The sequence below is a fragment of the Spermophilus citellus genome (genome assembly GCF_964194105.1).
Source record: "Spermophilus citellus genome assembly, chromosome: 9".
Classification (NCBI taxonomy): Eukaryota; Metazoa; Chordata; class Mammalia; order Rodentia; family Sciuridae; genus Spermophilus; species Spermophilus citellus.
Window position 1 is genome coordinate 25,244,641 of NC_138191.1, and position 72,089 is coordinate 25,316,729.

Consider the following 72,089-nt stretch of genomic DNA (forward strand, 5'->3'; position numbering starts at 1 on the left):
TCAGAATATTTTTAACTTAACATTATGTTAGTCAGCTTTCTGCTGCTGTGACAAAATGCCTGAGATAAACAACTTAAAAGGAGAAAAGGTTTATTTCGGCTCATGGTTTAAAAGGTTTCAGTCTATGGTTGCTTGCCTTTATTGTCTCTGGGCCTATGGCAAGGAAATATGGTGGCAGGAGTATGTGGAAGAAAAGGCAGTGTCCAGGAAGCCTCGAAGGGAAGGGGCACACCCATAATGACCTAACTTCTTCCAACTTGGCCCCATCTCCTAATTTCCAGCACCTCCCAATAGCACATCAGCCAAAGACCAAGGACCAAGGACCAAGGACCAATACATGAGCTTTTGGGACATTTAAGATTCCAAAATATAACAAATAACCATTCCTTCTAATGCTTTCATTCTGTCAGTTTCTACTCTGATCTAGAAACTCCTTCTTCCTGCCTAATGGAATGCAAATTAAATGCCTTCCAACCCATCTTTTCCTTTCTAACACAACCTTTGTGCCTGGGATCAGCAAACCTTTTCTGTTAAAGGCCAGATACTTCAGGTTTTGTGGGGCATTTGGTTGCAACTATTCAATTCCATTGTGGCATATAATTAGCCAGACATTACATAAATGAATGAGTGTGGCTGTGTACAAAACCTCCATTTTTAGGGGCTGGGGATGTGGCTCAAGCGGTAGCGTGCTCGCCTGGCATGCGTGCGGTCCGGGTTCGATCCTCAGCACCACATACAAAGATGTTGTGTCCGCCGAAAATAAACATTAAAAAATTCTCTCTCTTAAAAAAAAAAAAAAAAAACACCTCCATTTATGGGCAATAAAATTGGAAATTCATGTAGTTTTCATGTGTCACAAACTATCAGTCATGATTTTTCCTAATCATTAAAAATTTGTAAAAGAACATTCTTAGCCTGTGAGCCATACAGAAACAGGTAGTGGGCCACATGCGGCTCCTGAGAGGGCTATAGTTGCAGATTCCTGCTCCTACCCTGAGTTTCATAACCCATTAGCAGGGAGTACTGGTCTTATTTTACATTCTTTTAAAACTGTATGAATTTCTCTTGAGTTTCCTTAATTCCTAAGTTATTTGGCAGGTAAAGGTTTATTTAGTACCCACTGCCAGGAGCACTCAGGAAGGGATACACCATGTTGCACCACCCCCCTCCTCAAAGCTTTGAGGGACAAACTTCCATCTCAATGTATCTGGAAGGTGGAACATGCAGTGAACGATCATTCTGGGGCCTTAAGATTTAATGTTTACTTTGTTGGATTTCATCTGTACCTCCCTGTTTCTTCCCGATTTTCCTTTTACAGAACAAAAATGTCTATCCTATACCTGTTGATCATTGTGTTTTGGAAATCCATTAACTTGTTTAATTTCATATTTACAGTTGGACAGCAATTGATCTCAGGATGAATCTAACGTTGAGCATGATCCATGTCTGATTTAAATGAGATCCTGGGCTTTAGACTTCTGAGTAGGTGCTAAGAGCTACTAAAGGAGCTGGGATGTAACAATTTTTTTTTTCATATATAAGGACATACATATTGGGAGCTCAGGTAGAATGCTATGGCCTCAATGTATTCCCCTAAATTCATCAATTGAAACTTAATCACCAATTATAGTACTAAGAGGTGGAGACTTTAAGTGATTAAATTTGAAGAGCCTTTACCAATGGGATGAACTTCTGTCTTTATAATAGAATTAGAGGGAACTCACTAGGCTCTGTTTGGCCTTCTACTCTATGAAGATGTAAAAAGAAGTGCTATCTTAGAAGCAGAGAGCAGGACTGCTCCAGACACCAAAACTACTGTTGTCTTAACTTTGGACTTCCATCTCCAGAGCAGTGCAAAAATGAAATTTTGGTTACTTTATAGAATACCGAGTTTGATTTTTTTTTTTTTTAAGTGGCAGCAGGAACAAACTAAGACACATACTTTGTTGTATCAAGAGGCATCAATGCAACTTCAGAGATTGAAATAGGTTTGGGAGAAGGTTGAAGCTTATACTTTGGGGGCATCCTTTATAGAAAAAGATTAAGGTATAAGGTCTCGGAAGGTGACTATGCAAATGAGGATCTCTAAGTTTACATAGCAATTTGTTTCTTTAGAGAGAAAAAGTGCCTAGGCCTGATGCTTGGGATAGAGCAGGCATATAAAACTAAGGTATTAGTAAGTTTCCCATCACTATAATAAAATACCTGAGATGATTAACTTACACAGAGAAAAGGTTTATTTTGGCTCAGTTTTGGAGGAGGTTTCAGTCCATGATCAATTGGCCTGCTTTGGGCCTTTGGTCAGGCAATAAGCACATCATGATGGGAATGCATGGTATAGCAAAACTGCTCATCTCATCAGCCAGGGAGCAAAAAGGAGAAAGGAGCCAAGGTTCCATAATCTCCTTGGGCACACCTCCAGTGACCCACCTACTACACCCCAAAGTCTGTACCACACCTCCCAATATTGTCACCCTAGGAAACTAACCTTTAATATATGGACCTTTAGGGGACATTCACCATCTAAACTATAGCAGGACCTGGGCCACCTCCCTCCAGCAGAGCCAACTCAATGGATACACTTTTGGCCAGGTTATGACCCTAATGGATATGGTGTTCTGATTGGCTGGTTACGAGCCCTAGGAAAAAGGGCTTCAATTGTTAGCATCTACAGAGAAGAAAAGCATGGTCACACTGGCAAGGAGTAGGAAGGGACTGAGTAGGGGAGAGATGGAAAAGGAAGAGGAAAAAATTTTGGCAAGATAATTGTCTCCTGCTAGATATATCTTAAGATATAATAGACAGAGTGGGCACGGTGGTGAATGACTGTAATCCCAGCGGCTTGGGAGGCTGAGGCAGGAGGATTGCAAATTCAAAGCCAGCCTCAGCAAAAGCGAGGCGCTAAGCAATTCAGCAAGACTTTGTCTCTAAACAAAATACAAAATAGGGCTGGGGACGTGGCTCAGTGGTCAGGTGCCCCGAGTTCAATCCCTGGTACAAAAAAATGAGTTGTTCCATTCTAGAAAACAGTTTTGCTGTTTAATCAAGAATAACACAGACTACTAATAATCATTTTAATTGACTTTAATGATTATTGCTCATCTGCAAGGATTAATATTGCATTCATTAAAAATCATTCAATACAAAATGAACTTTTTCCTCCCAAGTTGCTCTCCACACGCTCCCTCTGATGCCAGACATTTTCCACAGTGTCCTTTGTTACATGGCTTGACAGAGACGGAGCCCTTACCTATTATTCCTATGGACACATAATAGCTATAGGATCAGAGGGCCAACCAGAGGGCAGCAGGACCTGGGCTGCCTCCCTCCAGCACAGCTGACCCAATGGATACACTGTTGGCCAGGTTATGTCCCCTAATGGATATGGTGTTCTGATTGGCTGGTTACGAGCCCTAGGAAAAAGGGCTTCAACTGTTAGCATCTACAGAGAAGAAAGCACGGTCACACTGGCAAGGAGTAGGAAGGGACTGGGTGGGGGAGAAATGGAAAAGAAGGGGGAAAAAATTTTGGCAAGATAATTGTCTCCTGCTAGGAAGCTGCAGGGTAAAAACTTTCTTATATTCCTGTTTTTAATGTCTGTTTCTCTGATCACTGGAAACAGAGAAGTGAAATTTCTAGTATCTAGCACTAATGTATGATCCAACTTTAAAGGATCACAAGCTAGAACAAGTTAAGGATTTAAAATCCTGGATAATTATATGCTTAAAGCCTATGAGCATAAAGCCCATTTAACCATGCAGAAATGCTAGTAAGCAGGGTGCATGGCATGGGAATACATCTCTCTTCATCTTTGAGGGAGCCTCTCTGGGATTCTTTCAGAGTATGAGTCGGGATGTACTGATTACAAACTGCCCTTTAAGATCTTAGCTCATAAACTTTTTGTGGCATGGTGTCAAACAGAAATGGTACCACTTCTGTGAAACTTAACATTATACAGGGCTTATAGTTCCAGACAAATTATATAGAGTAAAATTTCTTTAACCTTGGCCCAATTTATCATTCTTCCATCCATCCATACCTACTCCCTTTAACTATTTTAGGTTGCAGAAGCACAGCTAACCAGAAATTTGCTCTTAAAGGATAAACCCTAAGGATAGAGCTCAGTGCTTTATACAGAGTAATGGCTCAAGAAATTGGCCTTCAGCATAAGCTGTATGGGGCAGAGCTGAGAAAATCTGCTTATGGCTCCAGTTCACTGATGCTTTAAACTAGGGGCTAGAAACAGAGGGACTCATCAGAGTTTGAGATTAGCTTTTTTTCTAGACTCAACTCTGCACTCTTAGCTCCAAAGGTTCAAAAGAAGTTAGTAAAAACTAACCACCCAAGTAGTTCCTCAGTGTCAATACTAAAAACTGTGTTATTAAAAAAAGAAAGAAATAAATGCTAAAGGACAAAATTCAATTTGGTAGAATGCAGTTTAAGAACTAGAAAAATGAGAGAGGCTGGTGGGAATGGAGGAAGAGCTGTACTATAAATTCAAGAGGGCCTACTGGATCTTAACAAGCAACACTCACTAGCACACATCTTTGAACCAAACATCCCACCTTTACACAGGAAATAGGGCTTGGAATTTCTAAGGGAAATTAACATGCACCACCTACATCTAACCTACCTGGCTGGTAGGTACCATCCCTGCTCCTCTGAGGAAGTGAAAGAGCACTGATTTCAGCAGCTAAGAAATGGGCTCTTTTAAGGCAATTTAGACATTGCAGATATTATCCACATAAAAGGTACCTTAGCATTTCCTATTAATAAAGTACCCAATTAAGACTAAAGTCCCCAGAAACGGTAAAGAAAGAATCACCTTTCTGGGTGGGGAGAGCAAAATCCTTCTTTAGTGACTAGGGTGAGGAACCTTGAACCTCAGTTTCATCTAAAGAGCCATGAAGCAAGCAAGTCCTTGTATGTTCTGCAGAACTTGGATAATGACATGAGAAAACAAGAATGAAATTACAGAAAAAAAAATCAAGAGGAAAGAAATAAAAGAAAATAAAAGTTATTTTGAAAAATATTTCTTTTAGAGTTGTGTGGTTCATGTGGACTGGTCATCGGTAATATGGTCCATTAGTATCTGTAAAGAAAGAGATTGACTGGTTAATATTCATGTCTTCCATATATCAAGTTCTTCCATAGATCAAGTTCTAGTCAAAATTACAAATCAAAGTGGACTCCGAAAGAGTCTTGTGTCATTAACATTCATTTAAGAAAAGATCCATAAAGGCCTCAAATCTTAGAGTTTCTTTCTTCCACTGGTACTAGGGATTGAAATCAGGGCCTCCCTTGCATTTTACCATTGAACTACATGCCTACTCCTTTTTAAATTTTATTTTGAGACAGGGTCTTGCTAAGTAGACGAGGCTGGCCTTCAACTTGCGATCCTCCTGCCTCAGCTTCTTGAGTTGCTGGGATAGCAGGCCCTGTGCCACCATGCCTGGCTCCATATGAGAGTTTCAAGAAGAATATTAAATGGAACAACTTTTCCCAAGTCTCTCCCTGGGCAGGGTGGGTATCCCCACAGACAATACCCAGGCCATCATCTGCCCCTGTTTTTCCACATACTTTCTCTGCTCACCCTGTTTATTTTACACGCCGCTCCACCCCCTAGTTCTGGGCTTGGAACCAAAATCCCCAAGGCCTCAGGCATGCTAGACAAGTATTCTACCACTGAGCTACATTCCCCAGCCCCAACTTTGTTAATTTGGAGCAGAGTTCTTATACTTTTCAAAATCAGGTATGGTACCTCATCTTTTACTAGAGAAAGCTGGCTGGGCTGGTTGGTTTAATATCAGGGAGAAGAGCTTTTCATTGCTTTCCCTTGAGTTACCTGTAATAATTAGGTTTGAATGGCCCATTTTTGTTGAGTCCCAGATATTTTGCTTGGTCATCTGTCAGTTCTGTCAGGTGGGCATCAAATGACGGCAGGTGCAAGCTGGCAACGTACTCATCTAGGAAGAGCAAAGTGGCAGGGGGCAGTTTTCTTGTCAAATATGTCTCTCAGGGCATACCCCTTCTCTGCTTTCATTTGAAGCTTTTTGAGGAAGAGGACAGCACCAGAGTAACTTTGAAAGAATCTTGAAACATTTGCTTCATTGTGGTAGGGTACTTCTCGGTCTCTCCAAAATGCATTTAGAAAACCACTTACTAGGACAAAATGGGTCAACCTCTATCTTTCTATCCTTCTCTGGTAAAAGATTTGGCTTCATCTCAGCAGCCACACATTCCATACTACTCCCACCTTCCTGGATCAAGTTCTAGTCAAAATTACAAATCAAAGTAGACTCCAAAAGAATCTTGTGTCATTAATATTCATTTAGGAAAAGATCCATAAAGGCCTCAAATCTTAGGATCATGGATTTCTAAGATAATTTACTACCTTTCCATAGAAAAGCTTCTCTGACTTTTATGAACCTGAATTTTTGAAAAACCAATCTGAGATAAGCTATTGGAGGGGACCAGAGCAAGACATTTTTTAGCTTTAAGCCATGTATTTAGGGTTAGCCATTAAGTGATGGGAGGTGGGCTCCACTGTGCAGAAAGGCAAAGGATTTGAGATGTATTATGTCACATGAACTAAGCACAGGTTGTCCTCTGGAATGACAGGAGGTTGGATAGAAGGTGATTTTCAAACCAAGACAGAAAATGGACCCTAAAACCTGTTTCTGTTTCTCTCATTTTGGTTCTAGGTTATACTCAGTTGCACTGGGACATTTACTGAACTCATAAGGCTACTTGAGAACAAGAGCATTGACCTTAAACTGATGTGCTAACTGCTGATATACTCATTAGCTGGAGCTCTTACTACAATTCTGCAATTCTAAAAATCTATAATCACTATTATTCTCACTTTACTGGTCAAGAAATGGAGGCTCATGGGGATTAGAACCTGTCCTGATGTCAAACAACCAGTAAGCACTAGAGAGGAATCAGAACTTTTGACTCTAAATCTAGTGCTCTTCATGACAGTCATTTTACCAAACCATGAAGCTATCTAGGGGTCGGTATCGGTTTCACTGTTTTTCACTCACCCATTTTCTTAGGAAGCAAGTATACATCCTGTTTGTATCGTCCCTCAGGTGCATTATAGAGTTCTATCAGTGCCAAAGCCTAAGGTGGGAAAAGAGGACCAGAAAACAAAAACACTTTTTAGAACGAGATCTAAAAATAAAACTATGATTAACAGAACCTTAGGATCACCATAATGATCTGCCATCATGATAGCACCTAGGACTCTGCCTGGAATAAAGGCCCATACACGTCATAAGAGGATTTGTTGGTGTTTTCATTTAGTACTTGACAAAAGAACACACTAAATACAACTAAGCTGGAACACTATTCTCAACTGACCAGACGATACAGAGACACAAACTGACTAATGACTCTTGTAATTTTTTTAAAATACCTTTATTTTATTTACTTTTATGTGGTGGTGAGGATCAAACCCAGTGCCTCACACATGCTAGGCAAGTGTTCTACCACTGAACTACACCCCCAACCCCTAATGACTCTTTTCTATACTTGAGAAAGTTGAAGTCTCCACAATGTATGACGTGGGGGGTGGGGGGAGAACAGGGCAGAGCACAGCAAACTTCCCCTGATTCCATAAGTCTCAGTGCAGGAAAAGTGGGCATTTTCCACATACCTGTGTGGTGGCTGTGATGGACAGAACAAAGGTGGGAACTGTGGAGCAGCTCAGATTGAGCAGACGACCCTGGAAAGGTAAGAGAGTCCTGGGGTGAGCTATTGCCCCTTTCAGATCCCCTTGCTATACAAGTTAAGCAAATGTAGGAAAGGATTTTATACCCCTCCCAACTCAGCTGGTAGAAGAATAATTACAGTTCCAGATCAGGATTCTGGGTTTTATACTATTTTCTGCAAATCCACCTGAGTGTGAAAGGTTGAAAATTAGCTATGGTCAAGAAATTGTTACTTAGGCTAAATTAGATGTACCTGGAGTGCCTCTATTTTGATGGACTAGACCATTTGAGAAACAAAGACAGAATTCAGGGAAACAAGGGTCAAATATTTTTTCCCCACCTCCTTCATCCTATAGATCTAAAAGGACTACTTGTCTATCAGTCTTCTGTATGTACCTCTGCCAGGAGGACGACTCGTTTGCCGTCTGGCCAGATGACATGGTCCACCTGAGAACGTACTCGCTCCCATGTCAGTTCCGGAGTTCGGAGGCTGGTCTGAAAGGAAGAAGGCACAGCTGATTGTGGCTGCAACAGAAAACAGAGAAGAAACCCCAGCAACAATTGAGAGAAGCCTCACCACGTCGATTTCTGTGTTGGAGTGGCCCATGTTGCAAACAATGCAACTATTTTTCATGCGGTCCAAGTGTTCCCGTGTCACTACATTCTTATTTCCTGAAAGCAAAGATGGGTGGCTGAGAGAAGAGATGTTAGGCCACAAAGGCACTGACTGGTTTCCAGTCAGAACAAGGGAGACAGAGGAGGTTTGCTGGCATTAAAGTGCTTGTATGTGTTATGAGGAAAGTGTACAGCAGCTCCTTCAACATAATTATTTGGTTTTAAAATCAAGTGGTATGGAAAAGCATCAGGGGAAAAAGGCTCCTTCCTCTGGAAAACACAAATTACTATTCTGATAACTTCCTCTAGTTCTGAGACACCATACTGAGCACCGGTCTCACTGACTGTTTCTGAATGCCAGTCAGGTTACTTTCAAGATTTAGCCTTGGAGTGAACACTTCTCCATGAGTATCAAAGCACTGATACGTACCTGTGCAAGTTATTACAACATCAACTTGCCGGATGACTTCATTTAACTTCACCACCCTGAACCCATCCATGCTGGAAGAAAAGAAGAAACACTATGAGCAAATCAAGGAGGCAGTGGGAGGGAAGCTGGTCACAAAATCCCCCTCTGCAGGGATGGCAGGTGATAAGCTGTGCTAAACTACACACACTGGCCTCTTCAGAGCCACATCCAGGAATGGAAAGGCCAAGAGGCTCTAGGACAGCCCCAGGATTATAATGAAGGGAACAGAGAAATCCTAGTCTTCTCCTCCCCCTGGAAAATTTCTGCAAAAGACGATTAATATAATCAATCATGAACTCTAAGAAATGTGATGTACCCAGATGAATCTAATGGATCACCATCACTCTGTTCTTACCAGGCCTGCAGAGCACAGATGGGGTCAATTTCTGTGATGTAGACGATGGCACCAAGGGCCTTGAGGGCAGCACAGCAGCCCTTTCCAACCTGCAGAACACAAGAACAGCCAGGTTGCCAGGTACATTAAGGCAGAGACAATGGGGCAGGCAGGGTCTTTGGGAGATAGGAATTAACCTTCCTGAAATCACCAATCATCTAGTGAGCACTTGTAGGGAGGCTCCAACCTCAAGCAGAGCAGAAACAGACAAGATCATGTTGTGAACCTCAGTTAAAGACATAATTAGCAGACATGTCACAGCAAGGGTGAGGGGCTTGGGATAACTGTTACTATTAGGGAAACAAGACCAAGCAAGAGCAACTGCAACTTCTATTTTTTTTTTCCTTTTTCTTTTTGTGGTGTTGGAGATTGAACTCAGGGCTTCTGGCATGCTGGGGAAGCACTATACCACCGAGCAACAAACCTAGCCCTGAAACCTCTTATTTTTGTATTCCAGAAAAACCTGATATGGGCTGGGTGGAGATGCTGCTCAGCAGTAAAACATTTGCCTAGCACGCAGAGGCCTACCACTGTGATAAACAAAAACAAAAATACAAACAAAAAATTCTGATAACTCTTGCTTGCAATGTGTCATTTGGAGGACAGCCTAGCAGCTCAGGAACTTCTATGTGTCACTGTTGGAGACAATAAAATCTCCTGCAACCTATTCTAGTATACAGATTGTCAATTATATGCCACTTCAGATTTCACCTTTCATTGTACTGCAAGTCACCTGTGGGGCCATCTAAGAGGTTATTATTATTATGGGGGGATGATAATGAAATTTCATAAGACAAATTGGTAAAATCTGAAAACTCAACTCATTCTGTATGTCTATTCACGAATCTGAATACAGGACTTTTGTTAATGCTTTGATATACATCAAACACATCTGACCCCTGCATCAGTGACTCCGGACTGACAGCACAAGTCTCCTTTACCTGCTATTTCTAGTAAGTCTATGAAAAGACAGAGACACTGAGGCCCAGCTATTTACCTCACCATAGCCACACACCACCACTTGTTTCCCACCAAACATCACATCTGTGGTCCTCTTCAGGCTGTGGAAACAGACAAGGGCTCAACTCAGTCCCTCTGCACAAAGTTAAGTGTGGGGCAATGCCCAGGAGAATTTCAATTGGAAGTTGGCTGAACTCATATGAAATGAGCCCCTCTAACAAACTCTTAAAGGCAAAGGAAGACCAGGGGACAAGACTGCAATAACATCAGACTAACACTACAACCCAATCCAGATCTATCCCCTTTAAGTGTGACATCTACATATTTCAACCTACCCATCCAAAATGGACTCTCGGCAGCAGTACAAGTTATCAAACTTCTGTTTAGTAACAGAATCGTTGACATTCATGGCAGGAACACAGAGCTTCCCAGCTTTGGAGAGCTGATATAGCCTAAAGGGAGAAGAGGCCACAAAAACAAACAAAAACCAAGTTAGCTGGTAAAACATAACAAACGGCAAAATCTGCCTAATTCTGTTCAAGTTCCATGGTACCCTCCCCGGTCTTATTTATTGCCCAAGAATATGAATAAACATAATTATTTCCTTGTCATTTCTCCCCACTTATTTCATTTTCTTCTCTCTCCACCCATTAGTTTTGGAAGGAAAATTAAATTAAAAGCTTTCAGTTGAATAAATTTACTTCTCTTCCATAAAGGGGACATTATATCCTTAAATCAACATTTTTCCATGCCTATTTTTGATAAATAAAGATTATAATGATTCTGATACGGTTTCCTGTGTGTGTATGTATATGAGAGAGAAAGAGAGCGAGAGTGAGAGTGAGAGAGAGCAAGGATGCACAATGTGCCCCCAACAGAGAAACACTTCTTTTAGGTATTTCCAACAAGTTGAGAATATTTGGCAGTTTTACTTTTTGCTGTGTATATAAGATGTAGTTTTACAGATTTTTATTTTCATATTTCAAATATAAAATTGCAATACAATATTGATTACAGTTTTTCAAGATACATTCATCCCCTACTCCCTTTCCCCAAACATTATTTTGAGAATTACTCAATGGAGTAAATGGGAGAGAAAAACGTTTGAACTAGAACCTGGAAAAATCTTCCTTCTAGGGTCACCTTGATTTTTTGAAAGTGAAAATTCAGTTTTATCCCATTTAGTTAATTCAAGTCTGAAACACAGTCCTAAAGCCTAACAAGAGACCAGAAGAATTTGCTGAGGCAAGGACACAAGGGGCAGCTACTCCAGAATCTGTTACCTGTGAACACCAGTCACGCTCTCTTCCACAATGCCTCGGATCTTCTTAAACACGTTTGGATACTTCTTATAAACCCAGTGGGTTAAGTCTCCCCCATCATCCAGGATCTACAGAACAGCCAGAAGACTTCTATGGGCATTCAGGCTGCTAGAGCTAGGGGGAACTTTGAGCCCACTTTCTGCACTAGTAAGAGAGCCCTGTATGTTATGTCTTAGAGCTCCATATAGTAGGCTTAGACAGTGGAAACAGAGTCAATTTTTTGGTGTAAAATGGTTAAAAGGATCCTTAGCTTTGTTCTAGGCTACAGTGAAGAGTATTAGACTAATCACAGATTCATTTTTAGTCCAGAGTCTTGAAATACACAGCCCTTTGAACACAAAAGGAGAGCTGGGGCAGAAAGGTAAGAACCAGAATCCTACAAAGTGGGACAATGTCACTTCCTTCAATTTCGTTCTGCCACGTTTGAGCCATGTGTTTGAGCTAGTCTTGCCCTTCCCCCACCTTTCCATTCAGTACTCAGACACATTCTTCTTTTTTTTTTTTTTTTTGGTGCTGGGGATTGAACCCAGGACCTCGTGCTTCTCAAACCCATTGTGAATAGGTATCAAGCTAAACACTTTAGTGACAAAGTCAGTGTATAAGACCAAACATCCAAAACATGTTTAGGGAACCATGCTTTTGAGGGAAAAAAAGGAAATAAATCTATAGTCAGAAGTGTGGGATAAACATGCATTATTACCATGTTGGCCTGCCACCCATCCATGTTCACACAGCGGTCAATACACCACCAGAAGTCATCTTCTGACTCGCCCTTCCAAGCGAACACTGCAACTCCTACAGAGGCAGACATAAATCAGCTAATTCTTCTTTTGGAGAGTGACCTATACTAGCATCAATTTCTGAGATTTATATGAAGAGAAAAAGGCAAGAGAACCTATTCTGGAGAGGGAAATAGAGTAAAAGGTCAAAGTCAAAATAGTACTTTTAGTTCAGAAATTTAAAAAATTAAGAGTTTTAAAGATATATTTAGAATCATAGAATGTTATTCTCTTTAAATTTAGAACTCTACGACAACAAAATGAAGTGGAAATTAATACAAAATTGTTCCTTAGAACATTATTTATATTAGTAAACATTTTGAAAAAACCTAAATGCTCACTATTAAGAAAGTAATGAGGTAAAATCACATGAACATATGAAAGAGTATTATACATGATGTTAAGTTTAGTGATATCAAAACTACTTTTGAAAATGCTGTATTTAGATTATAAAACTGCATACATACTAACATTTATTTCATAAACATAAAGAAAAAGAAAAGAAAGATTAGTCAAACATCTGTAAAAAAGGATTATGAATTTTTTTTGAACTCCCTAAATTTCTCCAATAAACACTTAACAGACAAGAATAAACAAGAAAAACGAAAGTGTTATAAAGTTACATTCTGAAGACCCTAGGAAGAAAAGAGATCCTCAAAGAACTTTATGATTTTCTTTTGGATATTTTAACAATAAAAATTATTCAATGTTTATTTTTAAGCTCACCAGTAGTTCATATATTTTCACAGCAAAATTTTTTTGTGGGGAACGGTAACTTGGGATTGAAACAGTCTTAATTTTTGAGATGGTGTCTCACTAAGTTGTGCGATTGGCCTCAAACCTGGAACCCTTCTGCCTCAGTTTCTTGAGATGCTGGGATTACAGGACTAGGTCATTGTGCCTAGCTTCAGTGCAATACTGAATACCAAGTTATCTAATGAACTATGAATATGAAAAGTACTACTTACTTGTATTTCTTAAAATTGATGAGACTTCTGATGAAAAGAGATTGGGTGAGCTCATACAGTTTAATAATCTTCCTCATTCATTTAGCATTAGAATTGGGCATTTCCTCAATATCCTTAGATTCTTGCTATCATTTTTAAAAAATATTTATTTTTTAGTTATAGGTAGATACAATATCTTTTTATTTTATTTTTTTAATGTGGTGCTGAGGATGGAACCCAGTGCCTCATATATGCTAGGCGAGTGCTCTACCTCTGAGCCATAACCCCAGCCCCTTTATGTCATTTTTAATGACTATATAATATTCCATCATGGATATCAACCTTGACTTTATTATCCATTTTCTTGCTGCTGATGTTTTTATTATTGCCCAAATTTTAGAGTCCTTAGACATATGACAGTGTAATGACAATTTTGATATAAAAAGTTGTGTTTAGATAATTAATTTGAAGCAAATCTGGTGAAAAAGCTGAACTTACCAGCCTCAGCCAGTGCTGCAGCAACTTCATTCTGAGTTGAGTAGATGTTGCAAGCAGACCAGCGGCACTGAGCCCCCAGAGCACAAAGAGTCTCAATCAATACCTGTATGGATGTACAGGAAGATAGGGTGAGGAAGAAGGACTACCCAGACGCAGAGAGCAAACCAGTAAGAACACAATACCATAACTCTGTAGCAACAGAAGTGTTACACTGGAGAATTAGCAAAGGGTGTAGTCTATCTAGGGGTGGCAGGGCACACGAGATTTAACTATACTCAAAAGACATGTTCCTAAGTTGTTGGTTTTTTTGGGGGGGAGTATTGGGGATTGAATCTAGGGATGCTTTACCACGAACTACAACCCCAGCCCTTTTTATTTTTTATTTTGAGACATAGCCTCATGAAGTTGTTAAGGCTAATTAGTCTTAAACTTGCAATCCCTGTCTTAGCCTCCAGGTTTCCTGGGATTACAGGTGCATGTTCCTGAACCCAACCTAAAAGACTTAATAGCATTTTAAAACAATCCTATTTTAGATCTTCCTAAGTCAGGTTTATTTTTAGCATTAAAAATGGGTTTACTTATTCAAAAAGAAGGTAACAAATCCTATTATAGTTTCACAGGGAGGTCCCATCTAATAGCATTTGGAGGTTGGTTAGTTGGGGGAGGAAAAAATCTGTTTCTTTCTTCCCCTTATGAAAAATCCCTCTATTTTCTTTTAACAAACTCACCGCGGTCTGGGCCGTGATGTGTGTACAGCCCACTATTTTAGCACCAGCCAAGGGCTTCTCCCCCTGAGCACGTTTCCTGAGTGAAATCAGAGCAGACATGTCTGTGAAAGAACAGAGGATTTGAGCTAGGGCTTCACTAGCAGTACCATCCGTTCCTGCTCAGCCACATCCATGGCTGTCTGGGTCTGCTGAGACACGGCGAGGTAAGGCAGGAAAGCTCTAGGCATATTCCTTGATGACTGACAGCTTTTGCTGGCAAAATAACAGTGGAGAGTTGTCATGGCATATCTCTCTTCCTCTGCTGCTTCTGCTTTATATCCAAAGGGCTGAACAGAGAATTAAGTAAATTCCCCAAACTGACTAAAATGGAGAGTGAGTCTCATCAGTCATTTGGGAGAGAGAAATAGTTTGGTACATGGACAATCACCAGACCCAGAAGAATGACTTGACCTTTAGCAGAAGCCACTTGCTATCCTACCCTATCCTGTTTGAGTTCAGTCAGTCTGTTTGGGTTCCTCCATTCTCAATATAGAACTTGTCTTCAATTGAAAACAACGGAAGAGTAAAGAGACCTTCCCAGGAGTGCGGCAAGGAAGAAGAAATAAGACTTGACTATTGTCAGTCACTTTTACTCTGCTCCAGCAGAGGGTGCTCAGGACCAAATGAGACCCTTGGTCACCATATCCTTAGCTTAGAACCCTCCCACACCAGCTGTTTCTGAGAAATCTGGGTCTCTGGGATTGACAGCAACAGTAAAATCCCACATAACTAACCAGTATGTAGTGCTCCAGCTTGTGCTGACTCTGCATTGTAGATCTTGGAATATGGTGTCACAGGGGAGGAAAACAGAAACTACTCTGTGTGTAATAACCACATGCTGAGAACAGGAAGAAGGGAAAACAAGATCAAGAATTCTGAGGCTCAAGCTCCTTAGATAGAGAAGTGTTTACCCAAAAGTCCAGGAAACTGTCTTTTCCCAAGACATTTTAGGGTAGCTTTTAAGCCTTAAGTTGTCTGTGGATTCCGATGACCAATAAAAGGGTTGCTTCTGACCTCTACCCACTCCCTTTCTTTACCTTGCTCTGCAATCTCAATCTCCCGGCGTCCAAATTCTGCCTGCTTGATGTTCTTCACACAGAAATTGCTGCTGCCCTTGGAGTTGGTTTGTTGTTTCTCCCGGGGGGAAACCTCATCATCAGAGCTATCTGTGTAAGACGCAGCTAGAGCCAGTAAAGAAAGAAACAAGGGGAGAAAAACTTCAATGGCCCCAACTCTACAGAGTGTGGCCCCAAGGGACTTTAATTTAAGTGAAGCAAATGCTGTTAATTGGAGCTCCTTTTTGTCACTCTCAATTCTACTCTTCCAAGGTCTAATAGCTGGTGTGAATGAAATGGCTGTGGACCTCACAGTGTTGCAGTTCCTGTATCCACCATAACAAGACTCTGTCATTAGGGCCTGTAATTAGGAGCCACTGATCCTAATCCTGTACCACCTGCAGTGTTCCCAGGTAATAACAAAGGTACTTGGTCCCAATCCAGATTGAAATGAGACCTGGCAAAAAACTGAAGAATAATTTAAGGGAGATGAGGAATACTATTTCTACATGTCACTGGTTTTCACACTTAAAACATCTATCAGAATCACATAGTCTGTTAAAACACAGACTGCTAAGGCCCCATGGCCAAAGTTTCCTAGTTTGTAGGTCTCATGAGGCACCCAAGAACTGGCATTTCCAATGAATTTCCAGATGCTGCTGATGCTACTGGTCATTCTGAAAACCACCAATACGGGGAAAAAAAAAAAAAAAAAACCAGTAAGAGAGGCTTAAAACGGATTTTACTCTAGACTATGCTCAAGGAATACAGAGAGGAAAAAAAGTGACACAGAAGGCAAACAGATCTGGTTCTATTGCCAGCCTTGGGAAAGTCTGTTAAGATGATCAACTTTAAATAGTAACTTCATATAAAAGCTAAATATATCTTTCCGATAGATATGCAAGGGGATATACAATCATTCTTTACCCCTTGTCACTTCTTTCCTCTGCATCAAGTATTTTCCTCATCATTTCTCCTGCCAGTACCCCAAGACTCTCCCACTAACTTCTATAGATAGGTCCTCCAGAAGGACAGAACTGCAGTTCACACAAATACTACCATAGGTTATCTTCTCCACCATGACAACTATATCATTAAGCTTTAACAAATGCTCTTAAAAGATTTATGTAACATGACCATCACTATCTTTGAAGACTTCACTCATTCCCTCTTTCTTCCTCTTATAACTCCATCTTTCAAAATTAATTTTCCTTTTTTCTTAGCTATAATTAGTCTGCTTGTCACTTACACCTTTTTTATTTGTCATTCCTAGATATCCTTCGACTTATGACAGCCATTATATCTAGAACTGTTTCTTGCATACTTATGCCCCCTGTGAATCCATATATTCGTTTATTTCTGTACTTAACCCCTATTTGTTCTTGGCTGCCTATCTACTGGATTATTTTCAGTGGCACAGGACAGAGATAAATTTATTTATAATTGTTTGTTTTTCTTTTCTTAAAAACATTCCTTATACCTTAAGCCTAGCTCTTAATGTTAGTAACACAATGCAAACAATATTTTGGCAAAGGACAATGAATGGCTTTTGGTACTAATCTCTTTGTTGACATTAACAGCAACTGGTGACCTTGGACAAGCCTCTTAATCTTTTAACAATGATTCTTCAGCTGAACAATGAAGAGGTTATATTAGATGTCACTAATGTTTCTTTTAGAACTCAATTTGTAAGATCTGATCTTCTCTTCCATTCTCTTCTAAACACCCTGTCTAGAATTGGCAAGGGCATGATTCAGTAGAAACAGACTTCACTTATTATAGATGGCTAAGATTAGAGAACTGAAAAAAAAAAAAAAAACAGCTGGAATCACTGTATAGTAGTCTGTATTTTTCCCACTCCAGAGGTTATCAGGGAAGTATACTTCAACATAAGGCAATCTAGTTAATGAAAAGAGCAGAAATACTAATTGTCATCAGTACAATTTAAGCGGTCTTGGCCAAGAAAGAAAGAGATAAGTGACAGTGTGTATTTTATACAAAGAAGTTATTCTTCCAAATAGTTCTTTTCAAGGCCAATTCTGTCAGCCAAAATAACATTGATTCCCTCTCTTTGCAATGTGGGTGGACAAATGTGGGAATCAAAATTGGCCCAGTACTACCAACCAGGCACTGGCCACAGACCACACAGAGAAAGCCAGGGGAAGAAAGTCTCAAGATGACAAAAGCTTCCCTAGCTACAAGCTTGGCTGGGCACATTCCCATTGCCTAATTAACAGTTGACAGGAAGTCTTGGTATAAAGTATGTTCTCAGATTCTAGTTAAGTGAAGAGCACTGGGTAGAGAACAGGGAAGAGATCAGAGTGAACATGAAGTTCACACCTACCTGAACTGTAGCTGTCAGTGGAGGACTGTGAGATGGAGCGAGACAAAGATCTTCGGCCAGTCTTTGTAGGGAATTTGGTGAATTCCTGCATGTCATCAGCAAACTGGATTTGCTGAAAGAGAAAGAAAAAATGTTGAGGAAATTCTACATATCTCTGTACCTGAGAATTCTAAGGCCATATATTATCTTCCCTAAAAGTCAATGTTACCACATGGTTCCTACTAAATTCTCCCAGTCTTCCAAGTATCCTTCAAATAGTCATCTAATTCTGAGCAGCTGAGGCTGCTCTCTGATTTCTCCCAAAATGCTAATTACTGCTCCTCCCCAAATGTTTCAACAAAATTTGGGGTTAGGGGAAAAGCTTATGGGCCAACTTTCTTTAGCATTTGCCCAATTTTATCCATCTCTCTCCATTCTATTTTCTTTCCTCTTATAACCTTGACACATTAACTTTTTACCCTCCCTCACAACTCTATCAGAAGACAGATCTCATAGTACTTCTGTTTTTTTTTACACCAGAATATTCTCTTGTAGAATATTATTAATGTGAAGTTGGCTGTGGCCTTGCTTTTTGAAGAATTATGAAAAGATGCCTAGAAACGGTGATTGGCGTTAGATTGCCAATACTCAGAGCCCAATCATGTGTCTATATATCATAAAGTTAATGTAGTATCCCCAGAACCTTCTATAAACAGTAAAAATTTAAAATACCAGAATATACCAATGAAACAGAGATGAATTTAAGAAGAGAATAATGACTTGGCAAACTATTAAATGTTTCCTTAAATAAATCAGAATTAGATGACTATTTGAAGGATACTTGGAAGATTGGCTTTAATAGCTTGCAGTTAACTATAATTTATACACAAATTAATGGATGTTTCTAAAATATTTGAAAATACTAACTTATATCATGTGATTTAAACATTCCCCATGAATTCCTGTTTAAACTCTGAGGAACCCTTTCTTCAAAATCTAAAAAAGAAAAAGAAAACTCCAAAACTTCACTTTTCTGAAATAACAGAATGTTTTGAGAAACTGAATTAAGATTCTCCTTACAATGTAACTCTTTTAAAAAAAGTTCCCATGGAGAATCCATTAAGCCAAGTCTTTAGCAAACATTTCTGTACATGTACACCCACCATTTCCAATTAAAATCTTCGCTGCATAATGCAAGCAACATGGTTACAGCCACTTTTGAGACAGGAACAGTAAACTATTCTTCAGTTACAGTTGTATGACCTTGCCCTCCTGCAGCTGGAGGAGCATCAACCTCTAGTGTAAGACTCAAGTTTAAATGTGCAGCCTAGGTGCAGGCAGCCATTATGAACAAATTGAAAAGTGAATTGTTGAGACTCCACAGGTCATAACATAGAAATCAGAGGAATACAGACTCGTGCTTTCAACTTTCTATCATCAATGATTCACATGAACAATGAAAGGAGAAAATGCAGTTGGACAACAGGCCAGCAAGAAAAACCTCAGTGTATTTTTAATTAAAACTTATCTTGCTCAATATCTAACTGGGCAAGCTTTCCCCTTAGGTAACTACATGAAACACTGAGGGGGCAAAGTCCACAGCCTGTTTTATTAAGTCTAAAGACAGATTCTATGACATGGAGCAGGGTAAAGCTACATATTGTGGTATTCAGCTCAGGGTCTTATACATGTAAGAAGGCATTCAGAAAATTTCTGTATAATGAGTAAACATTTCAAAATCCTTTCTTGTATAAAGCCAATTGAGTCTCAAAGATAAATGATAACCACAGAGACTCAAGATGAACCACATACTTTACCAGAACATGATTAACAAGTATCTTTGTCTATCCAAAGCAGAATTTTTAGTTTAGGTGCTAAAACTTTAATTTTAAATACCTTAAATGTCAAAAGCACAATAGCTTTTCAAAGAAAAAGAAAAAACCCCAACCGACCAATCAAACAAGAAAAACCTCATCTAGAGGGCCACAGGTTAGCATTTGCCCTTCTAGACAGGATTGTCTACTGCACATTCATATGACTTCTGCAGTTGGCAAAGCTAGTTTGACTGAAGAGATTAATCCAACACTAAGGTAATGACTTTCAATCCAGTATGAAGTTATTTTGGTAGTGGAAAAAATACACAGTGGAGAGACCACCGCAAGTGCCTCTTAACAGTCTCTAGAGGCAGCCCTTCCTCCACCAGTCTCCCTGCTGTTGGCATGGGAGCTCTCTCCTCTCTGGCTGTTATGATTCCCTCCCTTGTTCTTTTTTTTTTTTAACAAAAGGTTCTGGGCATGTTCCCAGACACTACCTATGTGGGGGGTAAGGGTAGGGGAGGGAAGTGCAATAACATTTGCAGATTTTTAGATAAAAAAATAAGAGAAGTCGATGTGGCAAATTAGAAATGTCTCTTCAGCAACTTAAGAATTGAATCAATACTCCTAATCTCCCCTTGCATTAATAAGCTCATCAGCAGCCTAAAGCTTAGCAAAAACCTCCCCTCTAAAATATTAGACTGTGGCAAGCAGTGATGCTCCTGCCACCCTACCTCTCAAGTAAAGATATGGTCCATATCTGAAGAGGGCAGAACATGAACCCAGGCTCTGATGTAGATGGGTGGCTGTCTATTCCTGCAGCTCTTACGGCCCAGCAACACACAGGTTCATGATAACCTTGTCTCTCTCTCAGCCCAACTACACACTGCACACAGCCCATATCCCAGCTGATGCTGTTGAGTGTCTGCTCTGCCAGTTTCCTCCAGGCCTCCTAGCCGCACCAGTTGCCTTCCCAGCTAGCAGCTCTGTTTTCCCCTAAGAGAAGAGCGTTCTAGAGTGTTCTTCACTTTTACATTGTAAATGAAGACCCTGCTGCCCAAAGCAACTTTTGGATGTCAGTTTCCTCTCCATTGAAATGAGATCTCAAGAATAGACCACTGATTGAGTTGGACTCAATTTGACTGCATTTAAGTAAAATATGGTTTGGGAAAAGAAAACCAAACGATGCCTGCAAAGTTGTGCTGTTTATATTACTTCCTATCACCACGATTTCTTCCACACATTGTCTTAAGGTTGTGCTTTAGAGTTTCTTCAAATCTATATCTGTAAGAAATACTAGACCTAAATATAACAGCACGGGGAAGAAGAGGAAAAGTAGATAAAGTGTCAAAAAGTACCTTAAAGTAAAAAATGTCTGTTAAATATTATTGTGTGTGTAGTTGCTCACCATCCAGTTTACAACTGAACAAGCACACTAGCGTTCCACTCAAGAACTAGTAACACATCTGAGAAAGGCTAGAAGGTCAGATTGACTCATTCTTCAAATAGCACATCCAAATACAGAAGTCTACTTGCTGTGTCTTAAAAACTCAATTAAATATCAGGCCAGTTTAATGTGCTATTTTAAAGTACCTCTTCAAATAGCTTAGCAGGTATGGTGGTTGACTTTCTTCTATGTCATACTGAGAATGTTAAAGAAAAGCTCTACTGAAGAAATAATTTGGGGTATTTTAAATCCACCATCTAGTGGTAAGCCTGCTGACAGGTGAGCCTAAAGAACTGTTATATAGAACTTACCAAATCAAAGGAATCACAGGCAATCTAAAAAAGTTATAAACCTCAAGAGAAAAACAACTGTTGTATATTACTTACTTAGTTGACATTAATTAATATTTGTTTTCCCATCAGAAATTCTGAGTGTACTTTCACAAACACATATCCTAAATACTCAAATGTTAACAGCTCAGCCTCCCTCCTTCCCAGGTCCTATCCAATTTTGCCTTCTCTCTCTTGATTCAGACCGAATTAAAAACTACCACATGTGGTTAACCATGTGGACTCTATGGCTAAGGAATGCTGATCAGGGTAATACCCATGGTACATTATATTTTAGTCATCACATTTGTTGACTAAAGTACACTAAGTACACAATGCACTTTAGGAAAGATTTATTCAAGGAAATATGGTCCCTTAAAAATCTGTAGATGTGTTTTGACTCAAAGTGTAATGATAATGCAAATGGCTTTGCCATGGAATTTCACTGCTCTTTTAGGAACATGCTAGATACTGTAGTCGTCACTGTCTTATCTGGATATTAACTTAAGCCTCCAAAAATTAGGTTAGGCCAGACATCTTATTAAACTTGTTATTTCACATGCTTATCCAACAGCTTTTAGCTTTCTCAAAAGGGTTTCCTCCTAAGGGTGAAGAACTAGACTCTAAGGTAAACATCAATTACTAGGAAACAAATCATTAAGAAAGCATACCTTAAACATGCATGGATCAGTCTTTCTTACTGCTGAGGATAATTTGAAGGGCTAGTATTCCTCTTCTGGTACACTATCAGTTTTCTGGGACACTTCTAAATTCATATATTCTGTTCCATTGTCCCCTCTAGGATTCTATGCTCAGAGACTTTTTCCTGTTTAGAAATTATGGTCAGCATATTTCTTAGCTAACACTTAGCATTGAGCAAAAAAGTGACTATCAGAAGCTAGAGATTTTAACAAGGTCAATTCCTAAGCAACATGCTACAACACCTTCCAGGATTCCTACACCTTTTCAAACATCTTTCTGCTAATTTATTCTTTTATAGATTCTACTTTCGCCTACTCCCTTTTAAGAGGAAAGGAAAGGGGTCTCCAGCCAGCTTAACCAAGTGCAATACCTTTTCATGATACTTACCACCAATCAGTCTGGTTCTCATTTTGATGAATCCCAAAGAAACAGCAATAAACACCAACCTTCTTGGTACAAGAAATATGTAAGTCTGGTATCTTTCATGTCAGGTAAAGAAGTTCCCCAGAAGGGCATCCCCTTCCCAACACAGTGCTCCCACTATTAAAGAACTGAACTTAAGAGAATCAATCTCAGGCCACAGAGTCAACCCACAACCACCTTCAGCAACTTTTTCCATTCCCTGGTGCGGAAATCAGTCTTCTGAGACTGAGCAGGTTTTGGCTGTTCCCTGCCCTCGTTCCCAGTCTCAAGTTTCTTGTTCTCAGTCTCCCCATATGGAGCCTGAGTTTCTAGGGGGGAGGGAGATGGGAGGCTGACTAATCACAGCATGTATCTTCCTCCCCCACTCCACCCTTGTGTGTCTGTCTCAACACACACACACACACACACACACACACACACACACACAGCTGGAATCCAATTCCACAGTCAGAAGAAATACTCTTTTCAAAATGGGATTCAACTTGATCTTCTGTCAATGCTGGTGGGAGGAAGGGATGAGGCAGTATCAGGCTCCACACTGCTGAGTCACTTAAAATTGAGAAAAAAGTTTGAAAAACTCTCTCAAAAAGCCAGGACTTTTATCTTTTCAGCAACTCTTCTCTTCATAGGAGACAAAACACTTCACTGGCTTTCTACCATCTCCTAAAGTGCTCCAGTCAGTACAAGTAGTACTACAACTACAGGCAAAATTAAGAGGTTTTAAAAAATAGCATCAAGAGACTAGGGAAGGGCTTCTTAAAATTTCCCAAACCACAATTTTACAACAGAACATAACATACACCCAGACTGGTTTAATACCTGTTTAGCCATCTACCTGCTCAGGAGCCTCAACTGTCCATATTTCTCTCACCCTCAATCCCAGTACCAATATTATTTAAAAACGTGCCAGTCATTTCCTCTTTTCTCACCACAATGTTTTTAAAAGGAAACCAGCAGAGGTGACATTATTTTAGTGATACTGAAGTCTTCTTCCACCCCTACCCACTGCACCACTGCTGTAATAATACTTCTTTTTTGACTTTATTATGATTATTTTTCAACATAGAAAAAAATTAAAAAGTAGTAGAATGGACACCTGTATACTCTCCACCTAGTCATTCATAGTTGCTACATTACACTCAATTATACATGAAGTGTACCCAATGCTTATATTGTCCCAAGTGGGGCCAGTGGGTACCTCTTACATAGTCTTCTATGTTCCATTTTACATTTCTTTGTATACACACGTACATCATACTTTCATATGGTCCTAAAAAAAAGGTAGCAAACACAAAAATTCACTAATAAATTCTTCAGAAAGCATCTTCAAAGAATAAGAATACTCTTCCTACAGAACTTTGATGGTATTATCACACTTGAGAAAATTAACAGTAATCCTATATTATCTAATGTCCAGACTATCCAAACTTCCTCCATTTTCTCAAGGTTATTTTTCACAGTTGAGGACCAACTGCCTCCCCAATCTTCCAACACAGGATGGAATAAAGGTTCATTAAATACAATAGGTTCCTTGAGCCTCCGCTAATCTAAAACATTCTGCTTTTCCAGCTTATGAGTCCAGGCCAGCTCTCTTATAGAATCTCCCATTTCCTTAATTTTTCAGGTTGTTTCCTTCCTGTAAACTACAAATTCAGTTTGATTAGAGATTAAAATTTTGGCAATTTTAATGGTATGATATATAGATGATGTCATATATTTCCCCTTGTAGGAGGTACAGCGTCAGGTTGTTGCACCATTAGTGACACTAACATTAAACCTTGGCTAGAGCAAGACCATCAGATCTCTCCCTTGAAAGATACATTTTCTCTTCAGCAAGTAAAGGTTAATTTGTGGGGCGAAACAACATCACGGTGAATATCTTATTGTCTAGTGACTTCACCATCTGTTAATAATTCTTGTACGAACCAATTTAATGACAGGGGCTTATAAAATAATAATTGTTCATTTCTTCCACACACATTAGCTGGCATTCTTTTATGAAGACAGCCTTTGCTTTTCCTTTTTTAGTAGTCATTCATAGTCAGTGTTACACGCAATTATACATTAAGTGTACCAAATGCTCATACTGACCCCCAAGCTGGGCCAGTGGGTGCTTCCTACAAGCCAGATCTTCTGTCCTTCTGACATTCCATTTAAGCACTTCCCTCCTTTTTGACAAAAGAATATGTACTGGGCTGTAGTTGTGGCTCAGTGGTAGAGGGCTTGCCCAGCTTGTGTGAGGCACTGGGTTCGATTCTCAGCACCACATATAAATAAATGAATAAATTAAAGGTTCATCAACATCTAAAAAAATTTTTTTTAAAAAAGAAGATATACCAAGTTGACTGTTCTTTCAGCCATTTCTCCAAGCTTTATTTCTTTCAGTGGGAAACTAATATCTGGATACAAGGTATGGTATTTGCTATCAAAGGTCTCAAAGCTTCTAGGTTCATTCAGTAGAGAAATAAATCTTTGTTTTACTCATTAGTTCATGCTGATTTTTTATATTGATATTTATATTTCAAACTTAAAATTACCTTAAAAACTTAATTTTCCTATTTGTATTTTTTTTTATGTTGAAAATCTTGGTCCCTAGTAACACTAATATATTTACTTATTTGCTATATTCTATAATTAATACATAAAATAGATTTAAAAGGACAAAACTAATCTCATTACTAACAGTCTCCTCAGTGATCAAGATTTCACTGAAATTCTTTTTGACCTTAGACTATATTTCAGAAAGAATATACAGTCAAAGTACTAGAAGACTGTAAAATCAATTTGATATAGTATGCTAGATTTGATACTTTAAACTTATAAGTAATTTTAAGATTTCCTTTTTTTTCTCTTTGATTTAATCTTATTTCTGACATATAAAAATATTTTCATGAATCAGAAGTTTTAAAGGTATACTCAGCAAAGTCTCATTTCTAGTCCTACTCCTGTAACTGTTCATTCCACATTTTCATTGGCTTCTTATTCTTTTTTTTTTTTTTTGGTGGGGGTGGTACCAGGGGTTGAGCTCAGGGGTACTCAGCCACTGAGCCACATGCCCAGCCCTATTTTGTATTTTATTTAGAGACAGGATCTCATTGAGTTGCTTAGCGCCTCGATTTTGCTGAGGCTGGCTTTGAACTTGCAATCCTCCTGCCTCAGCCTCCCAAGCCTCTGGGATTACAGGCATGGGCTACCCCACAGCTTCTTTATTCTTCCATTGGCTTTTATAGAGGCAAATAAATATTTACTTTCCCTCTCTTTGGGAAAGACAAAGCCAGATTCCTAGGTTCACTTTGTAAGTTTGTAATAAGGAGTCATCATTAGCCTTAATCTGTGCTTCTCTTTAAAGTCAACCTTGATTTTAAATGAAGCTCTCAAGAAGTTAAACTGGCAAACCTTACTGCAAGGTATGCTGGGATGTTCTTTTTTAAGAACATCAATTCCTTATTAATAGGCAAATCTGTACTCTTCAAACGAATGTCTATGGGAAGAAAATTTAACACTGAAAGCAAACAGTGTTTGGCATGTATGACACTAGAATGAAGATGGGATATCTGGCATTCGGAAGGTAGTCACATGAATTGAGCATATGTCATCTGTAATTTCTTAGCTTGTTATGATGGAAGAAGATTAGCAATGTACAAGAAAAATTCTGCTAGGTGTGGTGGCACACAGTTGTAATCTCAGTGACTTGGGAGACTGAAGCAAGAGGACTGCAAGTTTTGTTTTTTTTTTTTCCCAGAGAGAGAGAGAGAGAATTTTTTTTAATATTTATTTTTTAGTTTTCGGCAGACACAACATTTTTCTTTGTATGTGGTACTGAGGATCGAACCCGGGCCGCACGCATGCCAGGCGAGCGCGCTACCCCTTGTGCCACATCCCCAGCCTCAGCAACTTAGTGAGGCCCTAAGGAAGGAGGAAAAAAAAAAAAAAAAGAAAAAAAAAAAAACAAGAGAAAAAAAAAAAAAGGAACGGACATATGGCTCAGTGGTTAAGTACCCCTGGGTTCAGTCCCCGGCATCAAAGTAACAAACCAAATCTGAGAGTCTAATTTAAATGAGGTTAAAAGTCTATTTTGTTTTAAATTCATATATTTGCTTAAGTGAGCAGACCCAGTTGTGAGTCAGCACAGTATTTGGGAAGGCTAAGCTATGTCTAACTAGAGGCAAAAGAAATGGAAGTCCTTGCCAAGTAGTACATGGATAGCAGAAAAACTATAAGTAGCTCCCAATATGTGGCAGCTGAGTCTATGAAAGTCAGTGTTCTGAAACCTAGGCTAACATCCAACAAAGGCAAATGAGATGGAAACCACTTAAGTTTTTAGTCACCACCCAGTTTTCCATAAAGCATAGTCTCAGGGAAGGGAAAAGTCATCAAATCTCAACAAAATACAAATCTAACTTTAAGGACCTAATGTTAAATAGCTGCTATTTAGTAACAGGTGTTGTTTCCAGAGTGGGTCAACAGGACCTTTCAGAATCCATCCTGTAGTTAGACTGCATATTTTCAAGTTCAAAGGACAAAGAGAAAGCCTTTTAAAGATCAAATGCAGCTGATTTTTATCCTCCACGGTTCTTCAAAACAAAACAAAAGTAAGTCTCTAGAAGGAAAGACCAGACACACAACACATACACAATAATCTATCAGTCAGTCACATCAAACTGATATTAAAAAATATTTTGAGTTGTAGATGGACACAATACTTTTTGTTTTTTAATGTGGTGCTGAGGATGGAATCCAGTGCCTCACACGTGGAAGGCAAGCGCTCTACCACTGGGCCACAACCTTAGCTGCACATCAAACCATTTAAAAAACACAATGGTATTTTTCATTCCAGAGAGGTGATATTTGCCTTTCTTCTTGATTCTCTACCTACCCTGGGAAGTATATGTTCAATTTTAGATAAAAGTCTCAGTATAAAATCACTACTTGCAAGAAACAAGCTGACTTAAAAGAACTGCTGGCTGCAGCTTCTCTGGAGCTATTTAAAAACAAGAGTTCTCTACTGTTCCACGATGAATACTATACAATTCTCCATCCTGTCTACCTCCAGACCCAAATACAAAGTCTGAGTTTTCCTGATCCATGAGTTTTTGAACAGCCATTTTCTAAGCAAAGTGATCAGAAGCACAAAGCCAAAGATCTTTTGGCTCTACCTGGATGGAAAACCAGAAGTCAGAATTGTTTGTTTGTTTAAGAAAGGTTATGTGGCAAATTTTATCCATGACATTGCAAGACTATTACTGATCTAAATAGTTTTCAAATCATTTTTATTTAACTCTTGGTATATAAAAAATAAGCCATACAACCTGAAAGCACTAGATCAGGATTTTTATTTAAAGCTGATTAGAAAAGAAGTTTAAAATCTAGACTTATAGGTATGGTAAACAAGATCCTGAATGCCTAGATTTCCCTTTTTTAGTTTAAGTTCTGTCTTGATCTTAGTGGGTTAAGGTTTAGGGAGAATTTGTATTTTCAGAACATTCTGGAATCTTAAGTATTGTATCTATACTTCACAGATGAGAAAACAGTACAGGGCTGGGGGTTAAGTGACTTGCTTACAGCAATTTTCTATCAACAGATTTAAAAAAGGGGGAAAAAAATCCACAAGTCTAGTACTATTTTCCTTCTTTTGGCTGGGGAAATAGCTTTTCCCTGACTTTTCCAGGGGTCAGTTTACAGAACAGTCTACATTTCATTAAAGCGTTCTGCGCTTACAATATCAGAGAACATTTGTGAGCTTTAGAAAAGGAAAAGAATTCCCAAATCTTGATTAACTTTGTAAGAAGCCAAATGGTCCGGATAAAAAAGTATAATATTCTAAAGTTGCTAATGAACTGCTACTGAGAGGTACTGCTGCTTAGACTTGAAAAAGGGTGAAGGGAGAATGGCAGAGTCCAAACTTGATAGGAGCAAAAAGCTGCACACTAGCACGCACTTCCATGGTCTTCTGTGGATGAAGTGGGGAGGAAGAGTTTGCACCAGCAATCTACTGCCAACTGTGTTACTACCCAAAGCAAATCTACTCAGAAGTTCCTTTTTGCATTATTCTATTTGTATTTATACAAGGAGTTTTTCAATTTGGCATGGCTAAAACTGACCAATATTTTTAAAAATAAAACAGATGCCTAGGAAACTCATTGGTTGTTTTCACAGGAATTTACCATTTATTAAATGTACAATAAATAATATATTTTAAACATGTTTTTAAAAGGGGTTTATTTAGTTTGTGGTGAATGGTGATGAGGAAACTTCTTTCATACACTAAAGTTAACACAATCAGAAAACATGTACTTAAGTTGAAAATATTTTACTAAGTTCTCTTTGCACCTATAGTATGCCATTCAAAGAGCATCCTCTTCAAGCTACCTTAGATCTTACATGACATCTCCAAAAGATGTAGCAAAGCTGAATTTTCCCAATACAAAAACACTCATATTAAATATGGGTAGGGTCAAAATTTTAAAAAGATAAAATTTGTCACTGATGCATTCCCACCTTCTAGTACCACCTCTCTAACTGACCCATGACTTTAAAAAGTTCTTGTAAGGTTACTAATTTTATTAAAATAATCTGGACTTAAGTAACAAGGGATATGTGACTACTGAATCTTGATTTCATAGTTACAGTAGATATTTATTTAAAGCATTCAATTAAATGATCTCACATGTGGAATCTAAAAATGTCAAATTCATAGAAACAGAGATAAGAGGGAGGCTACCAGGGAGTAGGGAAATGAGGTGATGTCGGTTCCTTTAACCAACATCTGCAATCCTGCAATTATGAGGTGAATAAGTTCAGGAGAGCTAATGTACAGCACAGTGACTACAGCTAATAAAAACATACTATATGCCTGAAATTTGCTAAGACAGTACATCTTAAGCATTCCCATCATGTATATACAAAAAGGAACTGTGAGGAAATGGACATATTAATTAGCTTAACAGTGGCAATCATTCCATAATTATGTTAAAACATCATACTGAATACAATGAAATAAAACACAATTTTAATTTGTTGATTATATATATATTTTTTTGAGAGACAGAGAGAGAAAGAGAGAGAGAGAATTTTTTAATATTTATTTTTCAGTTTTCGGTGGACACAACATCTTTTATTTTTATGTGGGGCTGAGGATCGAACCCAGCACCCCACGCATGCCAAGCGAGCGTGCTACTGCTTGAGGTACATCCCCAGCCCTGTCAATTATATTTTTAAAAAGCTGAATGGCCAGACATGCCTGTAATCCCAGTGACTTGGGAGGCTGGGGCAGGAGCACGAAAGTTCGAGGCCAGGCTCAGCAATTCAGTGAGACCCTGTCTGAAAATAAAATGAAAATAGCTAGTGATGTAGCTCAGTGGTAGAACACCCCTGAGCTCAATCCTAGTTAAAAAAAAAAAAAAAATCAACTAATAAAAAAAAATCTCCATATTTGATTTTTAAGAAATAGACCTTTTCCAAAAACTGAGTAGCAGGTTTTAACCGTACAGCTTTACAAGCTTAACAGAACCACAAAATGTTTCTACAAGGTCCCATGAAGTGAGGTCTGAAATTAAGTCTGGTCATTTTAAATAGCTTCTTTAGAAATAGAAAATAAAGATAATTAGTATGTGATTATAGTTCCCTCAGCTTTAATGTATCACTTAGCATACATAAGATGTCCCTATATTAACAGCAGCATGGCAGGTTTCCTAACACAGGTTCTTCTACCAGCTGGTGAGCAGTTAGAACTGGAACCACCTGGAGCTAACTTCTCAGAGGAGGGCTAGGGGCTCTGCTTGCTACTGGAATCTGACAAGTTTAGCCTGGAACAGCCTAAATACAGTCCTTATTTGGCAATCTTTTGGTACAGGTATGGAAAACTTCCCTAAGACCTTAGGCAGAACAATGAATATTCCTGTTAAGACCACACTACAGTAAAGAGGTGTGGACCTGTGGTTATTCTGAGATTAGCTTTCTGAGAGGAAAAGGCAGAACTGGCACTGGACTGTGGGCACTCACTATGATCCAGCCTTCACACTGGCCCTGCTTTCTACATAATTCTCTCTCCCCAAGTTCCCCTCTGAGCTTTCATTCATGTTTCTATAGTACATGTCACACCCTGTACTAACCCTGAGAGGTCTGGCCATTCTTTCCAGTCAAACACCAACTTTTCTAGGGAAAGAGACATATTAACATTGGGTCTTATTTGACAATAAAGCAATAGCAACAGACCCTTCAAGAGTAAAAAGAAGTCTTTTTTTTTTTTTTTTTTTTTTTTTTGTTTGAGTCTCAAATCTGCTCTTTGGCTGGCTATCTGGCTCACTAACTTAGTCAAAACTATCTTTCTGCAGTATGGAGATTCCTCAGAAAACTTGGAATAGAGCCACCATTTGATGCAGCTATCCCACCCCTTGGGTTTATACCCTAAGGTATAAAATCAGTACACTACAATGATGCAGCCACATCAACGTTTACAGCAGCTCAATTCACAATAGCTAAACTATGGAACCAGCCTAAGTGCCCTTCAGCAGATCAGCAGATGAATGGATAAAGAAAATGTGTGTGTATGTGTGTGTGTGTAGAGAGTATATATAATGGAATATTACCCACCCATAAAGAAGGAAATTATGGCATTTGCCAGCAAATGGATGACACCAGAGAATACCATGCTAAGTGAAATAAGCCAATCCCCAAAACCAAAGACTGAATGTTCTCTCAGTGGATACTGACTCACAATAAGGGGATAGGGGTAGGGAAGAATAAAAGTACTTTGGATTAGACAAAAGAGAATGAAGGGAAGGGAAGGGAAATGAGAATAGGAAACATAGTAGAATGAAATCAGACATTATTTTCCCATATGCATACATAAATACATGACCAATGTAATTCCATATCATATACAACCAGAAGAAACAGTTATACTCTATTTATGTATAGTATGTCAAAATACATTCTACTGTCATGTACAAGTAAAAAAGCTGCAGTTTTAACAGTCTAAGTCATCCCGCATGGGTTGAAGCTGCATTCCCAGATTTCATAATAATTTTGGTCAGCTTTGCTAGATCATGTAAGAGTGGTTCTAAATCTGAAATCTTTTAAGTTTATCTGGGGAAGCTGTTTCAAAATGTCAACCCATTCTCCATATGCACCGTTACTCTCAGCCTCTTTGCCATTCTGATTAAGTAAGCCTAGTTTAGGTAATTACTATTTTGAAAAAAAAACTCCTTAGGTGACCGATACTTTCCATTCTTCCCCACCCCATAAGAAGTGATTTAAGAAACATTCTAAGCAGGACCTGAAGAAATAAACACAAGCCTACCGAGTTTACCAGGCTCTTGATAAACTGACTCAAGGAACACGGGGAACAAATGGGTTAGACATGCCTTGTTCAGAGATCAAACAAATAAGGCAAAGGAAGTAGGGAATCTATCTTTAAACCAATTCCATCTTGTCAGACCATCTGTCTGATGGGTCCACAAGGGGTCAGGAGAATATGACAAAGAGCCAGTCTGAGGAAAACAGAGACTGCATTTTTACCAAATTTTAGTTCAAATTCAGTAAAAACTGGCAATATGCTCTCATTCCAAACACGCCCAGCACTCAGCTAATCCCCTCCCTAAGGAGTCAGAAAAGAATGTGCAGTATTATGAGCCCCATGCTCCCCCAACAGAAGTTCTAGCTCTTGAATGTAAGGGCTAAAATTAATCCCATCAAATATCCACACCCAGGGGCTGAGGTTGTGGCCCAATGATAGAAGAGCACTTGCCTAGCATGTGTGAGGCACTGGGTTTAATTCTCAGGACCACATATAAATAAATGTAAAAAAATTCATTAACAACTAAAAAAATATTTTAAAAAATAAATAAATCAAGGTTCCCAATTACAAGCTAGTAGAGAAATAAAGTGCTTCTTAACACAGGTATTCTCCTTCTATGCTTTATGATTTTTAAATATTCTTTACCTCACCTCCAAAAAGAACCAAGCCTTTGCCAATCTTGATTCATTCTCAACTGGCAAAAAAACCCAGAAACCACTTCCAGAGTAAAGTTCCCAATGGGAAATCCTGGGGAAGGGGTGCAGTAATTTCAGTCCCTACAGGATGCATTTTTCTTGGACTTACAATACAGCTTATTACAGTGAGAACACCATGTCCCCAACCAACTTGGTCTCTTTTCTGTTACAAACCTGAAGTAAACAGATTCTACAGCAGCTACAAGTCTGTTACCAAGGCCACTGTATTGATCAGTATAATTAACATTCACAATTCATTTTAGTTCAGCATGACAAGCCAGCTGGGCTACTCTCCCCATAAGTGAGCACTGGAAATCTTGTCTTGCTTGCTAAGAAGTCTGGTGCTGAGAAGCTAGGCACTAAAAACTAAAGGATTAAATCAGAAGTTGGAACCACCTGGCCATCAACAGGAAACTGAATTAGTTGCCTTAACAACTGTATACATCTTCCATCTCTACAAAGAACATATTTCATCCCAAACAGCCAAATTCTGAAGGTCTCCCTTTCCTCAAATCCCGCTGGTCATGTACTTTAAGGAAACACGCAAAATTTAGTGTCAACTAGAGACAGAACTTTTGGTTAGGACAGTTTTGGCCCAATTCCTAAATGGTATTTAAAAGACAAGAGCACATATGGCATTTAAGTGCCAAGTTCAGCCTCTGGATCAGAAGGGGCGGGCAGGGTTGTAGGATAAGTTGACACAGAAATTTGCTTAGTACTGCTAGGCAGAGCAATTCATTGATTATTTTCAGGTCCCAACATTTATTCCAAAATCAAAGTGTTCATCATTGGCCCCCAAGGCTCAAACCCGTAGGTAAAAATCTCCTGTTCTGGATTTTAAATCCAGAGCATGTGTAAACCAGAATACCAATCTCACCTTTTGACAAAGTGTCCCTAATGCAAAGAATTTAAAATTTCTTTCCACGGTGAGGAATTTAAATCACCTTCCTCATTATGTGTAAAGAGATGTGAGCTCACTGCCTTGTGTACTGTGCTAACAGGCTGAAGGCCATGTGTCTAGTGCCCTTTCCTCCCTCACCTCTGTTTCTGGCATTATCAAGGACTAAACTGTTGGAAATTCTCAATAATTTCTCACTTGTAATTCTTGGTATTCCCTTATCCACCCATTAGGAAGGGGACTGAAGTTAGAAAAACAGCCTCAGTGCAATAAAAGGGCAAGCGAGTCCAAGTCACCAAAAGATTTCAAGTTCATTCATTTTCTCTCAGGGATGATCCTCTCATAGTATTTTATTCAATAAACTTTAATGACAACATTATAGGCAGACACAACACATAAGACATGTGTGAAATTTAGTCCTAAACTTCAGTAGGTTCCATCTAAAGAAACCAAATGAGTAAGATTCAGGTATCATCAGCTCAGTTTTAAAATAGTGAGTGCTCCATCTGAAATCAAACCTGGTTTTGAGAGATAAAGGAAAGCAAACTACTATTTTTTTTTTTTAATTTGACATCTAGTCTAGGATATGAGCTCCTTATTCCAAATACTCCTATTGAAGCAGCTTTAGAACTTTAGGGACATTCACATTGCGTATGAACAGCAGTAGGGCTAAGAAGGTTCCAAAAAAAAAAAAAAAAAAGTTGCTGAAATTCTGGTTTCAGTATGTGAAAGTTCCTGAGTTAAACCCTGAAGGCATTTATAATGAGTCTCTTGGGCAGCTGAGGAGCATCTCAAGGAGGAGGGTGACAACACAGTCTCAGCTTTGTTCCAAGCCACAAGGACAAACTGTATGCTGGAAACAATCTTTTTGAAGTTTCAGGACCTGATAGAAGCCTGACAATCTAAATCAGGGTTTTTTTAAACCTAGGATCCATGACTGAGTTTCAAGGAGTTCCAAATACCTTCTGAAAGTGCATACAAATTTTGGGGGGGGGGGGGGAATCCTGAATGTTCCTAAGGAAAGAAACAATAACTTTCATGAAATTCTTAAAGGGATCTATGACTCAAAAGATTAAGAACCACTATTCTAAAGTCTAATCCAGGACTCTGCAAGCATTCCCTTAAAAATGCAAAAGTGAAGCCTATTTCAATTCTCTATCTTCCACACAAATATGCCTATTCATTTCTCTTCTGAAATAGAGAGAGAGAGAGAGAGAGAGAGAGAGAGAGAGAGAGAGATAGATAGATAGATAGATAGATATGGGAGATGTGCATTTTGAAAATTCAAGACAATCATCTCTTCCACATCTCCAAAAAAAGTTAACTATCATGAAGAGTCCAGATGAGTTTTTCTTAAAGGTTTTTGAGGAAGGAGACAAGGTAGAACTGGTCAAAGAAGGCAGATCAGAATCTCTGCCCTATTAACATTCCTAATAGGTCTCTCTTTAAAATTTCAGGCTCCTGGGACTATAATGGAAACAGGTCACAGCCCAGAAGCTTGGACTTGAGGTCAAACCAGTTCTGAGAGGTAGGGTTAAAGTAATTCCTATTACCCTTATGAAAACATGTACCCTAAAGGTTCACCTTAAAACAGAGCTGCAGCTGTTTATTAAAAATAGAACTTTCAAAATCCTGTCATTGCTTATAACAGTTTGAACAGCTTATTAAGGAGGTCTAAGTTAATGAAGCAGTTACTCTCATCTCTTCCAGGCCTTTAGTCCCTTCATTCTGCCATTCACCAATCCACCATCTAGCTCACAAAGAGCTGTGCACATTACAGATGAGCATAGCATTTTCCTTGGCACTTTAAGCACATAGCTCAGTGGATTCTAGTGGTACTATGATACATTCACAGGTTCAGAAGAGAAAAACATAGAAACAATAGGGCATGCTCTTGCTGGGCAAGTCTTCAGACTATAAAGAATTAGGCTTGAGATAGGTCCAAGATGAACAGTGTGGTACAGTGAGCAGTTCCAAATGCCTCCTGCTTATTATGCCTCATTTCTATCTACAACTGAGCACAGGGTAAACTGGCTCAGGCTGATAGAGGGAAACATGCTAATAAGTCCATTAAGCCCCATAGGTAATATATGTTAACTGAGAGGCTGGGACTTTCATGGCAAGAAAGCAGGAGCATGCTCAGATAGTCTTACATTTGTGGTTCTGCCAAAGTTCTTTTCCTAAACTGTGTCCAGTTTGGGTAGTAAATGATTAAGCCCCACTGTATACTGCCAGGCAGTACCAATCATTATATATATTCTGAAATTAAAGCACCAGGCTGATTCTTCTTAGAAAAATTTAACAGAGATAAGAAAATGAAACAAGAGTTTCAACAAAGGCATGGACATTCCACCTAGTTCTGTAATTGTTGTGGAGCAAAGGGCACACACTGCTGCAGGATAAAATCAGTTATACATAACCAGGAACAGGCCATGGGGAGCACGGAGAAACATGACTTCGGAGAGGGAAGTTGAGTATATAAGGATGGGTGAAGGTCCCCTATAAAATGATGAAGTCACAGTTCAAAAAAGTCTTTGGAATTGTTTCACATAACTCAAAGATTCTAGTTTGAGAAGACCCCCCAAACTGCTGCAATTTGAGGAAAGAAAGTTTTGGACTCAGGTTAGCCCAGAGCCTGACAAATACCCATATACTATGGGTGCATTTCATGTTATGAGGGATGGAGGTGAGGAAAGGTGAGGTAGAGCACAGCTCACTCCCATCACAAGCTCTAAACTCTCATGGTCCAGGTAATCAACAAACATTGTGTTCAACAGGTTAAAGCTCTACACAAAATAACCTGTTTGTTAGAAAAAAAAAATTATTTCCCCCTTTGAAAAGACATTCCAACAGAAACATTTTGATTTTGGGGGCTCTTTGATAATAATTCTCATGGAATTATTAGGTTCTCACTTGAACTATCATGCCGCATTGCCCAGAGTTATCAATAGGGTAACCACATAAACCAGCATACTTCTCCAGGTGTAAGGAGACACTGACTGAAAGGCATGCAAGGATAATAAGAAAAGACCATAAATATGCAGGTAAACCAGAATATACAGACACTAGGTATAAAGGAGCAAACACAGTAATTTACTAAGTGCTAATCCTCTCAACAAATCTATGTAGGTCATACTACTGTTACTTCCTGGTTTACAGATGAGGGAAGATAGGCTCAGTGAGGTTAAATCCCTTGTTCAAGGTCCCATTGCTCTCAATGGTGGAGATCAAAACTAAACTTGACTCCAAAAATCAAGTGCTTAACTTACATAACTGCTTACCACACATAAGGCACTGATAGTGGTGACAAGAAGTGGAAGGAAAATTTGAAAGAATCTCTTCAACTTTGGATTCTCAGATTTCAGGTTGGAAAAAACTCTGGTCTACGCAAATGTGCTGTCCTCTGTACATGATGAAGATGCTTCTGACCCACCTAAGAAGGATGTGTTTGGAATTATTATTCAGTTTGGAATCATGCTAATTTACATGTTGAGTGTAAAAATGGTGGCCCATCTTTTAAAAAATTTAATATTCACATTCCCAATAAGAATCAGAGACGTATAAATTATTCTCCTTTACCAGCCAATTCCTTGAAGTAGCCCCAAGAGGGCATTAAAGTGCTTGTTTACAGATTATTAACTACTACAGGTAGCAGAATAAACATCAGGAGTCACAGGCAACTGTGGATCTACAGGATTCTGTGTCAAAACATCCTTTACAGGCAACTTCACAAGACATATTAGGTAACACACTAGACCCAAATAATACCTTCCTGATAAGACAAAAAGGTAGACACTTGTGATCTTGCCAGCAAAGGACCTAGACAATGAACAGATTTCTCTGTTACAAGTTAAATGTCTAAAAGAACTTAAAAGATCTGAGGGCTGGGGATGTGGCTCAAGCGGTATCCCACAGGTTCGATCCTCAGCACCACATACAAACAAAAGATGTTGTGTCCGCCGATAACTAAAAAAAAAAAAAAAATCTATCTATCTATATATATCTATATATAGATAGATATATATATATCTATATATATATATATAAAATTCTCTCTCTTAAAAAAAAAAAAAAAAGATCTGAGCTGGGAAGAGCACCTGCTGAGCATGCTGAAGGTCCCAGATCAAAAAACAAAGCCCACCAAAAAAAAAAAAAAAGACCTTCTTACATTTTTGACTCCTGTTCAAAGACTGCCACTAAAACAGGAGCTGTCCTAGAGAATAAGGCTGTAAAGAAGAAACAGTAATAGCAGCCCGTCTCTTCTCAGTGATTTTTGGTGTACATTCTATGAAATTGTTCCAAAAATTTGCTCTAAGACAATTCCAAAGAGAAAATGAATATCTGGAATGTTAACTGGCTATCAAGTTAACACCTAAGCAGGACTTGATGGGGCTCTGCTTGGTGTGCTTCCTATTCCTTCTGAAGAACCAGTGCCACATATCCTATAAGCAAAAGTAGTTTCTTTAGCATTCTTTTCCTTTCCTATATTTTGCTAATGGTAAAAGTCTGACTGCACAGGTCCTAGGTCCAATGACTAAAGTATCACTTGGGAAAGTCCTCCTCACAAATGTTCAGAAGTTCAGAAAACATCCAGTGTTCTGAGATAGGCATTTCAGAGAAACATGTCGATGGCAGGAAATTTCATCAACAAACAGGAGATATGGATTTATTCTATGAAAAAAAGAATCAATTTGACACAGTGTCATTTTCAAAATGTCCAAGGACAGTTATTGCCTCTGCAGCACAAGGTAGCAGAAAAAGAGGGACAAACATCCAGTGATCATGGGGAACTAGATGACTTAATTGGTTTGACTACAACTGCCAACATTAAAACTGGGATCTGCCTCAGCTGTGGTAGTATACACTTATCATTACCACTCAAATACTCTTTTTTCTCATCTCAAATTTTCCTAGCTGTACCATCTGAAATCATCACAAGTCTTGAACAATCTTTACCATATGAACAATAACATAGCTATCAATGTGGTCTCGTGAGAATTTCCTTTAGAATTTTGTGTCAGGAAAAGTTGTCTTCCTGAAGAATTAGCACGTATTCTTTCCAGTGCCTGCTAAGGTTATTATAACTCTGTGATCCCTTCATCCTCAGCTAGGGGGATGTTTATGGTGTTGCCTGTGACAATCAAATCCATCTTAGCCCTGAGGGTTAATAATATTTTCCCTTATTTCTATAGTTTTGACTTCATATTTATATTGTAGTTATATTCTGTTATAACCCACCGCAAATGATCATTAAAAAGAAGGAATAAGAGTTTTAAAAAGTTACTTTTGCCATTTTAATTTCCAACATGCCTCCATTTCCACAGGTTTGAACAACAGGCATGGATGTGGTAGATGCAGAAACTGAGGCATAGAAGCCTCAAGAACCAATTTAGTTGGCTTCTTGACAGCCAGACATTTCAAGCCTTGAATCAAATTCATAAACCCTATTATGGACTGGTAGACCCCAGAGCATAAAAAACTAAGTAAGTCATGATCATAGTTAGAGAATTCAGGTACTATGCTTTTAATTGATGGGCACCCATTCTTACCTCTAAGTGAATAAAAGCTGACCAGAAAATTACACTAGATTGTGATCTGACTGAGGACCACTAAGGTCACCCTGAAGTCACCTCTATCCTTCTGGCATCAGAAATGTCCTCAATTCCCAAGGGCCTCAGGGATTGGAATGATCCAAGGATTACTTGGTCCAGAGCCAGGCTGGAATCCTCGTAAAGGACCGCACCATTTGAAAAAGCCTTTTTCTTAAACACCATTCAGGACTATGCCACAGAACTTTTTCCTCTTACTTTTCTTATGCTTTCTTTCTCATATTATCAACACATGGCAGAGGTACAAAAGTGACTTTAGTCATAATGTCCAATTCAGTTGAAATTCTGAGAAATGGATTACCTAGGACTTGCTTTGTGACCTTGACTAGTCCTCAACTGATCCATTAACTAAATAAATGCCTTTTATCATCACTAGAGGATGGGTAATTAGTCATCATAAAGCATTTTAATACAAATGCTACACAATAAAGCTCAAAAAGAACAAAATTAATAACATGGGGTCACATTTACCAGCAAATGGAAACTTACAAGAGGGTCTTCCCATACTCCTGGCAGAGGCTTGCTTCTTTTAGCTAATGGAATATGAGTCTCTAAAGTCATTAGCACTTGGCCTCATAATAATACACATTAGCAATATTCCTCCCGGGAAGAAAAGGGGAAAAGATGGCTGGGGATGTGGCTCAAGCGGTAGCGCGCTCGCCTGGCATGCGTGCGGCCCGGGTTCGATCCTCAGCACCACATACCAACAAAGATGTTGTGTCCACCGAGAACTAAAAAATAAATATTAAAAAATTCTCTCTCTCTCTCTCTCCTCTCTCACTCTCTCTTTAAAAAAAAAAAAAGAAAAAGAAAAGGGGAAAAGGAATATTCCTGGTGCAGTCATTTGGATACCTGTGACTGGTTAGCCAGGTGGGTAATTAATATCTGAGTACCTACTATATGCAAGGTACAGAGCCAGGCACAATAGATACAATTGTGAACAAGATTCCTGACTTTCTGGCAGTTTACAATCTACAAGCTTTGGCTTATCAGTACTGATGCTTCCAAGAATACAGGTTTACTAAAATAAAGGCAAGTAACAATAAAGATGCCTAATACTCTGAAGCAACTATACAAAAGAGGACGGGCTAAGGAGGACAGAAACAGTTGAAGGAATTAGGCTATCAGGGATTTCCCATTCTTTCTCCTAATTCATTGTGAAGTATTACCTGTAAGCATTATGCTTATAAGGACTGTAACTATTTGTTCAAAGAATAGCAGATTACAGTTATGGCCCCCAACAAAGCAGTCAGTTGAACTGAGAGCACTAAAACTAAGGTTAATCATACTCCTTAGAATCCAGGGATCTTTCACAATCTTTAAAGGCATTGTCAGTAAACCCTTAATTTTATAAGAAAGCAGAACTAAAACATACAAGGGTGACTTGTCCTTTGAATCGTGCATTTGATTTCTGGAGAGGCAGATTAACTGCTTAAAAAAAAACTAAAAAACAAACAAACAAAACAACCAAAAGCCATCTCGCTCCCTTAGCTTAAGTAGTTCAGGTATAGGAGCCTCAAGGACAAGTGACTATTCCTGCAAACCTTTGTTCAGCTTATACAAGCTCTGCATCCCATTCAACACTGCAGACAGCGACAGCTCTGAAACACTCTCTTTACACTGAAGGAAAATATTTGTCCGGGTTCTCACTGGTTTCAGAAAGGTCACCTCTTTGCAAAGCTTCTCTGGTCTGTTAACTGTTATGTGGAAAGTCAAGATGTGGTTGGCAGTAAATGAGAACACAATCCCAGCACTCAGAGAGCTAGTTAGACTAAAATCTCCAAAGGTTGCCATTTCCAAGAGAACTGGAAGGATGTCTTTTGAGCTCAACCCACAGCACAATAGACGAAACTTGTTCTGCCTCCGTAAGTGCAGTAAAGAATGAACAATCTTTCCTTACCACCCACCCCTTCATCCCACCCAAGCTCCTTTCTGGAGCAATATCTAAGTAATCTATTCACATGACTCTAGGATCAACCTGCATCCATGACAATTTCTGCTGTCACTAACCTTTAAATATCCGTTTCTTACATATATTGGAGCAACTGGAGGACTGAAGAAGGTGAAAAACCATAGTTTGCTTTTCAATCTTATGCTGCCCTCATTGCCTTCACCTGCACTAAAGACCTCGTTCCACGCATTCTTTTCTCTTGCCTGTAAGCTATCACGCAGTTGTTGGGTAAAACGGCCACTGCTCCCAAGGATTCGCCTGAAGAAGCTCAGCTAGATTTACCCACTCACCTGGGTGGAGATCTTCTGTCCACCCTCATCCCCTGCACAAGTCACAGGGGTCAGCTGAGTTGGCTCACCCCCTCCCACTCTCGTCTTCCAAGGCCCTTCATCCAGCAAAGTCAGCCGCAAATTTAAGGCCTGGCCCTGCTGGATTTCAAAAAGATCCCCGAGGGCTCGGGCCGAGGGACAAAGGAAAGCGAGGTCAGGGGCGGCCTCTTCAGCTCGGGATAGGCCTAGGGCCCCTCACCTGCCATCCCCTCCACCACCCCTGCCGTCCCCGACCACCCGAAACCCTAGCTTCGAAGTCCCGAACTACCCGAGCCCGGGCCCAGGGTGCTCGCGCCCCTTCCGCGAGGCTGGAGCCTTGGTCCCCGCCGCCACCCAGAACCCCCGCACCTTCTTGGGCGCCTTGGTGACGGTGGCCATGAAGGAGTACTTCTCAGCGTCCTCGATCTCCTTGGCCTGTTTCAGCTCCTCCCCGACCCCGGGCAGCGGCATCGCGTCAGGCATCGACATCCCCCGGCCGGCCCGGCCCGCGGCTGACCCGCCGCCCCCGCCTCTTTCCCTCACTGGCGCCCGCTCGCCCGCGCGGCGCTCTCCGACACGCGCTAGCCCACCCTCCCGCCAGGCCCGGGGCTGAGCTGCGTGGGCTTCTCGCTGCTCCGACCCGCGCCTCCTCTGTTCGGCAGCCCAAGACTGCCGGACAGCGATGGCAGCCACAGCAACACCAGAAGCAGCAGCGCGCAGCTCCGACCTGCCCGCGCCGCCACCTCCGCTGCACGCAAGCACGCACGCAAGGTAAGGGTAGAGGGCGGTGACGCCACGTCAAGTACTGGCAGTTCCAAGGAAGGGAAAGAGGCGGGGAGAATCAGCGTTCTGTCATGACGTCACCACGCTGGGCCGGGCCGCATATGCTGCTCCTCCTTCTTTCCTACTCGAGGATGTTGAGGGTCCGAGGGTGAGCTCTATCCTTAGAGCCACCAGGTGGCGCCATCAGCCCTGTGAGCAGCGCAAGGTTCCTGCAAGGATGCCGTGGAACTGAGGGGTCTTTGGGCTTCTGGATTCTCGGCAACGCCTCACCGGGGCATAAGAGCGATGCTTGTAGAAAAGGGCACGGCGCCCCACATAACACATCCTACAGCTATTCTTAGGAAAAATCCACGGCCCGAGACAGCCCACTCACTGCCCCCGCCTCGGACCCTTGGGACCAAAAGCCCCTTCCCAAAGGATAGTGTTTGCCTTTTTGACTTCATGGGGGATGGAACAGAGTGAGAGCAGTCAGGTTTCTGCACAACCCTTTGTGACCTCCTTCACCACCATCTCCTCCTGGGTCTTGCCTGTTTACAAGACCTTCAGGCTGCAGTCATTGGGATAGAACTGATAGGTCAGAAGGTGGAGAGCCAGAGGCAGAGAAGCCCTGGCCAGATTGCCTTTCCAACTCCTTGCTCCGCCTAGGCAATAGCCCTGTGAAGCGCCCAGTGAGCATCGGGGACCTTCATTGATTGCTCACACACTTCCTGAGCCCTAGTATGTGTTGTCTCCGTGCTAAGGCCCTGGGATGGCAAAGGTGCATGTGACACATTTTATATTTTGCAAGGCTTAGTTTAGCTGGAGAAGCAAAGCCTGTTTGTCACCTAATGTCAGCAGAAGTAGCTTTTCCGTTGAGATTCAAATGACATTGGCACCAATTCTCTTGTCCTGTGGAAAGTCCAGTGCCCTCCCTAGGATTTCTGTTAATTACTGGGGAGACTTAGATTTTCATGGTCACTTCTGGCTCTAGTTTTCTGCCTCGTCTGGATTTTTACTCACTATTCGGGTCTTATGACTGTTTCTTTAGCTCTTGCTGTCACTCAGTCCCTTTTCCTTTCAACCCCCACCTCTGTTCCAAAGCAACCACAAAAATGAAGCTGTAACACGTAACAGAACTTTTATTGAAGGTTCGCGGGTCACATTGGAGAGGTTATGTCACATAATGCACAATTTAAAATCACATTTCTGAAATGCTGTGGCAAGTAGTTTTGGCTGTTACCACGGGGGGATTTCTCGATGGCCAGGCCACCTCACAAAGCCCCTAACTTGCTGCCCACGTAGCTTCCTCTTCCTCTTTTCCCATTCTTGGACCTCACCTTTCCCTCCTTGGTGGAGAACAGATTCTTCTCTACTGTGCTGAGCCATTCAAAGCTTTCCAAAGGCCTTTTCCCCAATTTCTCTCCAAGCCCACACGCCTTTTTATATCCAGAAACTCATCAGGGTTTTAACAAGCCAACCCTGGCCAGAAAGAAGCTGTGGTTTGAAATGACACCCCCCCATCACTGGTTTATGTTCAAGGTTGGGGAGGGTGTGAAAGAGTCACTGTGGGAGCCCCAGACATCTTAGTATGAGACGGCTGTGTCCCAACCACCCAGCCTCATGAGGCTTTGTGTTTGATGAGGGCTGTGGAAGTGCCTGGAAGGAAGCATACTTTCAGCTCCTGTTCTTGAACTATTAGAATTCTCTCATCTGCCCCCTCTTGTGAACATTCAGACTTCCCTCTGGGGCATTCCTGTAGCAAAAGGGGCAGCGAGATGGAGACAAGAATACCAGATTCATCCATCCCGTTACCACACTGGTCCCTTTCTCAGATGGGGGTCAGGAATTATACCTGGCCCACTCAGAACTCTTTGGAGTTTTCATCCTTATGGATTTTCTAGAGTCTACACATCAGAGCTGCCTACTCAGGGGGCCGAGTGTAGCTAGGTGGTAGAGCAGTTGCCCAGAAGAGACCCTGGTTTGGATATCCAGCACGTTATGTATAAGTAAAGTTAATAAATGGGACACTAAAAAAAAAATACTGCCTGCTCAAAGACCAGAGGTAGAAACTGTTAGAAAATTCTTAAGTAACTCGAATAGAAAAACACAACTTGTGAGAATTTAGGATTGTAAAAAAGTTTTTTAAAGCACAGGTATGTCTATCTTTGGATCTGATTTTGTAAACTTCCATTGTCTGAGTGCTTTGTCTCGCAGTCCCCCATTCTCTGTGCATTTTAGCATCCAGGCTGTGAACTTGCGGGACCTGGGAGTGTTTCTCTTCTATTCTTTCAGGACCAGGATCACTCTGGCTCCAGGCCCACAGTGCTGGTGGTCTTGCTACTTGGTCTTGCTAGCAAGGAGGATGAGGACAGGGTCAGATCTAGAGAGAATGGGACCTTAGTGGTTTGGGCCAAGAAAAAAGACCAGCAGGTTAGATTCCACTTACCTGAGTGCCTGTCTGGGAGGAGGCTGATGAGCTGGACTGGTACTTGACTGAGGGCAGGAGAGCCGGCACCCATTGTCTGGCAGAGAGGCAGTAGGCCTCTGTGGTTCATGTCAGACCTGAGCCTGGGCATTCCTGGAAATCAGCCACTGCAGAGGGCATGGGTGGCTGCCACTCCCCACCAGGTATTGGCTAGAGATCAAAGGGCTTATCAAGGCAGGAAGTGTGACAATATAACATTCATGAGAACCTTGGAGGCTGCCCACCTCCTGCCCAATCCTCAGATGGTTTCACATGGGCTGGCTAAGGGGGCTGCCTCTCATGGATGCCAAGAAATGTCTTCATCCCTCTTGATAGTTCCTCTGCTAGCAAGCCTACCCCACTGAACACACGATCCACATAGACGAGAGAACCATCCCAGGGGCCAGTATTTAAGAGCAGGGACCTACAGGGATGACTACTTTGTGTGGTAGTAGGAAGTCTCCAAAGGGCCTGGAGACAAGAGAACCCTTGCTCTAGAAAGGAGTGGCCTGAAAGTGAAGGTGAATTGGAAGGCTTCCCCCACCCCGAAATGTGGCATTGGGGTTCCACGTATAGGCTTGGTCCAGTTAACCAGATTCACTCTTTGTCCATTCCCAATTTATCCTAGACATTCATTCATTTATTCTTCTATTCACAAAATATACAGTTATGTGCTACATAATCTTTCATTCAATGACTAAATATCCAGGAGTAATCCCATAAGATTATAATGGAGTTGAAACATTCCTATCACTTTGTGATGTATTAGCCATTATAATGTTCTAGTGCAGTGCATTCTCACGTGTTTATGGTGGTGTGAATACATCTGTTTTGTTATGTTTAGATACATAAATTCCATTGTGTAGCAGTCGCCTAGTGTTCAGTACAGGTTTGCAGCTTAGATGCAATAGGCTATACCTTACAGTCTAGGTGTATTGTGGGTTATATCACCTAGGTTTGTGTAAGTGCACTCTGTGGTTTTCAGACAATGATGAAACTGCCTGGTGATGCAGTTCTGAGAATGTGTCATCGCGTTAAATGATGCATGATGGTGGTATTGAATGCTGCAGATGTGCCAGGAGTAGAGCTAGATGTTGGACTTGAGACACAAGTAAGAAGAGGCACAGTTAGTGCCTCTAGGTAGAAGTTATCTACCTGGGGACAGGTATGGGGGTAGGGTATAAGGAGTGAGGTGCTGTGGAGCTCGGGGAAGACCAGGAAAGATTTCTCAGAGGGAGATGATGCTTGAGCTGTCTTGACAGATAAGCAGCTGGGTGAGGTAGGGAAGAGATTCCAGGCTGAAGTATCAGCTTTAGAAAAAGCAAGAGATTGAAGCAGCTTGGGGTATCATGGCAACTGTCAATATTTCTGGGCAGGTAGGGCATAAGGTGCAGAGGTAGGGCAGAGTGGAGGCCGAAGCTGGTGCTAGAACCTGTGCTGTCTGGTGCGCTGTGGGTGGGTGGTGGTGATGTGCCCTGTGCTGGGAGCACAGGAGGAGAAGTGGGTCTTTAAGGAGAGGTTGTTGAGATCCAGGGTCAGCTTGAAACATGTGGAAGTTACTGTCCCTAAGTCTCAGGGAAGCCAAGTTTGTGTCTTTTACACAGACCCACCCCTTGCCAGCCTGGCACCCCGCCAGAGAAAGGCTGCGCTTGCCCTATAGGACTTTCACCCCCTGCCAGTCAGGTCTCACTGTAGGTGCAGTGATCTTGGGTGACAATAGAAATATGAAAGTAGGTGACTAGGGCAGTGACTCTGCCTCTAGCTCTCTAGATGGGCACACCCTCCCTGACCACCACCTTCATATTTATGCCCCTAAAGGGGCCATGTTGCATGGATCTGGGAGGCACCTTGACATGGTAATTGACAAAGGGTGCCCCTGGAGCAGCACTCCAGATTGACAATGTGACAGCTGGCCCGAGAGACTACCAGGGATAGGGATGCACAGTTCCTGCTTCCCCCTGTGCCCTCTGACTCTCCATACCAGCCTCTGCTCCTTCCCTTTTGGACTCTGGCAAGGAAACACTCCTCCTTCTATGACTCCCTCTCCACTTATTATTATCATCATATTTTACTTTTTATTATTAGTTTGAACATTATAGAAAAGAGAAACACAAGGACAGAAAAAAATAAATCTCTTTTCAACTCTCCAGGTTCACTTTTGGTTCTTATTAATTTGCAGAAGCTCATTTTTACACCCCAGTGATCAGTAGGTACCTGGCATTTTGTGTTCCGCTTTGTTCAAATTACAGTATTTGAAGGACACGTTACCACACACGGAGATCGTTAACATACTTGTCATTGCATTGCCCAAGTATCCCATCATATTGCTTATGAATTTATGTAATCACTTGCCTATTGTGGGGCATTTGGGTTGTTTCCAACTCCATGCAGTAGATAGAGTGTGGGGTAGGGGAAAGTGGTGTGGATGGCTTCAAGCAAAACAGGCAAAGTTGGGTCATAGCATCAGGTCCTGCCAGAGAAAGAGAGCAAAAAAATATTAAGCAGCAGGGCCAGTTGTCCTGCCTGTAAACAATGACTGGGTTAAGTGCCTTTTGGCAGTAGGGGGTCTGAGGTCTTGTGCCAGGAACTTGAAAACCCGTGATAGCTGACTCCTGGGGGTACCGCATTGTATGCAGAAAGCAGGGGATCTGGGTAGATGGAGATGTGGGCTCAAATCTTGCCTCTGCTACCAACTCAGCCACTGAGATCCTCTACCTTTCTGGACCTCTGTTTTCTCGTGCAAAACAGGGTGATCGCTCTCTCTCTAGGGCTTGCGGTGACCTAATTCAATCAGGTGACAAATACAAAAGTGCTGTGAACAAATCACAAACATTGTGTAAACCTAAGTTTCTAAGATGTGGGTCCCAAATAAAAATCAGGAGGGTAAAGGAGTTATTGTCCAGAATTTGACATTCTCTCTGTGCCATGTTCTCAGAATGAGAGGAATAAGCAGAAACCTGCCTGCCGACAGGAGTGTTGGTATTGGGTACTTGTTTGTGCTTTCTTGAAAAGGAAGGCTGTACTGGCCAAGCAAGGACAACTGCCACTTCCCTGGGTCAGCCTGGCCCCAGTATCTAGCCACTGTGTGTCAGCAGCCCCTGGAGACTTCCTCAAATGCTTTCTTCTGGGTTGGACCAGAGATCCTGATGTATTTTTCTTCAGTTCTCAAAGCTGCGGCCCATTAACATCAAGGCTGGAAAGACCTGGACATTGTAAACAATGTTCAAAGAATCTGTTTGGTGATTATAGATGCTTCTGTGTGTGTGTGTGTGTGTGTGTGTGTGTGTGTGTGTGTGTTGAGGAATTACCATAAAATCAGAAATTGTGAAACTGGACTTGGACTTCAGCCTTTGGTCACTTATTTTGTTGAGCCTTGGCTGTGAGTCAGAAGCTGTGCTAGGTGGTGTCAATGATCCAGCAGGAAACAAGATAGTCACAGTTCCTGTCCTCATGGGGCTTAAAGTCAAGAGCAGGACTTTTTCAGAACATCTGGGTCCCCCAGTACCTTCTCAGAGAGGGCAGTTCCTCCTGTCTCTATGGGCCCCACACTGAGATGTCTTTCTACAGAGTAAGTGGCATGCTTATTCTTCCCGTTCCCAAGATGATGTCGGATCCCAGGGTAGGGAGAGAACAGCAGCCTGTCTCCAGAATTTAGAGGAACTTGCTCACTCCTGAAGCTGCCCTAAGTCTTTAGATGCTTCTGGGATCTGTTTCCCAGGCAGATATGCTCTCCCAGGTGGATGGTGAGTGGACTACAGGGTGGAGGTGACAGCTTGCTGGTACCAGAGACTGTGTTGCCTGTTTGTGCCTTTCAGTCACAGGCCCTCTATCCTCTACCTGCCACCTGCCCTTATGACTGGAAATGGTCCTGAAATTGGAAGAGACGTTATTGGCCAGGCTGGTTAGCTACCCTGGTGAGTACTCCCTCAAGATGGCTCCTGGTGGGTAGAAGAGGGGTTTGCTTTGGCTGGAAAAGCACTGAGGCCAGATGGAATGGGGCAGGCAGAAGCTGCAATTTCTCAAAGCTTAGGTGGTTGGGGTCTTGCCCTTTTAATTCCAAAGTTCCGGCCCTGTGGCTGGTTTGTTGAAGCCAGAGGAGAGAGAATGGTGGGCTGCTGGTGGTTGGAGGCTGTTGCTGGGTGGGATCCCGCCTTCCTCACCCTCTCTGGTGTGCAGGGCGGGCCCATTGCATCACCCTTGGAGCCTCTGCTCCTGGCTTTGCAGCCAACTGGGCCCCTGGAGGAGGGACTCTCCCTGTTTTTCAAAAAAACCATTAACCATTTCATTCTCCTAGAACTCCCTACAACAAACGTGGAGTTCCAAGATTGTTCCTCGTGCCTCTCGGCCCTGATTTTGAAAACCCTCCTCCTGCTCCATGGCACCCATGGGGCTCTGCCTGGGCAGCCTTTTAACAGTTGAAGTCTCCATCATTCCCAGTGCAAGCCTGACCTCTCATTCAGGAAAAGAGTTAACCTTCTTCATCCCCACCCTCAGCATTTGTCCCATTCTGCAGTGGTGAGGACAGAGCTCCTTAGCCTCCAGCATGATCTCATGCCACTTTCACACTCCAAACAGAGTCCCCGCAAAGGGTCAACACCATGTTTGAGGTGGAAAGCAAGAGTACAGCTCAAGCCAGAGACGGGAAGCTCAGACCCTGATCTGTCCCTAGAGCCCCTCCAACCATTTCCAACAGACCTGCTCAGGCCTTTGCCCTCTTTGTAGAAGCTCAGGGAGAGAATGGGTAGACTGAGGGTCCGAAAGGGCCCAAGGGACCATATGAGGAGAGATGCAAGAACACAGTGTTTCCCTGTTGCTGGATGAGGAGGCATCATGGGGGCGGGGGCAGAGAGGCTATTCCAGTCAGTGAAACCCAGGCCATATTCCGGCTCAGAACTTTTATCTCCCAGCGCCAGCATTCCCCTCAGCACCCCACCCATTGCAGGGCCTGAAATAGCCTGGAACTCTATCCAAGCCTGGGCCTAGGTCCCAATTTTAGTTCCACAAACATTTGGCTGCACCATCACACTCAGAATCTGGAGCTGGGTCCTGTGGGGAATGTGGAGACAAATGAGGCCCAGCCCCTGCCTTCAGGGAGCTTGCAAAATGTATCCTGATAGGTGTTCACAGGCACAAGATGCCTGTGGAAGAAGAAAGAAAGAAGGCTTCTAGGGAAGGGATGGGGGCAGCCTTGCAAAAGAGAGCTGTTTTGCTGAATCTTAAAGAATGACTAGGACTTCCATGGGCAGAAATGAGGGACACTCATCCTAAAAGGAAGGAAAAGCAAGAGCAAATGTGTGAAGGAATGAAGTTTAGGGAATTTTCTGGAACATGGCCAGCAATCTGTTTTGACTGGAGCACATGGGAATATATGGAACTGTTTTCGTGGGTGTGTGAGTTTGTCCTGATTTCCTACAGGCTGAGGACGGCCCAGTGGCAAAGACATGTTGGTTCAGAGCTTTACAGATGTACTAATGGAGGCAAAGACAGTTGAAGAAACTTGCCAACTAGGGCTGTAGCTCAGTGGTAGAGGGCTTGCCTGGCATGTGTGAGGCACTGGGTTTGATTCTCAGCAACACACATAAATAAATTAGTTAAATAAAGGTCTATTGACAATTAAAGAAATTTTTCAAAAAGTTGAAGAAACTTGCTCAGAGCTATAAAGTATGTTTGTGACAGAGCAAGGATCAGACTTAGGTTATCTCACCCTTATCTGTCTTGGCCCACTTCAGGTCCCCTAATTCAGGAGGCTTCACCCATGGAGCTGGCTGACCTAACAGACCTTGCTACTCCTTAGGGCTCAAGAAGATGTGAAAGCAGCGAGCAAAGGTGAAAACAAAGATTCAGTCACTTAAATGTTCTTCATGATGTTGCATTTTTAACAAGTAATGGATAGCTCCATGACATCCAATGGGAAAGAAAGATCCATGTTCTTTATTTCCCCAAATTTATTTAAATCTGGTCCCAAATTCCATTCACTGTTGGTGAGAAGCCTAATATTATTAGGGCTTCTTCCTTTAATTCATTGGATTTTCCAAAAAATAAAACAAAATAAAATCCCCAACCCAGCAAATAATCTTGCCTTGATCTGATAGAATTGGGACAGCTGGTCCTGATTCAGAGGGCTCCCACATTTAACCGCTGCTCCTTGGGCTACCTGTGGGATGTTGGTCCTCCTTGTCTGTGGGCACTGCTTCTCCAGGCAAACTGGTGGGCTGCCTACACACCCTGGCCTCTCCCAGAAGCTGGCCTTCTCTTTCCTCATGGCCATCTGTACACCAGGTTTTGCCAACCCTATGGCAGGGGAGGGGAGCATCCAGTTGGATCTCAACTTCTACATATGTGCACACTCATGGTGTCCCTCCTTCTCCTCAGGGGCTGGAAGCCACTGCCCACAGGTAAGCTGAATCTTACTTCCCAGCTGGAAAACCACCTTGAAACCTCTTTGACCTCCCAGACTTGCAGCCCTGGCCATCCTCTTGGGAGGATGTGGGGAAAATATTTCACATTCTTTTCTGAAGAATCCACAGCCAAGAAAAGCAGATACAACTAGTTTCTCAATCAGGTTATTCTGCCACATTAGATGTTTAATTAATCACCTTGTTATACTTCCGAAAGCAAAAGATTCAGCAATAAATGACTAAACTTTTGGTACAGCCATAAGAAAGGTACTACTGTGTTGTCAGCCAGAAGAGTATTTAATGGCATGGAATGATAATTTTGCTAGCTGAAAAGAAGCAGCTTTTAAAATAGCGTCATAGTGTGACCGAACTTTTTGGCAAACATAAAACTACTTATTCATACAGAGAAAGAAGAATTGAAAGGTAAACATCAAACACTTATTTTCAAAAATGAGTTTTTTTCTCATTTTTGCTTGTTTTTATTGTCTAAAAATTCTACAATGAATATGTATTATCTTCCTTGAGTAAGTAATTTGAAGAAAATTTTAATTAAAAATTTTTAATTTAATTCATTCATTGTTAAAAATCTAAACAGCTGGGTGAGATGGTGGAAACTGTAATCCTAGCAATTGGGAGGCTGAGGCAGGACAATTGTGAGTTCAAAACCAGCCTCAGCAAATTAGCGAGGCCCTAAGCAACTTAGCAAGACCCTTTTTCAAAATAAAAAGTTCTAGGGATGTAGCTCAGTGGGAAAGCCCCCTGGGTTCAATCTCCAGTACCAAAATCTAAAAACTAAAAATAAATGAAACAGGACATGAATAACTTCTCATGTATTCCTCCCACCACTTAGAGAGGGACTTCCTGGTGGAATTTCCTCCCTTTGTCTGCTTTCCTCTGCCCCAGCTGAGGACCTGGGTTGGCCTTTACCTGAATGACCAAAGGCCTCAGAGAGTCAGTTTGTGCAGTTGAATCCCAGAGGCCTGAGTTATCTGAGCTGTGGACTTTTCTGAAGAAGACAGCCAACATTTCCAGATCGCTCTGAAATCCACACAGTCGTGAACTGCAGAAAGGTTTTGGACCTGGTTGGTAGGTTTTGTCTGGGGTGTGGCTGCAAAACAGAACAAGAGATTGGGTCCACAGTGTGCAAGAAAATGTAATTTGTTGCATCAGTCACTGAAAATATTTAATCTGGAAAGACCAGTTTTTACAATTGGCAGATAGACCATGAGAATCTGAAGCCAGTTATCACTGAGAATAACATGACTCCTGACTGCATTTGGGATTCAGGAGCAAAACATAAAGTTGTATCAAATTCACTGACCAGCAAATGCTACCAACCCCAAATCCAGAGTGTCTTCTATGGGAAGTTTGAAGAATTCTTGTCATTTTCAAAGTTCAATCCTGAAAATAAAAGGATTGATACATTAATTAGATATCATTATACCCCAAAAAGATATGACAAGAAAACTACAGAGCAATATCTCATAGACACAAAAATGTTCAACAGAATATTTAAAAATAAAATTCCAAAAATGTATTTTAAAATAATAATATACCATGACCAAGTAGTTTTTATCTAGGTAATGCAAAGTCTTGTTTACCATTTGAAAACGAATCAATGTAATTGCCATATTTGCCATTTAAACAACAAAAGAAGCACGAATCCAGCAATTAATGTATAAAATGCCTTTGGCAAAATTTGACATCTGTTTCTGGTAAAAAAAGAAATAGAAGGCAAAAAGACTGGAAAGAGAGAAATGAAATTGTCCCTATTTACAGATGACATGCTATCTGTCCAGAAAAGCTCAAAGAATGTACACACATGAAATACCTAGGACTAATATAAACATTTAGCAAGATTGTAGGATGTAAACTCAACATATGGGAAACCATGTCTCCGTATGCTAACAGTAAAAGTTGAATGCAAAATTTTAAAAAAGTCAATATCATTTAAAATAGCTAAAAATTTGGGCTGGGGTTGTAATTCTGTGGCAGAGTACTTGCCTAGCATGTATAAGGCACTGGGTTTAATCCCAAGCACCACCAAAAATAAATAAAAAAATAAAAGCTAAAGATTAAATATATGTCCAGGAGCTGTATGCTGAAAACTATAAAGCATTGATGAAAGAAATCAAAGAAGCCCTGGATAAATGGAGAGATAATAGCATGTTCAGAATTGGAAGATTCAATAGAATATAGATTTCTTTCCAAGTTTATAAATACATTTAACTTAATTCCAGTCAAAACCATTAGTAGACCTGGACAAGTTAATTCTGAAGTTTAGAGAAAAGAGCAAAGGAGATAGAATAGCTAAAACAATTTTGAAACGGAAGAACAAAGTTGAACAAATCACACTACCTGATTATAAGACTTGCTACAAAGCTACAATCACCCAAAACAGTATGATATTGGCAACAGGAGAAACACATAGATGAAATGGAATAGAGTTTAGAAATAGGCACACACAGATATGGCCAATTAATATTTTATAAAGATGCAGAGACAGCTCACTCAAGAATGAATTGTCCCCAATAAATTGTGTTGGAGCAATTGGATATCCGTACGAAGAAAAACAAACCTCCAACAAAAACTTACCCCTCAGACAAATATTAACTCAGAATGGATCATAGATTTAAGTGTAAAACATAAAGCTGAAAAACATTTAGGAGAAATCACAGGAAAAAATATTAACGACCTGCAATTAGGCAAAGAATTCCAAGGCACAACAAGAAAAGCCTGATTCATAATATAAAAATATGACTGTATTGGACTTCATCCAAGCTAAAATACAGCTGCAAAATATACAATTAAGAATGAAAAGACAAATATACAATTAAGAATGAAAAGACAAGCTATAGACTGGGAGAAAATATTTACAAATCATATGCCCAACGAAGGACTTGAGACTATATCAAGAACTCTCAAAACTTGACAGTAAGAAAGCAAACAATCCAATAAAAAATGAGTAAGACTGAGACACTTTACTAAAGAGGATATACAAAATATTCAACTTCTTTAGCTATTAAGAAAACACAAATTAAAAGCCCAATAAGATACCACAACACACACATTAGAATGGCTAGAATTAAAATACTGACAGTACCAAGTGCCGATGAGGATGTGCTCACACAGTGAAACTCACATTGCTGTTGGGAACGCAAAGTTGCACATCCCCTGGAAAAGTTGGAAAACTTCTTAAAAAAATGAAATATAGATTACCATATGACCTAGCAGTTACACTTCTGTGTAATTACCCTAGAGAAATGAAAATTTATGTTTGCACAAAAATTTCTACAGAAATATTTATAGCAGCTCTATTTGTAATTGCCAAAAATGGAAACAATTCAAATGTTCTCCAGTAAGTAAATGGATAAACAAACTGGTTCATCCACACAATGGATTACCAAGGAACAAACTATTGAGACATAAAACAACTTTGATGTATCCCAAAGGTATTATGCTGAATAAAAGAAGCCTAGTGTTAAAAATTACATACTGTCTGATTCCAATTCTATGACACACTCCATGATGGGGAACAGATCAGAAAATGGCAAGGGTTAGAAGTAGGGAGAAGGTGTCATTATGAGAATCAGCATGAGGGAATTTGGGGGGTGATGGAATGGTTCTGTGTCCTGATTACGGTGTTGGTTACACAAGTCTCTACATGTATTATAATTTCTAGATCTCTTCATGCATGCGCATGCATACACACACACACACACACACACACATCAATTCAACTTAGTGTTAACTTTTTTTAAAAAAAAAAGATTAGTTTTTACAGCAGTTTTTGGTTCAAAGAACATTTGAAGAGATTAGGAGATTTCTTATGTAATTGGAATTGTGTTGAATTTATAGATCAAGTTGGAAAGAATTTATGAAAATACTGAGTGTTCCTCTCCATGAACATGGAATATCTCTCCATTTATTTAGTTCTTGATTTCTTTCATCAAGGTTGTGTAGTTTTCTTCATATAGCTTTTGTACATATTTTGTTAGATTTATATCAAAGTATTTCATTCTTAAAGGTGCGAATGCGGGGCTGGGGATGTGGCTCAGGCAGTAGAGCGCTCGCCTGGCAGGCGTGTGGCCCGGGTTTGATCCTCAGCACCACATACAAACAAAGATGTTGTGTCCGCCAAAAACTAAAAAATAAATATTAAAATTCTCTCTCTAAAAAAAAAGGTGCGAATGAATAGACCATTTAAAAAAATTTTGAATTTTATTTGTTCATTACTAGCATGTAGAAGAGTAGTTGACATATATATATATATATCTTATATCCTACAATATAACTATAATCACTTATTAGATTCAAGAGTTTTTGTTGACTCTCTCAGACTTTCTATATAGACAAACATGTTATCTGTGAACAGGCAGTTTATTTCCTTTTCTTTATTTTTCTTACCCTATATCATTAGTGAGGACTTCCAATACAATGTTGAAAAGGAATGGTGAGAGGGAACATCCTTCTTGTTTCTGATATTAGTGGAAATCTATTTTCTTACCATTAAGTATGTTAGCTATAGGGTTTTGCAAATGTTTTTTATCAAGTGGAGAAAGTTCCCTTTTATCAATAGTTTGCTATCAGTTTTTATCCAGAATAGGTATTGGATTTTATAAAATACTTTTTCTGTAGATATTGATATAATTATATGATTTTTTCTTTAGTCTATTGGATGTGATGAATGACATTGATTTTTTTAATGTTGAACCTGTCTTGCATACGGTATGTCCCACTTTGTTATAGTATATAATTTTTAATACATTGTAGGATTCAATTTGTTTGTATTTCGTTGAGGATTTCTGCATGCAAGTCCATGAGAGTTTAGGTCTATAGTTTTCTTCTCTTGTAATGTCTTTATCTGATTTTGTAATGTCTTTGGTCTCATAGAGTGAGTTAGGAAGTATTTTCTCTGCTTGTATCTTCTGGAAGAGATTGTAGAGACTTGTTGTACTTATTCCTTGAATGGTAGAATTCACCAGTGAATCCATCTAGGCAAGGTGCTTTCTGTTTTGGAAAGTTATTAATTATTGGTGAGGGGAGGGGGGATAGTAGGGGATAGGAAAGGTAGCAGAATACAACAGTCACTAATATGGCATTATGTAAAAATGTGGATGTGTAACCGATGTGATTCTGCAATCTGTATTTGGGGTAAAAATGGGAGTTCATAACCCACTTGAATTTAATGTATGATATATGATCTGTCAAGAGCTTTGTAATGTTTTGAACAACCAATAAAAAAAGAAAGTTATTAATTATTAATTCAATTTCTTTCATAGATATAGGCCTATTCAAATAGTTTGTTTCTTTTTGTGTGAGTTTTGGCAGATTGTGTCTTTCACAGAGTTGGTCCATTTCATCAAATTTGTAGGCATAATGGAGTTGTTGAGCTATTCCTTTACAATTTGCGCCTTATCTAATTTTTTTTTTTTGTGTGTGTGTGTATGTGTTTTCCTTAGCCTGGCTAGAGACTCATCAGTTTTATGGATATTTTCAAAGAAACCAGCTTTGGTTTCATTGATGTTCTCCATTAATTTTCTGTTTTTAATTTTATTGATTTTTTCTTTAATTTTTATTATTTCTTTTCTTCTGCTTACTTTTATTTTAATTTGTTTTTCCCTTTTTCTAGTTACCTAAGATGTAAGCTTAGGTTATTGTCTTAGTCATCTTGGGCTGCAATAACAAAATACCATTGGCCGTGCGGCTTTAACAAACATTTACTTCTCTCAGTTTTGGAGGATGGAAAGTTCAAGCTCAGGGACCCAGTTCTAGTGAGGGTCCTCTTTCTGGCTTGCAGATGGCTCCTTCTTCCTGTATCATTTCATGGTAGAGAACAAAAGCTCTGGTATCTCTTCCACTTCATAGAAGGGCAGGAATTTCATCATGGAGACTCCACCCTCCTGAATTCATCTAAACCTAATTACTCCCCAAATGCCCCACCTCCTAATACCATCACATTCAATGTTAGGGCTTTGACATATTAATTTTAGGGGGATACAAACATTCAGTATGCACAGTTATTAATTTTAGATCTTTGTTCATTGTGACTATGTGCATTCAATGTTATAAATTTCCAAGTATTGTTTTCACTGCATTCCATAAATTTTGATAAGATGTATTTTCATTTTCATTTTCATTTCATTCGGAATGTTTTAAAATTCTCTTGAGATTTCTTTTTTCTTCTTCTTTTTTTTTTTTTTTTTTTTTTTTGATCTGTGGGTGTTTCTTAGAAATGTATTGTTCAGACTCCAAGTATTTTGGGATTTTCCAGCCATTTTTCTGTTATGAATTCCTGGTTTAATTCCACTGTGGTCTGAGGGCAAATGTATGATTTATATTCTTTTAAATTTTTTAAGGTGTGTTTTCTGGCTCAGAATGTAGAATATCCTATGCTACAGAATATCCATGTGAGCTAGAGCAGAATACATAGTCTGCTGTTGTTGGGTAAGGTAGTCTATAAATGTTAATTTTATCCAGTTGATTGATAGTGCTTTTGGGTTCCACTGTGTCTTTATTGATTTTCTGCCTGTTGAATCTGTCCATTTCTGACACAGGGATGTTGAAGTCTCCCCTATAGTGGTGGGCTCATTTGTTTCTTGTTGAAGTTCAGTCCATTTTTGCCTCACATATTTTGATTTTTAGGTGCATTAAGGACTGTTATGTATTCTTGAAGAATTGACCTTTTGTCATTATGTAATACCCCTATTCATGTCCTGATATCTTTCCTTTCTCTGAAGTCCTCTGTTGAAAGTAATATAGCTATTCACATTCTCTCTCTCTCTCTCTTTCTCTCTCTCTCTCCCTTTGGTACTGGAGATTGAACTCAAGGGTGTTTAACCACTGAACTACATTCCTAGCCCTTTTTATATTTTATTTAGAGACAGGGTCTCACTAAGTTGCTTAGAGTCTCTCTAAATTGCTGAGGCTGGCTTTGAACTCACATTCTTTCTGCCTAAGCCTCCTGAGCCACTGGGATTAAGGTGTGCACTACTGCACCCAGTTCACATTTTTTTTTTTTTTTTTTGGTGTGTGGTGGGGGAGTGCCAGGGATTAAACTCACGGGCACACTTGGCCACTGAGCCACACCCCAGCCCTATTTTGTATTTTATTTAGAGACAGGGTCTCACTGAGTTGCTTAGTGCCTCGCTTTTGCTGAGGCTAAGTTTGCGATCCTCCTGCCTCAGCCTCCCAAGTTGCTGGGATAACAGGTGTGAGCCACTGCACCGGTTCACACTCTCTTTTGATTAATGCTGGAATAGTATATCTTCATTTATTTACTTTTAATCTATATATGTCTCTACATTTAAAATGAGTTTCTAGTATGCAATATATAAGTGGGTCTTCTTTTATAATTCACTAGCTGGCTTTTAATTGGTAGGTTCGATCAGTGACATTTAAAGTGATTGTTGATAAGGTTGAACTAATATCTACCAGTTGTCACTATATTCTTCTATTCATTACCTTTTTCTTTTTTCCTATTTTTGTCCTCCATTCTTTTCTGCATTTTTGTAGCTTTAATTGAGTATCAACTATGATTCCATTTTCTTTTCTTTTTTTGCATACCAATTATAATTAAAAACTTGTTTTACTGTAAAAAAAAAACAACTTTTAAGAGGTTGCCCTACAGTTTGTAATATACATCTACAAATAAACCAAACCAATGTTCAAATGACACTATCGAAACGATAGTACAAATACCTCACTACAAAATATTTCTAATTCCTCCCTCCCATCCTTTGAATCATTGCTGTAATTCACTTCACTTATACATAAGCACCTACACACACACACACACACACACACACACACACACACACATGGGCATACATGATAGGATACATTGTTGCTATTAGTTTGAACCAATGTCACCTGTTAAATAAGAAGAATAAAAATAGAAGTTTTTATTTTACCTTTAATTAAACCTTGTCTTGTGCTCTCCTTTTCTTTATGTAGATACAAGTTTCTGACCTATATAATTTTTCTTTCTGAAGAACGACTTTTAACATTTCTAGTAAGGCAGGAAACAAATTTCCCCAGTTCTTGTCTGTCTGATGAATTCTTTATCTCTCCTTCACTTTATTTTTTTGAGATGGAACCTTTTTATATTGTCCAGACTGGTCTCAAACCCCTGGGCTCAAGCCATCCTCCTTCCTCAGCCTCCCAACTAGCTGAGACTATAGGTTCATATCACCACGCTTGTATGGTTTCTGAGAATTTGAATGTAATTCCTATCTTTGTCCTCTTTAGGTAAGTCTTATTTTCTCTCTGGCTTCTTTCAAGATGTTTTCTTTACCTTTGGTTTTCTCCAGTTCAAATATGATATGCCTAGGTGAAGTTTTTTATTGTTGTTATTTATTTATTTATTGGCATTTATCCTGCTTCATGTTCTCAGACACAATGTACTGGGTAAAAGAAACTCTGGTGAACAGGCTCTTGGTAGTGTGGAGGGAGGGTGAGCATGCTAAGTCATTCTATAGAATTAGATCCACAGTTTATAGAACTTCTCAATCTACCCTCCACCGCACACACATCCATCTATGTGGGACAGGATGGATGGAGTGGGCTGTAGTTCCCCTTTTCCCAGTTACTTAGGCTCTGATAAAACTTCATTAGGGTAAACTCTGGGGAAATGTTTTCCCTTGAGGACAGGCCTTGTTAAGAACAGAACACGGGCTGGGGATGTGGCTCAAGCAGTAGCGCGCTCGCCTGGCATGCGTGCGGCCCGGGTTCCATCCTCAGCACCACATACCAACAAAGATGTTGTGTCCGCCGAGAACTAAAAAATAAATATTAAAAATTCTCTCTCTCTCTCTATCCCTCCCTCTTAAAAAAAAATAAAAAAGAACAGAACACACTGGTGCTCCTATTTCAAAATGGTTATTTTTCCCCAGAAGCACCAGGTTTTTCTTCTGTAGTCTCTGTGAGAACCTGGTATATATACCTCCTGGAGGTAAAACTCACAAAAACAACAATACCACCTTGGGCCCGGGTCCCCTGGAGTTTTTATCTAAGACTAACCCACGCATCACAGCAAACCATTGATTACAGGTTAGTTTTTCCCACCTGGTTCCTGGAAAGGTTTCTGTTCTGGTAAGTTGTGATTCTCTGTATCTATTTTTCAAATCTGGGGAGCACCAGTTTTTTCATATGGCCTCACTCCTCTCATGGTTCTAAGAAGAGTTTTTGATTGTTCAGTTTGTTCAGATTTTTACTTGTTATTAAGATGATGCGATTTCCAAACTCCTTACACATTTGATGAGAAACTAGAAATCAACTTTATGATGATTTAGAAATGAAAGACCCTTAAAATGGTTCAAATGATAAAGGTCGTTATAAACATTTTACCATAATTTTTTTTTTTGAGCTGCACGCCTATAATCCCAGTGGCTTGGGAGGCTGAGGCAGGAGGACCGTCAGTTCAAAGCCAGCCTTAGCAACAGTGAGTCAGCAAATTGGTGAGACCCTGTCTCTAAATAAAATACAAAATAGGACTGGTGATGTGGCTCAGTGGTTGAGTGCCCCTGAGTTCAATCCCTGGTACCTGCCCCTACCAAAAAAGATTTACTTTTGTTTTTTGGTAATGCAGATTGAACCCAGGGGTGCTTAACAACTGAGCCATAACCCCAGCCGATTTTATATTATTTTAAAAAATTTGAGACAGAGTCTCACTAAGTTGCTAGGACCTCACTAAGTTGCTGAGGCTGGCTTTGAACTTGTAATCTTCCTGCCTCAGTCTTCTAGGCTGCTAGGATTACAGGCATGTGCCACCAAGACCAGCCACAATTAAATTAAAAAAAAATGAGCACTTATAAATGAGGAATAAAGTATAAAGGAATAAGATGATTTTTCCAAATGCTTTCATGCTATCCCCTTTTGCTTATGTCTTCAACACATCAAATTCAACATTTTTGGAATTCTTATAACTTACATTTTCCTTCTGTGTTCTTGAGTTTTGGTATAGTGCATTTTTCTATTGGTCTATCACGCTCAAAATCTTGGATCATCTTTGACCAATCAAGTTTTAATCCGTTGCCATATCATGCCTATTATCCATAATTTAGTTGTATATCCATTTTTCTCTTCTCCTTCCTTCCTGGTCCTTCATAAACCACAGGTCAGGGCTTTTGCAGTTTCCTCCTAACATCTCCCTGCTTTAAGAGTCAGCTTTTGAGTCAGACCAATGTGACATTAAATCCTGGCTCTGAAATAAATAAATTAATGTAATGTTTTTTTTAAAAAAAAAAATCCTGGCTGGGCCACTTGTGACTGTTTGACCATGGGTATAATATACTTAGCCTTTATGAACCTCAGGCATCATCTATAAAATTGAGGTGATCACAAAACTCACAGGGTGATTTTGAGGACTGGAAAATACCAAGGGCTAGGCATGGTGTCTTACATGCATTATCTATTGTTTTTATTAAGTGTGGCATTGTGTGTGCCCAGAGCTTGGCATGTTGCAAGGGTGCTTAGTAAGCACTCAGTTATTATTGGCTCCTTTATATTGTTATTCATCCTCATTCAATTTACTGGCGAATTTTTCATTTTCCTAATGAGCACTTCTGATTATGTCCATCCCTTTCTGAAATTTTTTCTTGACTTTAGTGCCTGTTGAATTAAACTCAGACTCCTTCACCAACACCCCAAAAATAATCTACTTGATTATTTCCCTTCTTCCATGCAGATTTTGTCTCCTGAATTTCACCCCTCTCTGTACACCATACATACCCCTGGCTTTCCTTCCTCTTCAGTTTTATTTAAACAGTTCCCTCTCCCTGGAATGCCCTTCCTCCTCCCATTTTGCTCAGTAAATATTTGCTTGGTAAATAGATGGTGTCCTTTGGAAAAGCTCTAATAGAGAAGCCAGTGCGTATCCATGCCATATGCCCCTCCTGTGGGGGATCACAGGGAAAGTTATGTTTATTTCCAGCAGGACTCTCTGTGGGGGAAGTCATATATACAAACTGAGAGGTTTTAAAGAAGTTCCTCCCATTCCACAATCCCTCAACCCCTCCTGAATTCTGATGCTATATAATACTGAGGCCAAGAGGTGCTGTTGCTGGATTCTGCTGATTAAATTAACTTCTCAATTCAGGACATACTTGTTGAGTACCTATGAAGCTCTCTTTAACTTGCTGGGAATGGTGGTGGGTAACAGCACATTTAAGACTATCTGGCTGTGACATTGGTAAACAGTGCATAGGAATTCAGAATCAGGTTCTAAATTTTGCAGTGGTTAAAAAAAAAAAAATCTAACTAGAATGAGCCTGAGTACTTGAGAAGGAATCAAAGAGACTGCAGCCAGATGAAGATTTGCAACAGCCGTGCCTGGGATGCATCTCCGTGTACTACACATCTTGAGAATGCTTGGTATGCCAAGCCAAACATCTGATGTGAGCTGGGGAAATGCAAACCAATGAAATTCTTTATTCGTATCATAAACCAGGCCTAAGGAAGTCCCCCAAAAGCAGCTATCTAAATCCTCTGGTAACTTTGTGCTGCTGAAAGGATGGGTGTAGATGGATATTTTTTTCCCCTAAGAACCAGTTCTCTACATCCAATGCAATGCATTTAGTCCAGCACAAGCTTAGTTGTTTAAAATCCTGAGGCATCTGTGTGGGACGATAAACAGAGCGATGACAAACAGGTTTATGTGGCCTTGTAATTTTACCCAGCTTAACGCACTATCTGGATTCTTGAAAGGACTCTAATCTAGGTTTTATTTCCAGAATATTCTCAGTTTATGGGTTATTCAGAAAAACAGAAGAGTTGCTCCTGGAGCAGGCTATGAAATCAGATGGAGTTGGGTTTGAACTCAGTTTAACCACTTACTAGCTCTGTGATCTTGAAATTCAGAGATGTTCTTTGAGGTTCAGTTTCCTTGTTTTGACAATTGGAGTGACACTACTAATGTTAAGGTTTGTTATAAAGATTTAATGAAATGATAGGTATTCAGGATTTGATGGCGACTATCACCATGATGGTTACTGGAAGTCCCCATCCCATTCCATTCCAGGCTCAAACCATCTCCTCAAATGCTACCTAAACTCTGAATTTAACAATGCTGTGTCCTTTGTATTCCCTCCACCTCTTAATAACAATAACTGTAAATAATAATAATAATAGCAATAGTACAGTTGCAGCTTACCTGCCCTTTGGTGGGACTTTCAAAATGTTGTCTCCAATCCTAACCATTTTCAAGTTACAGTGAGGAAAACTGAAGCTCAGGAAGAGAAGTGACTTGTCCAAACTAAAGAGCAGAGTTGGAACTAGAAATCGGGTCTCCTCTCTCTGAAGTACACCCACTTTCTACTTAACCACATTTTTCCCTCTAAGAGAAGTCTCTTTTTCAGGACACAAAGACCAGCCACACTAGCCATCTCTTAACAATTTTCAGACCTTTCCACAGTCCGCCTCTGTAGCTACACTTAATGCATGCATGCATGCATGCATTCTGCAAATGTTTACTGGTATATATTAAGCATTAGTGATCTAAAAATGATTAAGACAGTCTATGTCTTCAAAAAGTTCACACTCTCATGGGGAAGACAGACACATAAATGGATAGGTGGGGAAGTCATTGAGCATTCGGACCCCAGAGTTCTGGTGGAGTTGGAGAGTTAAATGGTGTTGTCAATAGGCTTTCAAGGAAGATATGAGTGGATTCATTTTCTTGCTCTTTATTTCATTTACTCCAGAAATGTGTTTTCAGCAACTTCTCTGTTTCAGGCTCTAGGCTAAGCCTCAGGGTTAAATTTAAGCCTGGTCTCCTTCAGTTTCTGCCCTTGAGAAATGTACAGTCTAGCCAGGAGGAATGGGTCATAATTAGTGAAGTGACATTAAAACTGTGGGCCAAAAGGTTGTGCAAGCTACATGGGTGGTGAGGTGGTTGGGTGGATGGATGTACGACCCATTAAGGAAATGGTTAATTCTGTAGGGCAAAGGTTTTTTGGAAGTCTAGTTTCTTTTAAACATGTTTTTCTTTTTCCTATTCATTCCTGTCTTACTGAAAAAAGATTTTTTTTTTGCACTGTAAATACCTTTGAGGATATTCCGCAGACCTTGCCAAGTAAAAAATAGCACATAAAACTACATTATATTTTACAACATTCTCCAGGGAAAGAAGCTGTAATTCAAACCACAATATGTCAAGATGGGGCGGTGTCTCCATAACTAGCAACATCTTGCTGAAATTAGGGAGATGAAATTTTGGACATAGTATTACAAAATGTATTATTAATCTTATTTCCCTATTAACTGCCTGTTACTTGACCACTGTTGCCCTCTATAGATTGGACAATAGTGTAAAATAAAGTCCAGATCTACAATTACATGAGTCTTTATAAATCATAAATAGTTTCTTAGACCTAATAAGTCTCAGTCCCAGTAGGTAAAAGCAGGTTTAGTAAGAAGTCTTCAAAAGTAAGTATATTTAAGGATAAAAGTATCCTTTTATATTAGGGACAACTGTGTGTCCATTAAAAAAAAAAATAAAGTTGGACTCATATGGTTTGTCTTTATACCAAAATAAAACCCAGACAGATCAGAGATATTTAAACTTTGAAAAATAAATTCTGTAAAAACCAGAAGAAAACTTGGGAGGGACTTCGTTTTTATTTGCATTTTCATAATCTCAGAGGAAGAAATGGTTAAAACCATAAAGAAAAGCACTGTTATTCAGTCACATAAAAAAAATATTTCTGAATGGCAAAAAAAAAATCACATAAATGATTCAAGTCAAATAAATCAGAGGATGGGAAGAACAAGTATCTAAAACTTAAAAGTATAGCAAAAAGGATGATTTTATATTATGATAACTTCATATTACTATATCTGTATTTATCATTCCTTCCAGACTTGTTTTCATTTCCTGCCTCTCCAGGACCTCAGTGGCTGACTCCATGTGGCCTGCTCTGACCCACTGTCCTTGTTGCCTTATCCCTAACAACAATGCCTATCTTGTCCTCTACCAGGATGTAGGGCAGGCTAGGGCCACAACTGCACTGATGACCAGACCTGGAAGTTATGACACTCCCCTCTTTTGAACTCAGATGAAATATCATGCCTCCTCTCCTGAGATCTGTCTTCTCCATCTGCTGTTCAAGGTGATACAATCTGAAAGTGAAGGACACTTAATGCCCTGTAGGACAGCTGTTGACAAGAGACAGTAGAACGAATCTTTTCCTCTCTATTCCCATTAATCATTGCCTCTACCCATCTTAGTTCTTAGGTGGGACCATCATATGGGTCTAGGAACCAAATTAACACAAGGCAGATTAACAGGAGAAAAGCATACATGTTTTATTAATTTTGCATGTACCTGGGGACCCTCCTAAGAGAGTAAAGATCCAAAGAAATGGCCAAAGCAGAAAGCTCTTATTCGTTTTAGACAAGAAATACATTTGTGAAGAAATTATAGGGTGAGGGTTCTGGGGTAGGGGTAATCAATTCTAGGGTGATCATTGAGAGACATGTGGGGGATGTGTAAAACTAGTAAGAGATAAAAGTTACTTTAATGAGCTTATTTATTTGGGTCCTTGGCTCCAGTTCCCAGTCTCCAATGATAAGTTCTGTTCTCTTGGCTCCCAGGGAAGGCATCTCTCCTAAGGGAATCTTTGCAGTCTACTCAGTTAGGAAAAGGCAGGTGAGTTACTTTTTCTGCCAGTACAGTTTATCCAATGTTTTCCATCTGAAATAATCAATATACCAATTCAGCTTATTTTGGTGTGGATTGTTCTCAATTCCTTTGTCACCATTTCGCCCCACCTGACAGTCACCTAATTGAGTGTCCGTCTGTCTGCTCATGAATCTATGGTCAGCTTGATAACAAAACACCTTGTATTTTTCCCCCTCCTTTTTGGCCTTATTTCCATTCACTCTCGCTGCCCAGGAATTGCACTCCCTCAATAAAGCATTAATATGTAAGCTTTGCTTCAAGCTGTTTCCTGAGGATTCTGAGCCAAGACCATAAATAAAGAACTATTATAAAACAATAAGAAAAATCCAACAGCCCTATAGAAAAGTGGTGGATATGAACAGTTCATGAGAAACAACCACTAAAACACCTATGAATGTAAATGACACTTTTTTTGAGAGGGTACTGGGGATTGAACCTAGGGATACTCTACCACTGAATTGCATCCCCAGTTTTTTTTTTTTAAATTTTGAGACAGAGTCTCACTAAGTTACTGAGGCTGCTCTTGAGCTTGCTATCCTCTTGCCCGAGCCTTCTGAGTTGCTGGGATTACAGGTGTGTGCCATTTTTAAAAGAGTGAAAAGGTGTTAAATCTCACTCAAAATAAGAAACACAAAATAAAATTATATCGATATGTGCTTTTTGAACAGTTTTATAATGTGTTGTGTCAGCAAAGTTGTATAGAAAAATGGACACTTTCATTGCTGGTGGAAATATACATCAGTATAATTTCTATGGAGGGTAATTTAGCTATATCTTAAAAGATAAAAAAAATGCACATACTCTTTATGCAATTTTATACCAATTTGGCTTATTTTGGTGTAGATTGTTCTCAAGTCCCTCACTACCATCCCCTGCCTCTCCCATTCACTTAACTGATTCTCACTGATCTTTGTAAAAAGACAGGAAATAATCAAGTGTTCATCAATTAGAGACTAGCTTAGTTATGGTATAGCCATAAATGGACAGTTATTCAGCTATTTTAAACAAAAGAAGGAGGCTTATTTTTTAATGTATAATAATAAAATACATAAATATCTGCAATTTATATTAAGTAAAGATATCTCTAGAAACATACACAGGAAACAACAATGGCTGCCCCTGGAGTTGGACAGACTTACTTTGTATCTTTTGTGCCTTTTGAATTGTGTATCCTGTGGAGGTATTATCTACTTTTTTTACTTTATTGAGTAGTAATTTGTATACAGTTAAACTCCACCCATTTAAAATGCACAATGCAATGAGTTTTGAAAATCATATTCACTATGCAACAACCATCATAATCAAGATACACAACTTTTGCATCATATCCAAAAGATTCCTCATGCTCTTTGCTCTCCATCCCTCTTAGCCTGGCTTCTTAATCTGCTTTCTGTCATGAGAGATTAGTTTTAATTTTATATATAGAATTATCCAATTTGCACTCTTTTGTATCTGGCTTCTGCACTTTCCATAATGATTTCAAGATTTATTTGTATTGTTATATGAATCAATATTTCATTCCCCAATAATATTTCCATTTTGCTTATCCAGCCAACTGTTGATGCTATGTGAATACAGCTATTTTGAACACTTGTGTACAAGTGTTTGAATGGAAATAAGATTTCTTTGGTGTAAATATTTAGGAGTAGCACTGTTAGATTATATAGTAGGTGTATGTTAACTTTGAAAAAAAATACCAATTTTTCAAAGTACTATTTTTTTTAAAGAGAGGGTGAGAGAGGGGAGAGAGAGAGAGAGAGAGAGAGAGAGAGAGAGAGAGAGAGAATTTTTAATATTTTTATTTTTTAGTTCTCGGCGGACACAACATCTTTGTTGGTATGTGGTGCTGAGGATCGAACCCGGGCCGCACGCATGCCAGGCGAGTGCGCTACCGCTTGAGCCATATCCCCAGCCCTACTATTTTTCATTCTCAACATGAGAATCCCAATTTCTTTATGTCCTTGCCAATTTTTGGTATAGTTGGTCTTTTTAATTTTATAATGAAAATGTAGTAGTGTATTAACTGTTAAAAAAGATATATTTAAAATGAAAAAAATAGATAATTACTTCCAACCTCTTCCCACAAGTCTATAAATAATGCTATGAAAAAGTTGAGTGTTGAAAATTTGAGAAGGGAGTTTTATTAGTCAGCTTTTTGTTACTCTAAGAAAATGCCCAAGAAAATAAAAAAAAGAAAAGGCTTGCTTTGGCTCTCAGTTTTGGAGGCTTAAGTCCATGGTTGGTTTGCCCTGTTGCTTTTGGGCCTGTGGCAAGGCAGTCCATCATGGGGCGAGTGTGTACTGAAACAAACTACTTACTTCATAACAGTGGAAACGTAAGAGATAGAGCGAAAGCATATCTCCAATGACTTTAAAATTCGCACTAGGTCCTACCCTCAAAGGTTTCTACCACCTTCCAACTGTGCCAAGCTGAGGACCAAGCCTTTACCACACCGGCCTTTGGTGGACATTTCAGATCCAAGCTGTAGCAGGAGAAGTATTACTTTTCAATTGTCATGTAGCAAATTACAACTTAAAACAATCTTGCAACTTAAAACAACATGCATTTATTACCTCATCCTATCTATGGATCGGGGTCCAGGCATGACTTTCCTGGGTGCTTGCTCTTTTTAGGGTCTCACGAGGTGACAATCAGCGTTTCCTCCAGGGTTACATTCTTTTATGGACCTCGGGTCCTTCAGCTTAACATGGCTGGTAGCAGAATTAAGTTCCTGTGGTTGTGGGACTGAGGCCCCTGTGGCTGTCATCTGGGGTCTGTTCTCAGCTTCCTGAGGTCACCCATATTTCCTGGCATGTTGCCCTTTCACAGGATGTCACATCATAGCAGTTTACTTCTTCAAGGCCAGAAAGAGCACCTCCCTTTCTTGTCCTCCAAGACAGTCTAACATAACATAACATAACATAACATAACATAACATAACATAACATAACATAACATGGAGTCTTCTATCAGTTGATCACATGAGTGTCTATCATTGCCATTTTCTATATAGTGTATAAGTCATGGATTCTGCCTGTACTCAAAGGGAACAAGAGGGGTCATCCATGTGTCTGACAGATGAGGTTTACTGTATCAACCCTGGGCAGTGGTTTTCAAATCTGAGTGTGCATTAGAATCACCCATGAAGCCTGTTAATAGTTAAGAGCCCCAGAAATTGTCCCCAGAAATTCCAACTCAGTAAGCCTATGTGGGGCCCAAAGCTGTTTTGTTGGTGAGCAGTTAATTTCTCAGATGCACCTGAGGCTGGTCATCCAGAGGCAACATCTATAGAAGCACTGTGGTAGAGGTTCCTTCAGGGAAAGGGGTACACTTGGATCTGAGCCTTCCTTTTGCCAGTGACTAAGTGAGATTGACCGACTCCATCTTCCCTTCTTGAAGACCAAAAGAGAGGGCTGGACACTGTTTATCAGCAGAATCTTATAGAAACAAACACCACCACCAGGGACCAAGAAGTCTAAGGATAAAAAAAAAAAAAAAAAACCTTAGGAGAAAGTAAACTGCTAGGATTAAACAAAAGACAAGGTCAATGAATCAAAGCAAAACAAACTGGTAATGTGAAACTTATGAAGTTTAAATTATGGCTGTACCATTTACTAGTTGTAAAACATTGTCAAGACGCTTAACCTCTCTGAGCCTCCAAGTCTGCAAAATGAGGATAATAATACCCACTTCCTGAGTTTGTTACCCCAAGTAAATGAGACAATATAGGCACAAAATACGCTTGGCATGCAAATATCAGTCAAATACTATCTAAAAAACTAGAATATCTAAAGGGTTTTCAGAATGTCAAAATAAAACCACAGAGTTTGACTCTTTTCTTTCTTTTTTAACATAGACCAGTTAGAGGAAACAGGAGAGTCAACTCTGATGCCCAAAAGATAAATTAAGGAGCACTGAAAGATCTTAACAGTAGATCACTTATATCACATGTCACAGAGATGAGCTTCCTAAGAAGGAGAAAATAAGTTTAAAAGACTGAATTAAGAAGAAATATAATTATTCATTACCTATAAGAAAAGTAATTAAAACCATATTTTTAAAGAACTAAAATGATGGGATTATTCTAAATTCTCTAACGAGTATGTGAAAACATGGGATCAAATAAAATAGATTTTGCAATCACAAAGAGAAGATCTGATAGCATACATTGAGCAATGAATGATTAGTAACTTTCAAGTTTTAAGTTCCATATAATATCATAATAATGAAAGACATTTAAAAAACGATAAAAAGTAAAGAGAAAAATAAAAATGGAATTCCATTTTTCCCATGCTCCCCATTGTGGATCAGCATCCACTTATCAGAGAAAACATTTGGCCTTTGGTTTTTTGGGGATTGGCTTACATTGCTTAGCATGATATACTCCAACTCCATCCATTTACCTGCAAATGCCATAATTTTATTCTCTTTTAATGCTGAGTAATATTCCACTGTGTATATATACCAGTTTTCTTTATCAATTCATCTATTGAAGGGCATCTAGTTTGCTTCCACAGTTTAGCTATTGTGAATGAGCTGCTATAAACATTGATGTGGCTGTGTTACTATAGTATGCTGATTTTAAGTCCTTTGAGTATAGACCAAGGAGTGGGATAGCTGGGTCAAATGATGGTTTCATTCCAAGTTTTCTAAGGAATCCCCATACTGCTTTCCAGATTGGTTGCACCAATTTGCAGTGCCACCAGCAATGTATGAGTGTGCCTTTTCCCCCACCTCTATTATTTATTTATTGTTGCCTTTATTTATTGTTGATATATATATATATATATATATATATATATATATTAGTTATACATGGATACAATATCTTTATTTTGTTTGTTTATTTTATATACAAATAAAGTAATCCTTATTTGTTTATTTTTATATACAAATGAGGATCGAACCCAGTGCCTCACATGTGCGGGGCAAGCGCTCTGCCACTGAGCCACAACCCCAGCCCATGTTGTCTGTATTCTTGATAACTGCCATTCTGACTGGCGTAAGATAAAATCTTACAGTAGTTTTGATTTGCATTTCTCTGATTACTAGAGATGTTGAACATTTTTTTATATATTCATTGATCGATTGTATATCTTCTTCTGAGAAATGTCTGTTCAGCTCCTTAGCCCATTTATTGATAGGGTTGTTTGGTTTTTAGGGGTTAAGTTTTTTGAATTTTGCTCAACACTCTACAAGAAGAGCCATCCACAGCTCCATTTGTTCAGCTTTAACAGGCATTTACTCCACCAGGCACAGCATTAAGAACTATGGATACAAACTGGGGGCAGGGTCATGTGCCTGTAATCCCTGCAGCTCAGAAGGCTGAGGCAGGGATTGCAAGTTCAAAGTCAGCCTCAGGAACTTAGAAGGCCCTAAGCAACTTAACAATAACATGCCTCAAAATAAAAAATAAAAAGGGCTGGGGATGTGGCTCAGTGGCTAAGCACCTTTGGGATCAACTTCCAGTTACCCCCCCCCAAAAAAACCCCACAAAAAATGTAATTACATTTAGATTCCTTGGCACTTCATTCAATAGTTAATTTTCATTTTCAAAGGAGAGAAAATGGGGAAAATTAAATCACGAATGAAAAAGAAAACAAGTTTTAAGCCAAAAGTCACATTTTTAATAGTTGTTAAGACAGTCAATGGAGTTTCATGTTTATACCTCATTAAATCTTCATAATTAGATCTAATAAGAGATTTTTATTCTCAAATGAGAAGAGCAATGTAGTTAATCTGAAGCATTGGTGTCTTTCTTACTGGAGATGCACGAGAATCCTCTCCTCGAAGGCTGAACAGAGGGTTCTCTCATGGCTGTTCTTCTCAACACCATATTAGAAATGCTGGCAATATTATTTGGGAAGGACATAAAAATATAAGGATTAAAAAATAGTGCTCCAGTGGACATGATTATATACCTAAATGTTCCAAGAAAAGCATCCTGTAAAGTGCTATAAATAATAAATGAATTCAGCAAAGATGTGAGCCAAAGGAAACCCACATATGACAATAGAAAGATTCCATTCATAACCATGAACCAAAAACTAAATTTGCTTGAGGATTTTCCTTGAGCCGCAAGATTTATTCCAACAAAATTATTAAACCATAACAGGAAAAGTAAAGGAGCCTATAAATAGATGGAGAGACCAGGTTGTCATTGTAAAACGAAATCCAATAAATGTGACAGTGTTTCAAAGTTAATAGATTAAATGAAATATTAATTTAAGGCTGTACAAAATGATTACAGAAGCTGAGTAACTGATATCAATCTTTGGGAATAGAGTAGAAGAAAGTAGGACCCTACCATCAAACTTCAAATGTATTTACAAAAACCACATTTTTCAAAACTTTAGGTTTCTAGAAAGAAAAAAAGCATAACATATCTACTTGGTATAGCATTTTAAACTTAACAGGACTAACTTCAAATTCTAAACAAGCCTTCCTACAGACTAACTCTATCCCAT

At 39.7% G+C, this 72,089-nt stretch overlaps 1 protein-coding gene across 2 annotated transcripts; it reads right to left on the reverse strand.

The window, feature by feature from the left end:
- Positions 1 to 3,068: 3,068 nt before the first annotated feature.
- Positions 3,069 to 42,071, reverse strand: AHCYL1 (adenosylhomocysteinase like 1; the record flags this gene model as incomplete). Of its 2 annotated transcripts, XM_081305315.1 has the most annotated exons (17): positions 41,688 to 42,071; positions 17,866 to 17,977; positions 15,504 to 15,647; positions 14,428 to 14,528; positions 13,700 to 13,802; positions 12,176 to 12,270; positions 11,437 to 11,543; positions 10,489 to 10,605; positions 10,191 to 10,254; positions 9,155 to 9,243; positions 8,761 to 8,831; positions 8,293 to 8,387; positions 8,112 to 8,210; positions 7,661 to 7,729; positions 7,047 to 7,125; positions 5,846 to 5,966; positions 3,069 to 5,092 (listed from the first exon to the last, which is right to left on the reverse strand). In XM_081305315.1, the coding sequence occupies exons 1-17, from the start codon at positions 41,805 to 41,807 to the stop codon at positions 5,086 to 5,088; spliced, it is 1,593 nt and encodes a 530-aa protein (XP_081161441.1). In that variant the 5' UTR covers positions 41,808 to 42,071. The 2 variants fall into 2 exon arrangements, with proteins under 2 accessions (XP_081161441.1, XP_081161442.1); XM_081305316.1 differs by lacking the exon at positions 3,069 to 5,092 and having other exon boundaries at positions 5,842 to 5,966.
- Between the last annotated feature and the right edge of the window lie 30,018 nt (positions 42,072 to 72,089).